General features: G+C 36.4%; 1 protein-coding gene across 1 annotated transcript; it reads left to right on the top strand.

Annotated features, from left to right (window-relative positions):
• The first annotated feature begins 4,208 nt into the window (after positions 1-4,208).
• lypla1 (lysophospholipase 1) lies at positions 4,209-52,078 on the top strand. Its single transcript, XM_026215555.1, has 10 exons — positions 4,209-4,374; positions 4,492-4,568; positions 4,678-4,709; positions 4,833-4,898; positions 29,078-29,125; positions 29,194-29,264; positions 29,944-30,017; positions 32,334-32,435; positions 47,497-47,670; positions 51,374-52,078. Exons 2-10 carry the CDS (start codon positions 4,515-4,517, stop codon positions 51,437-51,439), a joined length of 687 nt encoding a protein of 228 aa, XP_026071340.1. The 5' UTR covers positions 4,209-4,374; positions 4,492-4,514; the 3' UTR covers positions 51,440-52,078.
• Positions 52,079-55,142: the final 3,064 nt, after the last annotated feature.

The following is a 55,142-nucleotide window of genomic DNA, read 5'->3' on the forward strand; positions in this document are numbered from 1 at the left end:
GTGGAAAGAGGGATTTGGTTATCTTTATTGCAGGGGTAATTAATGCAACAGCTGAGGTTAAATCTAAATCTCTCAAGTCAGGAAGTAGGTAAAGGATGATCTTATGTTCATCCTACAATGGAATGCAAGGAGTCTGTTGTCAAATGGTCAAGATTTTAAAAAGTTTATAGATAGTAGAAGTTTAAAGCCAGATATGATGTGTATTCAGGAAACATGGTTAAAACCTAGATTAGATATTGTTTTAAATAATTATATTGTTATCAGACGAGATAGAGAGCAAAGAAGTGGTGGGGGCTGTGCTTCCTTTATAAGGGAGTGTGTACCTATGTCTCTGTCTCATATAGCCTTGTTATTTGTACACGCTGTGACAATTCAGATCACAACATGTAAATAGGAAAATGTTTGCATTATTTTGTCACTTATTGGGATTACTATGGTACCATTATCCATTTACATCCAGTCTTTGTGCTAAGCTAGGCTAGCGGTGGGTGTGTCAAATAACACTTACAGAACGCACATAAATGAAAAAGGTATGTATGGACTTATCTAACTCTGGGGGATACTGTGAATAAGCTAAAGCCCCAAAAAGTCGGAGTGTTCCTTTAAGTCAGATAATCCTGAGGCAAATTTAGTCTATGGATTCCAGTGTCATATAAGAGAAAGATATCAGGAACCTATAATATTTTACTGATGGATCAAAGGATCAAGAAATGGGTACTACAGGAGCAGCTTTTGTAGTTCAGAGGTGGAATGTCCAAGCTTCTAAGAGAACATCAAATTTCTTAAGTGTGTTCACAGTGGAATTATATGCAATCCAGATGGCGGTACAATGGACTGAGCAGATTTGGAACCATAAAGTGTTAATATGTAGTGACTCAGTGTCAACTATAAATAGTATAGGGAAAGGGTTTTCAGAGAGTCGGCAGGATCTTGTGTATGATATTCTTCTGGCAATTAGAGACGTGAAAAGTAGAGGGGTAGAGATATCATTTGTGTGGGTTCCAGCCCATGTAGGTATTGCATTAAATGAAAAGGTTGATAAATTGGCCAAAGAAACAGCTCAAAATGAGACTATAGATGTAAACATAAATCTATCTAAGGCAGAGGGTAAAAGTATAGTATGGCAGGAAACAATGTTAAAATGGCAACAGTTTTGTGAGGAGGAAATCAAAGGGAGACACTTATTTTCATTTTCGAGTAGAGTAACTGACTCGGTTAATATTTACAATAAAGGGGGGATTAGTCATAAGGAACAAGTTATTATTTCTAGAATGAGGATTGGGCACACATTTTTGAATAGCTCTTTATTTACTTTAGGAAAACATCCGAGTAGCTTGTGTTCATGTTTGGAATCTGAGACAGTGGAACATGTGGTGCTTTCGTGTAGAAAAGTATGACCAACAAAGCAGGGGCGTAGATTACGCGGGGGACATGTCCCCCCCACTTTTAATATCATGGAAATTCATCCCCCGCACTTTTTCGGTCAAGTTTGTTCTCATAGAGGTTTTTAAGAGCTGGTGTGAATAAATATAGATTTAAACTCAAAGAGACGGGATAGTCTGCATATGTTTTGATATTTTATTCGGACCCAGAATACAGCGAGATAGACATCACAGAGCGCAAACACTCCTGTAGTGTGCGTTTCATGAAACTTTCATTCATACTCGAAGCCGGAGGACGCTCTCGCGCAGAAAGTCATTTCAGGAAATTCCTATATGGGCAAAAGCGTCCAGCTATCGCTGTATGAAAACAGTTTTTACACAGAAAAAAAAAGGCAGAAACTTTTTCAAACACGAAGACATTAAACATAAGATTGCAACAATATATGTTTTTTCAAGTAATCTCCAGCAGGTGATAACTGACATAAAACTTATTAGTTATTACAGAATATAAACTATTCTGCCTTATGTGATAAAAAAAAAAAAATGTTTTTAGTATATAAACAAATCATTATTATTTGTTATTGTCCATCAGTTATAGATTTCTAAGCCATTTAAAAGCTAGAAATTAGAGAAAAATGTAGGTTGCCACCAGTCAACAGTTTTTGAACTGTAAGCTTGTTAATATTTTTTAAATAAGTCTCTTCTGTTCACCAAGCCTGCATTTATTTGATCCAAAGTAAAGCAAAACAGGAAAATATTCTTTGAAAATAAATATTTGAAATATTTTTACTAACCTATTTAAATTAAAGGGGGGGGGTGAAATGCTATTTCATGCATACTGAGTTTTTTACACTGTTAAAGAGTTGGATTCCCATGCTAAACATGGACAAAGTTTAAAAAATTAAGTTGTACTTTTGAAGGAGTATTTTTGTTCCCAAAATACTCCGTCCGGTTTGTCACAAGTTTCGGAAAGTTTTTTACGAGTATGGCTCTGTGTGACGTTAGATGGAGCGGAATTTCCTTATATGGGTCCTGAGGGCACTTCTGCCGGAAGAGCTTGCGCTCCCGTATAGCGAGACTGAGCAGCACAGACATTTCACTGATCAGAGCGATTCACTGATCAGAGCGAGAGCGTCGCGAAAAGTCACAAAAGAAGTGTGTTTTTGGTTGCCAGGGCAAGACAACCCTGCACAGATTACAAAAAAAAAAAAAACAGCATTAAGGGACCAGTGGATGGAGTTTATTTTTTACAGAGCATCAACGGAGTTGTTCAAGTGTTTTTGTTTGTTCCCTGCATTTCGAAGATGCTTGTTCACAAGGCCCAGTTTGACAACGGATTTGCGTATCGTTTATTTCTTAAGGATGATGCAATCCAAAGGGAAAAGGGTCACGATCGTGTGTTGGAACCGCAGGCGGTGAGTAAAACTGCTTCAAATATCTCTGCCTCCTTGTTAGTGCGTCCCCTCCCATGCCAGAGACCCGGGTTCGAGCCCCGCTCGGAGCGAGTCGTTGCTGCTGCTGCTTTCGTTCAGTTTCAGCCTTTGGATCTGATTCTGGATCATAAATAAACGGCTGAAGCTGAAGCTGAATCTGTAAGCCATGGTTTGTTTTGGATGATGGGTTTTCCCTCATGGTAATGTCACAGCTTCCACATCCTCTCAACGCAAAAGCCTATTCGCGCTCGTGATTCTTTAGCTCCGCCCACACTTCGCGCCTCCAGCCGGTCGTGTTTTTCCGGGAAAAATCGGTACAGACTATCTTTCTCTTATGAATATAATAAAACTAAAGACTTTTTGGATTTATGAAGGATGCAGTACTACTCTATATGTACTCAAGATTAACAGGATATTGAGTGAAAACGAGCATTTCATCCCCCCTTTAACTGTTTTTTACTTGGATATATTTCAAAATGTAATTTGTTGAGATTTCAAAGCTGAATTTTTAGTATCATTACTCCAGTCACACATTTAACCCGTCTTAATTGCACGCACACACTGTGAACACACACACCCGGAGCAGTGGTCATCATTTATGCTGCGGTGCCTGGTGAGCAGTGATGTTGCTGGCCTGAGACTCGAACCCACAAAAGAGTCCTTGCTAAATATAAGTGTTCAATTAATTTTCCAAAAAACAAAAATTATATTGACTCTTAGCTTTTGAATGATATAGTAAATTATGTTGCAAAAGCTTTTTATTTCACATAAATGCAGATCTTTGGATCCTTATATTCATCAAAGAATACTGAAAAAAAACTCACATTTTAAATATTGATAATCAGCAAATCAGCATATTAGAATGATTTCTGAAGGATGTGACACTGAAGACTGGAGTAATGATGCTGAAAATACAGCTTTGATTACACTAATAAATTACATTTTAAAATATATTCAAATAGGGAAAAAAGTTATTTAAAATTTAAAAATATTTCACAATATTACTGTTTTTGCTGTACTTTGGATCAAATAAATGCAAGCTTGGCCAGCAGAAGAAACTTCTTTAAAAACAAAATATCTTACTGTTCAAAAACTGTTGATTGGTATATATATATATATATATATATATATATATATATATATATATATATATATATTTTTTTTTTTTTTTTTTTTCACTTCTGAAAAGATGACTACTATACAGAGAATTGCGAGAAATTGGTTTGGAAGAAATATCTCTGAAAATTATTATAGAAGTAGGGGTGAGCAAGAAAGGAAAACTCAGTCTTTTTAAATTTTTAAATAGACTATGGACTGTATAAAAGGATATAGTGAAATGATATAATAGATCCATAGATGGCAGCAATGCAACTTATTGGATGCCGGCTGCCGTAATATCCCATAGAAGAAGAAGAAGAAGAAGAAGAAGAAGAAGAAGAACTATTCGGATTAGACGTACTGGTAATATGCTATACAGTCTATATGGTAACACGGCATAAGGGGAGACTGTATTCTCACCTGAAGCATAGACAACGTTTAACGTGCCATAGAGCGAAACGGTTAGTGTGTGTGTGTGTGTTTGTCTGTCTGTGTTGCTAAATTATAAACATTGTTGTGAGCCGTTGATATGGAGCTACTGAATCTTCGCTGTCTGTTACTGAATTGCAAACCTTTAGGTACTTTTATAAGCGGTAATATCATGTCAGCACTCCTGCCTGCAATTGTGCCCGCTGCTTGTAGAGCCACGGCAGCGGTAAGTATCATCAGCACAAGCACAGCGCTATAACGGCAACATTCCTCTAATTTTTGGTTTTATAATTTATTTATTTATATATTGCATGTTGTGCCCCTCCCTTCTTCAGGTGATATTCCTCCATGGCCTGGGAGACACAGGGTAAACTGTATATGTATAAACTGTATATTATACCATGATTGAATGAAGTTTGTGATAAGCTAGTTTAAGCTAAAGTTTTAGTTTAATCTAAATTTTGCCAACTTTTACATTACCTTTCTTCAGACATGGATGGGCTGAAGCTATGGCCGGGATCAGGACACCTTATGTCAAGTACATTTGCCCTCATGCGTAAGTACTGAATATTTTTTTTATCCATAGCTTCAATATAAAGCACATCGGTGTGTATTCTATACTGCTATACTATTCCTGTTATGCTATAGTTTGTGACCTGATATTTGAAAATATGCTTGAATCCTTAAATCAAAATTGGTCTCATATTTGATAATGTTGGAATATTATACTGTATATTTTAAAGCACGGGACACACTGCACGATTTTCGACTGTCCTAGATATAAGATCGCCATTGTGGAACAATCGTGGCGATTTGTATGATGGTGGCTCCTTATCAATCTTATGTCGTGTTAGTGCTGGGCGGTAAACCGGTTCATACTGAAAACCGGTGTATTTATTTACTCAGCTTTCGGAACGAACGTTATGCTGCGCTGCGGCCGCGAGACACTGTTTCAGACGGACCCTTTACAATGTTGCACTTCTAAGCAGCGACTGCGAGGCGTGGTGAGGGTATACACAGCAGTGCTCTGGGGTGAAATGGACAGACTTCCGGGAAGATGGCGACCGGTCCACACGTACGTTAACGAGTCAGCCGATTTTTATAGGAATTACTGCACAAATTTTCTTTTGAACCTCTTTCATTGCCATCCAATGTTAGAGAATACTTCTGGAAGGTTAAAAAAACTGTCATAAAATACCTTATCTCTGTTTAAATCAGCAACTGCAGTATTACAGAGCGACGGGAATAGCATTAGCTAACGTACAAGCTAATGATGAAAACTGATAAAACGGAACTGTGTCAGATGGAAACTACCATGGAAACTACGAAGTGTGCTTCAATCATAACATCCGCCTGCACGGTGTTTCTTGCGATCTGACGCCCAAGTCAGATCGCAAGTTCGAGATATCTGTCGAGCAGTGCTACCTGCCGAGGAGGCTGAGATGGTTGTTGCAGCGGTGGATGTAGCTCATAGAATCGGGAGACCCAAGGAAGGAGAACAAGATCAGCCCCCGCGCCCAGTGATCATCAAGTTCATATCAAGAACGGCCAGGGATGTGCTGTGGAAAGGCTCCAAGGCAAACAACTGCCTGAAGAACAACCGACTTCACTTCAAAGAGGATCTGACCGCGGCTGATCGAGCCACCTGCAGTCGTCTATGGCCAATGGTGGAAGCAGCTAGGAAGAAGGGTGACAAAGCCTACTTTGTTGGAGATAGGGCATATGTAAATGGTAAAGAAATTAAATGATGTGACAGGTAAAGTGTAGAGTGGAAAGATGGTGTACTGATATATTAACGAGTTTATATTCTAAATGTATCAGTTTTACGAAGTACACAATATTCTGTTATGGCATGATATATACAAGTGCAGTGATTCTTGTAGTTTCAGTTAATACTCAAGCTGAGGAACTAAAAGTTGTTCAGAGTTATTTTTTGGGGGTTATTTTTGTTCTTAATGTCAATTTCTATTCTTACTGTAAATGCCAGGGGTATCAAAAACTTGTTAAAGAGGAAATGTTTATTTTTGTACTGTCAAAACAAAGGTGCTGACTTTTATTTTATACAGGAAACCCATGCTTCAGAAGATGACGTTTAATTTTGGAGGAGTCAGTGGGGGAAGAATGTTTGGTTTTCATTTGGTAGTTACAGATCGGCAGGAGTAGCTATTTTACAGGGAAAATTTAAAGGTAACATTATCAAGTATCTCTCAGACAAAAATGGCAGGTGGATAATTCTTCTTGTGGATATTGATCACTTTCAGTTTGTCATTACTAATATATATGCATCCAACAATAAACAAACTAATAAAACTCTATTTTCTATGTTAGAAGACAAAATAAATCAGATGCTATTATCATTCCCTAATGCCAAGGTTATCTGGGGTGGGGATTTTAATACTATTTTGGATAATACTTTGGACAGATGGCCCCCAAAGAACAATTGTGCATGTGAATTAAACAATATTTGTAATAGAATGGACCTTATTGATATATGGAGACACAGAAACCCAAATCAAAAGGCATACCTGGTCAAACAAGGATAGATCTCAACAATCTCGTTTAGACTTCTGGTTGATTTCATCAGACAATGAAAATAGAGTGTATTCAGTTATAATAGAGCCTGCAGTTTTTACTGACCACCGTGCTGTTATTATCAAGGTCAACATGGCTGCATTTATAATTAACTCCAGTAGAGATTATTGGAAATTAAATAAAACACTACTACAAAATAAACAATTTAAGAAAGAAACACAGAACATTATTGATAAATACTGGAGACAAGCTTATACAATAAATAATTTTGGTAAATGTTGGGAATTAATGAAATTTGAAATTAGGAATTTAGCTATAATATCTGGAAAGAGAATTGCCAAAACCAAAAGAGAAAATGAAACACAAATAATTGCCAAAATTGTGATATTATCTGAATTAATAGATCTTTCTGAAAGGGAACTAGAATTGGCAGCATTGCAACTTGAATTAGACAAAATCTATGAAGATAAAGCCAGAGGGGCATTTATCAGATCAAGGAAGAAATGGCTAGAGTTAGGGGAAAAGAGTACAAAATATTTTTTTAATCTGGAAAAACGGAATTATGAATTATCCTCCCTCTCTAAACTTAAAATTAATGACCAGATGTGTGAAGACCAAAATCTTATATCGCAACATGTTGTTGACTTTTAGCAAAAGTTATATGCTACTTCTAACACTGAAAGTGTAGATAACACTAACTTATTTTTAAAAGGTATTGAAAAAGACAGAGGTATTGATGAGGGATTTAAATCAATTTGTGACCAGAGGATTAGTTTAACAGAGGTACAAAGGTGTATTGGCTCCCGTAAAGACAATAAGACTCCTGGTAGTGATGGCTTGATAAATGAATTTTTCAAAATATTTGGTGAAAGTGTAGCCCCATTTTTAGTTGCAGTGTTTGAAGAAGCCATAGACAAAGGAGAATTACCACCCACCCTTCGTCAAGGCCTTATTAAATTAATTCCTAAACCTAAGAAAGATAAATGAAGTATCGAAAATTGGAGACCAATTAGTTTATTAAATAATGATGCAAAGATATTTGCAATGATCTTTGCCAAAAGATTAAAATTAGGATTAGATGATCTTATTGGGGAGGAACAATCTGGTTTTATGCCTGGGAAAAATATTTGTAATATCATCCGTTTAATTTTGGACATGATTGACTACAATGATTATATTTCAGATGATAGTTTTGTTTTATTTGTCGATTTTTATAAAGCTTTTGACACGAATAGTCATCAGTTTATGTTTAAGGCCATACAGGTTTTTGGTTTTGGAGATTTCTGAGAGCAGTCAATACACTTTATAAAGATTGTAATAGCTCTGTTGGACTGGCCCATGGCACAACCCCAAGATTTGACATCCATCGGGGTATAAGACAAGGGTGCCCTCTGAGTCCCTTTTTATTTCTTCTTGTTACTGAAATAATGTCTCTACACAATAAAAAAAGTTCATTCAAAGGCATCACGGCAGTAGATAGAGAATTTAAATTATCACAACTCGCAGATGATACAGCAATTTTTCTAGTTAATGAGTATGAAGTTCCAAAAGTGGTTAAGTGAATAGAGACGTTTTCAAAAGTATCGGGACTTAAAATGAACTTAAGTAAGTTGGTGTTATTACCTTTAAGGGAATGCAATATGTCGTCGATAAATAATATCCCTGTGAAGAGTACCTTCACATATTTGGGCATTGTTATTGATAAAAATGAAAAATCCCATAACAACTTAAACTTTGACCCAATAGTTGAGCAAATAACAAAAACATTTAACGTGGTTAATGAGGGATCTTTCTTTAAATGGCAGAGTTTTACTGTCCAAAGCTGAAGGAATATCACGAGCTGTTTATGTGTATCTGGCTTTGGGAATGCCTACTACAGTTTTTAAAAAACTAGATACAGTTCTTTTCAATTTCATCTGGAGAAATAAGTGTCATTATCTTAAAAAAGAGGTATTATGTAACACAAGACAAAATGGAGGTCTGGAAGTTCTTTGTTTTGAAACAGTAAATAACACATTTAAAATTAAATGGCTTACTAATTTAATTCAAGAAGAAGATAATATTTGGAATGCTTTCCCTAAATTCATTTTTAATTCAATTGGAGGACTCAACTTCGTGTTGAAGTGTGACTATAACCCTGATAAATTGCCTGTAAAATTAGCTAATTTCCACAAGCAAGCTCTGCTGTCATGGAAACTGGTGTACAAACATAATTTCTCACCTACAAATTATTACATTTGGAATAACAGGAGTATTCAGTATAAAAACAGATCTTTGTACAACAAAAATTAGTACTAATCTCTTGGATTAGTAATGGTATTGTTTTGGTTTCACAATTTATGAATTCGGATGGTCAATTGTTATTGTTTGAATAATTTATTTCTAAATTTGATATTGCAGTAACACCAAAAGAATATGACATTGTTTTTGCTGCTATTCCAAGGAATGTTTTGCAGCTTATGATTGGATCCAGAACAGAGCTTTTTGTGACAGCTCCTGTTAACAATATTTTTCTGGGAAGTGTAGACGTTACAAGAAACAAATGTTCAAGTAATTACATTAGAAACCTTTTGGTAAATGTTACGGTTCCTCCTGCTAAAAAATTTTGGACATCTCTTTATAAGGATATTAATTGGAAAGAAATGTGGTTGATGAGTAATAAATTCTGTCTTAACAATAAAATAAAAGAAGTATCTTTCAGAATTATACACAGAATATATCCGGCAAAAAAGACGTTAGAAAAATTTAAGATTGATATTGAGTATTCATGTACTCTCTGTGGCTCAAATGAAGAAACTATTGAACATCTGTTTTATCATTGTGTGTTTACTAAAATGTTCTGGATGAATGTACAACATTTTTTTGAAAGGAAAACAGGACAGTCATTATATTTGCAGGAGAAGGACTTTCTTCTTTACTTTGAGGACATTAATTTGGAAAAGGACTTGATTTTCTTTGTACAACTTGTTTTATTTTTAGGAAAATTTCACATTCATAATTCATTCATTAGAAAATGGACTGACAGCAAGCCATTATTTAACCTATTTCTACAAGAGCTATCTCATTACAGCACCACCATCAATGATCTTAAACAGTCAAAGGCTTTAAAAACAAATTCTATTCTAGAAAAATTTCTATGCAACTAATGTGTTTTATGTATACTCTTTGTAACCTTATTTATTTTAATGTTTGTACCCCTGGCAAACAGTTTTGTTCTGTACATATTTGTTAATAATAATAATAATAAAAAAAAAAAAAAAAAAAAGCAGTGCTCTGGGGTGCTTCTCAATATCCCTCCTCGCTCCTCCGTCCTCCGACCTATGACCCAGAAACCGATCAAGCACAGCCATCTTGAAGGACATCTCAATTCTATAGGTGTTTCTCAATGTCAAGGAAGGATCCTCGGAAGCCAGTATTTCGAGGATGCTACGTCATCGACATCCGTCGAAGGACTGTTCCAATGTCGAGGATCCTCGGAATTTCAACCAAGGACCAAGTCCTTCGTTCGAAGAATATCCCATGCACAGGAAAGGATGCATATGTGTATCCTTCGCGCTCTTCGCGCTCTCAAATCACCCACAATCCTATGCGCGCAGCTTTGCTATCTAACGTTCAAATATTCAAAAATGTCGAACATTAACATAGGCGGAGTGTTAACGGTTTTTATTTACGTTACCAAACATTTGTTATAACTGTAGTAAATACAAGTAAAGTTTGACATTTAAATGCCAGTACAAATTACAACCATATTGATATTGTAAATTATACAAATACAAATGGTTAACTGAACCGGACCTGTCATTTAATGTCAACCTTTTCACTGACGTAATGACTCAATTACGTGCACTTGCTAGCCTGTTCCATTTACGTGTGCTCCGTATGCTAAAGATGAGTCTCACCTAGCCTCTGAAGGAAGTGACTTGGAAGGATCAGTCCTACCAAGGAAGTATCCTTGACATTGAGAAACACCTTATAATTGCACCACCAGTAGGTGAGAATCGAGGAGCGATGAGCTAGGTTACACAGGTGTATCCTATGCGGAAGTTTTTTTATGGACTTAACGTAACGCACGTATAATTTCTCCTCCCCCTTCACATATGTTGTAATAATTTTTATTTATATTTTACCTTTTAACTTCAAATAAACCATGCATGTCATATATTTCAAACAGGGCATCTTGCTTTATTAATATTTATTATGAATGTCTTAATTAACAAACTTTAACCACACAAGGGCAGACTTTGAAGTAATGCTGAACGGAGTGAGGATAAATCATTTCACTTGATTCAAGTCCTCCATCCCCACTTCTTTTCCTTGCGTCCTTCCCTCACATCCTGAAGAGGTGGAGCTAAGACACGAGGAAAGGAAGCGAGGATGCACCAATAAGAATTGAGAAGCACCCCTGGTGTTACGTTATAACGCCTGTTTCACACAGTCCGTCTGCAGTGCGTATTAACAGATTCCAGCTGCACGAGGTGTCTAGGAGCGGTGCTCTGCAGCAGTGCAGTGATTGTTAACGTACTGAGTCTATTTTTGCTGTGCTGCAGGCGCTGAATTAAAGTGAAAGCGCATTGTTCGTGGGAAAAATGAACATGGATTGACATGGAAACGCAGTCACATCTTTTAGGCTAGGTTTAAAACAAGAAAAAGAGCACTTTTAGATAAACAAGGAAAACAATATATATGTTCACTTTTATGAAAGCAGAAAAACAAAGTTCATTAAGACCCGTGGGATTGCTTGTGATAAAGATTTAAATTCAAAATGCACGAGACTGTTTCTGTCTGTGGTGTTTTAATTTTAAACATTTTAACAAGAAAAGTAGGCTAATTATTGTGTTTAAATGTTTTGCCGCTTGAGCAGCTTATTATACAAACCTAAAAGTAAAATGCATGAATAATATGTTGTTTATATTTATTGAGTTTAAACTAATGTCTATATGAAAGATTGTTACTGTTCTGTGATAAAAGACTTACGGTGCTGAAAAAAAAAAAATAAATTTTTTTACATGATATGAAATCAAAACAATGAACAAATGTTGTGTTTGTGGACTAAACAGACACGGATCAGTAGCAGACTGCAAACACGTCCTGTGTGAAAGCACAATGAGTCCGTAATATCCATTTTATGCAAGTACTGTCGGGCTAAAATTGTCGCCAAAGGCACCTTCAATATTTCTCACATTATTACAGTTTTGCTATATACATCAAAAAAAATTCTGGTGTCTGAATAATTTTTTGTTTGACTGTTAAAACTACAAAGTAATTCAGTCAAGAGCAGTGAGTGATTTTCATTTTCTTGGATTAACATTACAGCAGCTAGTAGCTAAATTATGCCGCGTTTCCACCGAAATTACCCGGAAGATTTGTACCAGGAACTTTTTTTCCCAGGAACTTTTTTCCCCCAGACCTGTTGCTTTCTGCGTTTCCATCGTGGTGTAAAGTACCGGGAAGATTAGGCAAATAGACTGGTGACTCAGTACCAAGTACCGCTGATTTAAAAAAAAAAGTACGCTGATTTTGGAAGTGCATCCTCGGAAGTTCAGACTTTGTGCATTCGACTCGGGAGTGTGATGTCCGCGACGACGTGAATCCTGTAATTTTCCTCTCTGTATATTTACAATAAAACGAAATCAAATACCACTGCCTCTTTTGGTTTTAATTTAAGCATAATAACAGCTGCAGAAATGTACTTAGTTCAGGGATATGTGTATATGCAGCCATTACAATGAAACGAAATATATAAATTTGCCTTTTTTATTTTCATTTTAACATATAGATAAATTGAATACAGACCAAAGAAAACCTGGGTAACACTTTAGAATTGGGTTCCATTAGTTAATGTTCGTTAACTACTTTAGTTAACATGAACTAAGCAACAACAAGCCTTATACAGCATTTATTCATCTTAATTAATGTTAATTTCAAAAATGTACTAATGCATTAATCAAATCAAAAGTCATGCTTGTTAACATTAGTTAATGCACTGTGAATTAGCCATGAACTAACAATGAATAACTGTATTTTCATGAACTAACATTAACAAAGATCAATAAATACAGTAATAAATGTTCATGATCATATTAATTAATACATTAACTAACATTAACTAATAGAGCCTTATTCTAAAGTGTTCCCAAAACCTGTTAGATTTACCCCGCAGCTGAATTATATTTTATGTTTAACCACTAAAGACACATCAGAGCCAGCGGCACATATCAGAAGGTCTAGCCGAGATGAGGCTGCTCTCTGCGGTCATGCCAACAAATATTGGCACCCTTGGCAAATATGATCAAATAAGGCTGTGAAAATTAATCTGCATTGTTAATCCTTTTGATGTTTTATTTAAAAAATTCACAAGAATGTATCCTTTCATTGGATAATAAGAATTTAAAACGGAGGGGAAATATCATTATGAAATTAATGTTTTTCTCAAATACTCGTTGGACACAATTATTGGCACCCCTAGAAATTCTTATGAGTAAAATATCTCTGAAGTATATTCACATTCATATTCACAATTTTGAGCTCTCCAGCATGATTATAAACATGAAATTATCCAGCCATTGCTTCCTGTTTCACAGAAATATAAAGTGGAGGGAAAACAAAGCCCAAATGCCCTTAATCATCCATCACAATCAGAAAAACCAAAGAATATATTTCTGATGTGCAGCAAAAGATGATTGAGCTTCACAAATTGGTTAAGTTTTAAGAAAAGAGCTAGAGGAGTGACAATTCCCATTTCCACCATCAGGACAATAATTAAGAATTTCCAATCAACAGAAAATGTTAGAAAACTGCTTGGAAGAGGTTGTGTGTCTATGTCCTCCTAATGCATGGTGAGGAGGTCAGTTTGAGTGGCTAAAGACTCTCCAAGGATCACAGCTGGAGAATTGCAGAAAATAGTTGAGTTTCTGGTTCAGAAAACCTTTAAAAAAATTGTCCAACAGAACCTACATCAACACATGTTGTTTGGGAGGGTTTCAAGAAAAATTCTCCTAGCTCATCCAGAAACAAACTAAAGCATATTCAGTTATCAGACACGACTGGAACTTCAAATGGGACTGGCTTCTATGATCAGATGAAACTAAAAATGAGCTTTTTAGCAGTAAACACTCAAGATGGGTTTGGTGAAAATAGGGATAAAAAGTACCCCATGTGTACAATGAAATATACAGCTGTATTTTTGATGTTGTGGGCCTATATTTCTGCTGGAGGTCCTGGACATCTTGTTTAGACACATGGCATCATGGATTCTATTAAATACCAACAGATAAAAAATCAAAAAGTGACTGACTCTGTTAGAAATCTTATAATGGGCCATGTTTGGATCTTTCAACCGTACAATAATCCAAACTCAAACCTCAAAACAACACCGAAATGGGTCACTGAGCTCAAAACCAAGCTTCTGCTATAGCCATTCCAGTCCTCTGACCTGAACCTTACAGAAAATGAGAGGAGTGAACTGAAGAGGAGAAGCTGGCAATTTGAAGGGTCTGGAGTGATTCTTGGTGAAGGAACGGTCTCTGATCTCTTGTCAGGTGTTCTCTAACCTCATCAGGCATTATAGGAGACAGTTTTGAGCTGTTAAACTGGCAAATGGAGGTTTAAAAAATAATTCAATAAATGGTGTCCTTAATTGTGGCCAATGTGTATTAGAGAAAAACATTTATTTCATAATGATATTTCCCCCCATTTTAAATTCTTATTATCCAATGAAAGGATACATTTTTGTGAAAGGAATTTTTCAGATAAAAGATCAAAAGGATTAACAATGCAGATTAATTTTCACAGCCTTATTTGATCATATTTGCCAAGGGTGGCAATATTTGTGGGCATGACTGTACATGAGGACTGAGCTCCCGCTGATCAAGTTGAGCTCACCATCTACGAGATCGGTGAAACACATTTTTAAATAGGCGCTGTCTTTATAAATAAACCATAGATTTGAGTTTTAAACAACTACATTCTTGCCTGAAATACTTTCAAATTACATTTCATGACACAATAACAGTAATATTTGAAAATGATCCGAATAAATGGTGTTTGAACTCAACCAATGCTGCGTGAACTCAGCTCGCTTTGGCTACTGCAATTTTCCTCTCAGTATATTTACAATAAAACGATATAAAATACCACTGCCTCCTTTCGTTTTCATTTAAACATAATAACAGCTGCAGAAATGTACTTAGTTCAGGGATATGTGTATATACAGCTATTACAATGAAATGAAATATTATATAGACTTGCCTTTTTTATTTTCATTTTAACATCTAGATAAATTGAATACAGACCAAAGAAAACCTGTTAGATTTACCCCGCAGCTGAATTATATTTTATGTTTAACCACTAAAGAGACATCAGAGCCAGCGGCACATATCAGAAGGTCTAGCTGAGGTGAGGCTGCTTCTCGTCGGATAGATGATCACTGAGCTCCCGCTGATCGTGTGGAGCTCACCGTCTCCGAGACCGGCGAAACACATTTTTAAACAGGCGCTGTCTTTATTAATAAACCACAGATTTGAGTTTTAAACAACTACACCTGAAATACTTTTAAAATTAAATTTCATGACACAATAACAGTAATATTTCGAAAATGTTGATCCAAATAAATGGTGGTTGAACTCAACCAATGCTTCGTGAACTCAACCAATCAGCATGTTTAGCGCCAAAGTCCCACCCCCGAAAGTTCCGGAACTTTGAAAAAGTACCACCTCGCCAGCAGGGACTTTCTGAGGGGCATTTTTTTACCCGGAACTTTATTTAGTTCCTGGTTCCTGCGGTGTAAACACACCAAGTACCAGGCCAAAGTCCCTAGTTCCTGGGTAAAGTTCCTGCTGTGGAAACGGGGCATTAGGCGCGGCCACTTTAAGAGATGATGAACGCATCCTATATAATACACATCCCATTTTTTTCCTCAACTGTTTACTTTCACTTAAGAAATAACTGACAGTTTTTTCGAGCATAATTTCCATTGGTGGATATTTTGACATCTTTTTGTATTTATTTGTTGGCACAAGAGCAACAATAAGCAAATAATAAGCGTTTTGAGCTGCCTTTCTCTGCGTGAGCCCTGAACACCAGAACACCGCGAGTACTGAATTGGTCTCTTTCACATCTTTTTGTTTGTTCAAACTGCGATTTGTATTTGTTCATTCAGGTGCAGGAGGGACTTCGAGGAGAACTTTGCAGAAGAGAGCTTGGTTCAGTGTCGCTGTCCGTGATACATGGCTCTCTCTCTGCGTGTGCACCGAACACAGCACGCGAGTAACCAGCTACTCTGTTCAGCTTTTCCGCGTCTTGTGTTTGGATGCTTTAGTCTTTAAATCGACAAGCGGTAAGGCTTAAAAACATGTGAAAAAGATAAGCTTTCATGATGATGCGCAGCAGTGGCTCGTCAACTGTCCTGAGTCCTTTTAGGCTGGCCCTGAGATAGCGTTGGTCGGTTATATAAAATATCAAGGTGAAAGTCATCATAGGTTGATTAGTATAGACTAAGCAAGCTATGATGACTCCAACCCAGCTTAGAGAATAGATTAACGGCGATTATTTTTTTTTTCGCCTGATAAGAGTCTCACGTTAACGCAGCACGTTAACGCCGATAACCGCCCACCACTTGATTAAGGAGCCTTTGGCTCTTATTAGAGAAAAACCTAGGTAAGCCATTGGCTCTTATTAGAGAAAAACCTAGGTGCCAAATATTTATTTTAGGTGCCACAGAATAAATGTGATTTATTTATTTATTTATTATTATTATTTTATTTTTAGTTTTATTTGTTCAACATTTTAATCCATTTGTTCATTATATGTACAAATATCATGGACCATAAGCATCCCTTGGCCACTGAGTGTAGTTTGGGCTCCTCCTCAATACATCCTGTAAATGTTGTTATACACTCTTAAAAACATCACGGTGACATAGAAAACCTTTTTTGGTCTTTTGAGTTAAAAAAAAAAAATCTGTCCACATGAAAAGTCAAAAGCACACTATAATGCACTGTCAAATGCATGCCAAATCAACAGGTAGTGATACAATCTCAACCGTAAAGCCATATTGGCCAATCAGAAGCCTGAAAAAATTGACGTGACATACAGTCAAGTATGGTGACCCATACTCAGAATTCATCCTCTGCATTTAACCCATCCAAAATGCACACACTTAGCATTGAACACACACACAGCTTGAACACACACACACGGAGCAGTGGGCAGCCATTTATGATGCGACGCCTGGGGAGCAGTTCAGGGCCTTGCTTAAGAACACCTCATTCGTGGTATTTCCAGCCCGAGATTTAAATCCTTAGGGTTACTCTTTCTGAGTCAATCATTTGTGCTGTGCAGGGGGGTAACATTATGCCACTAGGCCATGACTTCCCCAAGTAGGCGGAAATAACAGCTCAGGCTCTGGCATCAAAAGCTTTAGTCTCACCCTAATAGGAGTTTAAAATTTTTCGTTTCAGTAACCTGGTGCTTGTGTTTTCGTGTGGACGAATGGCCAAACCATTTAAAAAATAACCACATACATGTGGATGGGGCTTAAATGGTTTCATGAGGACCTGAAAAACCTTTACATTTCACAAAAGGTTGTTTGTGGCAAAAGAAGGTTCTTAAGATTATAAAAAGTTGAGAAAGAGATGGTTCTTTAAAGAACCTTTGACTGATTGGTTCTTTGTGGAACCAACAATGATTCTGTGAAGAACCTTTTAAGAGTGTATGTCTTTTACACTTTCAGCCTAATTTTCTTAATTAGTAAAATTTTATAGGAGTTGAATCATCTAGACAACAGTTTAAGTAAAAATATTAAAATGCAATAGCAAATAAATATAGCAAAATGCTCCTCTTTATAGTTATTTTTCTAGCCCACTGATGAGCTTATTGACACCAAATGGTTATTCTGAGGTTAATGTATATTACTTTGCAATGTTTACAAGCTTTACACATTTCCTGCAGTTTGAAACACTGAGTGAGCTTATTCTGTCCTCTGTACGTGTCGAGCATGCATATACAGATAGCCAAACATTGCAGTAATTGAGATTCAGTAAATTATCTCTTTACTTTTGCTTGAGTCATGTAGTTCAATCATGTTACATTCTTTTGTGGCACTGCAAAATAAATAGAATAATTGCTTAAATAGAAACAAACAAAAAACAGTACCTCGTTATACAACATTCACAATTACAATTCTTGCATTATTCCAACATATAACTCTTAATAAAATACATACACCAAGTATAATATAATATATACAGTATTGTTCAAAATAATAGCAGTACAATGTGACTAACCAGAATAATCAAGGTTTTTCGTATATTTTTTTATTGCTACGTGGCAAACAAGTTACCAGTAGGTTCAGTAGATTGTCAGAAAACAAATGAGACCCAGCATTCATGATATGCACGCTCTTAAGGCTGTGCAATTGGGCAATTAGTTGAATTAGTTGAAAGGGGTGTGTTCAAAAAAATAGCAGTGTGGCATTCAATCACTGAGGTCATCAATTTTGTGAAGAAACAGGTGTGAATCAGGTGGCCCCTATTTAAGGATGAAGCCAACACTTGTTGAACATGCATTTGAAAGCTGAGGAAAATGGGTCGTTCAAGACATTGTTCAGAAGAACAGCGTACTTTGATTAAAAAGTTGATTAGAGAGGGGAAAACCTATAAAGAGGTGCAAAAAATGATAGGCTGTTCAGCTAAAATGATCTCCAATGCCTTAAAATGGAGAGCAAAACCAGAGAGACGTGGAAGAAAACGGAAGACAACCATCAAAATGGATAGAAGTATAACCAGAATGGCAAAGGCTCAGCCAATGATCACCTCCAGGATGATCAAAGACAGTCTGGAGTTACCTGTAAGTACTGTGACAGTTAGAAGACGTCTGTGTGAAGCTAATCTATTTTCAAGAATCCCCCGCAAAGTCCCTCTGTTAAAAAAAAGGCATGTGCAGAAGAGGTTACAATTTGCCAAAGAACACATCAACTGGCCTAAAGAGAAATGGAGGAACATTTTGTGGACTGATGAGAGTAAAATTGTTCTTTTTGGGTCCAAGGGCCACAGGCAGTTTGTGAGACGACCCCCAAACTCTGAATTCAAGCCACAGTACACAGTGAAGACAGTGAAGCATGGAGGTGCAAGCATCATGATATGGGCATGTTTCTCCTACTATGGTGTTGGGCCTATTTATCGCATACCAGGGATCATGGATCAGTTTGCATATGTTAAAATACTTGAAGAGGTCATGTTGCCCTATGCTGAAGAGGACATGCCCTTGAAATGTTTGTTTCAACAAGACAATGACTTTTCAACAAAGTCTTGGTTCCAAACCAACAAAATTAATGTTATGGAGTGGCCAGCCCAATCTCCAGACCTTAATCCAATTGAGAACTTGTGGGGTGATATCAAAAATGCTGTTTCTGAAGCAAAACCAAGAAATGTGAATGAATTGTGGAATGTTGTTAAAGAATCATGGAGTGGAATAACAGCTGAGAGGTGCCACAAGTTGGTTGACTCCATGCCACACAGATGTCAAGCAGTTTTAAAAAACTGTGGTCATACAACTAAATATTAGTTTAGTGATTCACAGGATTGCTAAATCCCAGAAAAAAAAATGTTTGTACAAAATAGTTTTGAGTTTGTACAGTCAAAGGTAGACACTGCTATTTTTTTGAACACACCCCTTTCAACTAATTGCCCAATTGCACAGACTTAAGAGCGTGCATATCATGAATGCTGGGTCTTGTATGTTTTCTGACAATCTACTGAACCTACTGGTAACTTGTTTGCCACGTAGCAATAAAAAATATACTAAAAACCTTGATTATTCTGGTTAGTCACATTGTACTGCTATTATTTTGAACAATACTGTATATATATATATATATATATATATATATATATATATATATATATATATATATATATATATAAGATAGGCTTACAAACAAAGCTTCTTTAGGGTTTTACACAACAGGTTAAATTTTGTTCAATTTTGTATGTAATATAGCAAAGTGATTATTTCGTTTCTTTTTTAAAATGTAGTTTAGAAAAACGTTTGGAGCATTTTAAGTGATCATTGGGTGAAAGATCTGAACTGCAGGCTGGACATTTCAGTACCCCGATCCTTCTACTACGCAGCCATGATGTTGTAATTGAAAAGTAATATTTTTAAGTAATGACCAAGCGACCGACGGCAAACAGTGAGCCTATGTTTGATCAATTTAGCCTTCTTAAATTATCTTGACTTGCTTAAAATAAAATCTATAGACATAAAACAGTTAAAGCATATAACAATGTTTTAACATTTAAACCTAGATAAATGTCCAATAGTTTGTGCAGAGATGCTTTGCAGGACATGGAGGTGCCAGAGTGATAATTATTTTATTTTGTATCTGCAAAGGGTCTACATTTATTTGTGTACACTCACAATATCAACAAAACGTTGTGCTTTTGTAAAATAAAGAAAACAAACAGTGGATAAGACACATGCCTTTGGTGTGAGAGACTCGGGTTCAAATCCACTGTGAGACACCAATGTGTCCCTGAGCAAGACATTTAACCCCTAGTTGGTCCTCTGACATATATAGCAATTGTAAGTCGCTTTGGATAAAAGCATCAGCTAAATGAATAATGTAATGTAATATTCATAATCTGATAAGATGCACTTCTCTCTTAAGGCATGTCTGAGGAGATGGTGAGTCAGGATCGGCAACTTCATCGTTGTGAGACAGACTCAGGAAACACTAGTTTATTAGTAAACTATTCAAATATCGCCTTACTATTTCCCCAGACACATTTATGGTAATTACTTTTGCTGGTGCTTTGTGGCTAGTTTAAGCCTATTGCATACATATGAAGACAGAACTGTTCAGCTGCACATATTACTACTAAACGGGATACTCTCGTGTTGTTTCCATCAGCTCTATAATTTTTTTCTTTTTTCATCACTAATTGATGGATGCATGTCTTTAAGGATGTCTAAAATATAAAAATAAGGAGAAGCCTAAAACAGGCCGAGACCCAGCCCGCATCTGGATTATAACGTGAAAAATGGCTTGAAGCCCGGCCCCAGGGATGTATAAAAGTCGGGGCCATTGGGCCGGGACTGAAATGCAGGGTTCTAGTCAGTATTTTGTTGAACCACCTTTTGCTTTAGTTACAGCCTTTATTCTTTTGGGATATGTCTTTAACCACATCTAGACTAGATCTAGATCTAGAACCTTCTTTCCATTAACAACTTTCTGGCAGAGTGTGTCAGATTTTTCTCAAGAATCTGATGGTAATTTGCCAAATCCATTTATTCTTCTATTCTAAAAAGTGCTTCTGTCGCTGCTGCTGATAAAAACACACCCATAGCAAGATATAACCACCTCTCTGATCAGTTTCCTCCTTGCTCTTTCACTCACTTTGGAGCCATGTCCTGAACCAGGGAGGGACTGTGCTGTACCAAATACCTTTCACTTCTTTTGAAATTAACAATTTTATTGATTCTCATGCAAATGACAGGATAGAATACAGAATACAATTCAGAATCTGATTTTTTTTTTTTTTTTTTTTCTTTAACAAACCACCCGAACTATTCCCTAATGATGGCTTTAAGGTCATTCCTTGGCTAACGTTAGACGAACCACACAATCAACATTGTGTAAAGGAAAAGGAGTGGAAATAACAATTTAAAAAAAAATTAAATAAAATGTAGTCTTTACAGTGTCACAATCAAAACATGCTATTCACATGCTCCACTTCCAAATAGATTAAGTACTTGGACCATTTTTTAAAATACAATTTTAAGTTGTCCCTCTGCTTATATGACATTTTTTCATATGCAGCCACTCTTCAGAGTTCAGCTACCCATTCTTGAAAAGAGGGGGCGTCTTCTGATTTCCAGCTCCGGAGAATAATTTGTCTGCCAATCAATAGACTAGTTTGAATCCAGGATTTTGTGCCGGCGTTTATTATATCATTATTTATCCACCCACCTAATATAAAAAGCTTAGGACATAATAAGACCTGGAGGTCTAAGATTAAACATATGTGTTCCTGAACTCTTTTCCAAAAATCTTGAACTTTTATGCAGGACCACAGGGCATGAGCTAAATCACCAGTCTCAGCCTTACATCTCCAACACAAAGGTGTATCCTTTAACCCAAGTTTAAACAATCTGGAAGGGGTCCAGTAAAACCGATGTACAATCTTAAACTGTATAAGACGTATTTTGGCATCCCTCGAAGCCATTTTAGCATTCTTTAAAATTCCCTGCCACTCTTTATCATCTAATATAATGTTCAGATCCCTTTCCCATATTTTCTTAAGCGCTTGAGAATTTGCTTCACCAATGTTTTGAATCAACCACGAGTAGTACATAGATGCTTCATGACCCTTCCCGTATAATGAAAAAATCCTACAATGGGCATCTGCTAACTCAGGAAGCTGGGTAGTGGAAGCAAAAGTTTCACATAGTAGATGTCGTAGTTGTAAATATCGGAAAAACTGAGATCGAGGTACATTGTATTGCTGCTGGATACACTCAAATGACTTCAAACTACCATTTTCATAAAGATCTCCTAGATTGACAAGACCCTTCTTCGCCCAGTCTTTCCAAAGAAAGGGAGCTTTATTAATACACAGTTTTGGATTCAGCCAGATGCTTGAGCTAACATTTAAATAGGGGTTAAAACTGTGCAGACGTGAGATCTTTAACCATATCGCATTTAAGTGTGAAATAATTGGATGCTTTTTTACCTTTCCAACCAGTTTAATGGATATGCTTTGTAAAAGCGAAATGGATGGCAAAGCAGACTGTTCAATCTTGTACCAAGGGGGGGCTCGCTCAGGGGGAAGTGACCAGTGAGCCAAGTGTCTAAGACTAAAAGCGTAATAATAATACAATACATTGGGCAGCCCTAGACCACCTTTTTCTACGGGCCTCTGTAACTTATTGGAATGTAATCGGGGCCGCTTACCGTTCCAAATAAAATTCTTACAAATTCTATCAAACTGTTTAAAATATGAAAGAGGTATTTGTATTGGGAGTGACTGTAATAAGTAATTAAGTTTGGGTGTACAACTCATTTTAATTACATTGACTTTCCCAGCCAGTGACAAGAGGAGTGGAGCCCACCTCTCCATATCACATGAGATTTTTTTCATTAAGGGATCAAAGTTAACTCTAACTAATTCCTTAAAGTCAGGGGGAAATAGAATGCCTAAGTATCTTAAACCTAACTTGGGCCATTGGAATATGCCAGGGTGAAAGGCTGTTGATGGGCAAAAAGCAGTTAGTGCAAGAGCTTCAGTTTTCGACCAATTCACCCTATAGCCAGAAAACTTAGAGAACGAGTCGATTGTTCTAAGGAGGCAGGGTATAGATCTGCTGGGATCAGAAACAAACAATAAAATGTCATCGGCATAAAGCATAAGCTTGTGTACTTCTCCCCCTGCTATGACTCCGGGAAAATCACTATTTTTTCTTATAGAAGCGGCTAATGGTTCCAAAGCTAGACAGAACAACAATGGGGAAAGGGGACAGCCCTGTCGGGTTCCTCTGCCCAGAGAAAAATACTCTGACATCAGACCGTTGGTTTGCACTGTAGCTAAGGGTTGTTTATAAAGTAATTTAATCCATCTAATGAATGTATTGCCAAAACCATAAACTTCTAGAATTTCGAAAAGGTAATGCCACTCTACCATGTCGAAAGCCTTTTCCGCATCTAATGAAATGGCTGCAATTGGGATTTGTTCCTCCATTACTGACCACCAGATGTCAATAAACCTTCGAATATTATCAGAAGAACTTTGACCAATAATGAAGCCTACTTGATCCACATGTATGAGCGATGAAATAACTTTGTTTAAGCGATTAGCTAGAATCTTTGACAAAATTTTAGTATCCAATTGGATCAGTGATATTGGGCGGTAGCTTTTACAATCACTTGCATCTTTGTCCTTTTTAAGTAGGCTAATGACAGCTTGTGACATTGTTTGTGGCAATTCACCCCTCTGAAGTGCCTTCATAAAGACTTCTAACATTAACGGAGCCAGTTCTGAAACCAGATCCTTAAAGAACTCGGCGACAAAGCCATCTGGTCCAGGAGCTTTCCCTGTAGGTAATGCTTTGATAACCTCCATTATTTCCTCCAACGTTATATCTAAGTCAAGAAATTCCTTCTGCTCACTTGATAATTGAGGAAGGTCTAGTGGCTCCAGGAAATTACTAATTTCCTCGTTAGTTGACGAGGATGTAGATTTATAAAGGTCAATGTAAAAATCTTTAAACTGCTTGTTTATATCTGTAGCAGCAGTAAAAAACTCTCCTCCAGGAGCTCTGACAGCTGCAATAATTGTTGAGGACTCCTTGTGTTTAATATAATTGGCTAAAAGTTTGCCTGCCTTATCCCCTGACTCAAAGTAGGTCTGTCTTGCTCTAAATAACAGAAACTCCATCTTTTGAGACAAAATGTTATTATATCTATATTTTAGTTGCGTTAATTCCCTGAGGCCACTAGGTGTCGTATGACGTTTCATCTTTGTTTCAGCTTTTTTAATATTATTTTCCAATTCCGAAATTTCTTTTTCTTTAAGTTTTTTGTAAAAGCTCGCGTATTGAATTACACGACCTCTAATAACTGCCTTAAGTGCATCCCATGCCAGACCAACTGAGGACACAGATGCCCAATTAGTATCTACGTAATTATTAATTTCTGTTTTTAACATTTGTTTAAATGCTGGAATTTGTAAAAGGGACTTGTTCAAACGCCATCTGAATGTTTTTTTCCTCTCAATATAAGGTTTCATCTGCAAACCCACCCAGGCATGGTCTGAAACTAAGATGTTTCCTATGTTACATGTAATTACAGATGGGATAAGTGATCTTGACAGAAGAAAAAAATCAATTCTAGAAAAAATATTATGTGCATTTGAAAAAAAAGTATAATCTCTCCCTTGTGGATTCAGGAGTCTCCAAATATCAGTAAGGCCTAAATATTTACACATCCTTTGTAGCACCATTCTAGCTTTAGGTGTAGTACAAACTTTTGAGCCACTATGATCAAGAACAGGGTCCATTAATACATTAAAGTCTCCACCCAGAACAATCTCGTAGTGATTCCTAGTTGCTTGCATCTTTGATTCCAAATCTATAAAAAAATTGTGATCATCAAGATTGGGTGCGTAAACATTTGCCAACAGTATATTTTGGCCCTGGATTTCAGCCCAGACCATAATAACTCTTCCTATTGTATCATTCATTTGTTTAACCAATCTAAATTGTAGATGTTTTTTAACTAAAATCATTACCCCCCTACTACTACTTGACCCTTCACTGCAGAACACAAATCCTCCGACTGCCCTGCCCAGTTTCTCAGCTTCCTGGTTAGCAAGATGTGTTTCTTGTAAAAATATAATATCAAATCTGTTCCGCCTAAGTACAGACACCACCTTCCTCCTTTTAATATGATGCCCCAACCCATTCACGTTCCAAGTACAAAAAGATAATTTGTCTAAATCAGAAAGTGACATTCTTCATAAACAGTAACAAATATAGCCAAGCCCAGTTTCTCTGAAACATAACTAAGCAATAATATGACCTTAAAGCCCCAAACAACCCATAGAAAAGAAAAAGAAAAGGTGCGCTGAACCTGAACAGTGCGCTTAACCTTATCTAAAGTCCATCTCACAATGATCCAGAGGTCCGTGGCTCTTGATCAGGAGGTTCTCTGTGTAGAGTCTGCTTCTACAATAACTTATCCAATGAAAGACAATAAACTCCCATCAGCGGTGGTGAGGACGAGAAAAAAAAAAAAAAAGAAAAAAAAAATATAATAAAAATAAAAAAAAATTTTTTTTAAAAATAAATAAATAAATAAATAAAATCGCCGTAAACATGCAAGATACATGCCTTACATATCTCTGTTCAAAATGAGGGGGGGGGGAAATTAAAAAAAAAAAAAAAAAAATAAAAATAAAAATACATTACAAATAAAAAAAATTAATAAAAAAAATAAAATAAAAAGAGGGATAAGGAAAAGGCAGTGACAACGTTTACTCCATTTTTTCAATGAAAGCCATAGCCTGTCGCGGGCATGTGAAAGTCCTGCGGCCGTCCCTTGCTTCGATTCTCAGTTTAGCAGGATACAGAAGCGCGAAGCTCACCTTTTTCGTGTGGAGAATTTTTTTACACTCCTTAAAACGCTCTCTCTTCAGCTGAGTAGATCTGGCGAAGTCCGGGAAGACCATTATATTGTTGTTTTCCCAGCTTAGACTACCTTTATTCCTGGCTGCACGAAGCACAAAGCCCCTGTCGGCAGAACGTAGAAATCTTGCCAGTATAGGCCGGGGTTTGTCAGTCGAGTTGGGACGTTGACTGGGGGATCTGTGCGCGCGTTCTATCTCTTATTGCCGGTCCGACCGATCAATCAGAGGCGGAATAATGCCGTCCAGAAACTTCACCATATCCTGGCCTTCTTTGCCTTCCGGAATTCCGACGATACGAATATTGTTGCGTCTGCTGCGATTTTCCATATCTTCAATTTTGTTCCATAACTGATCCAGCTCGACTTTACTGGCAGGTGGATTAGCTTTTAGTTCTTTCTCGGATCCTTCCAAAAACTCCACTCGTTTTTCCACCTCGTCCAGCCTTGTGATGAGAGCGGATAATTTAGCCTCCATCGACGCGGTAGTTTTCCGTATCTCCGTAATACCATCCATGTCACCGGATATTTTTGTCAGGATCGTGTAAATGTTGGCGATGTCGTGTTTCTCAGCAAGAGACTCCGAGACCGTTTCAGGCTCGGCTGGGCCTCGGCCATCTTGATCCTGAGACGCATCAGGCGCGTGTGAACGTAAGTGTTTTTTAATATCCCCGCAGGCCGAGGATTTCGAGTTTTTTGACATTGTCTTGTTCAAGTATCACTTAGATGCCCAAATCACAAAAACTTTCATCGGAACAAAGTGAATGATAGGATAAATTAAGCAGATTGAAGCGGAGCTCGCTGTTACTCAGCCTCCTTTCGCATCGTGTCACGTGACTACCTTTCACTTCTTAATAATATACTTTACTTTGCTTCTAAGCATTGATGAAGCCTTTACAAGTTTTTTTTTTTTTTAATCCATCTCATATCTTTTGCCTGTCCACAACTTTATCCCAGAAATCTTTTGGCAATGCCTAAACCACCCATAGCTGATTGTTTACTTCAGTTGCACTACCAAGGACTGACTCAGTTCTTTTCATGCTGAGCTAATTAAAATGACCACTGCTGAGCACAGTTGAAAGCCACATGGCTTTGTGTGCCATTGAGAACGTGATCGGCTACACTTGATTCACATATTAACATTATTCCGTTAACAAGGATAACTTGTTATTTCTCTCTTGCTAATTGCTGCAATCCTGCAATCATTATCCACTCATTATTTGAGATTTAAAGAATAAATAGTTATATAATAATTAGTGGTGGGCCGTTATTGGCGTTAACGTGCTGCGTTAACGTGAGACTCTTATCGGGCGATAAAAAAAATATTGCCGTTAATCTATTCTCAAAGTTGGGTTGGGAGCTGGGTCTATACTAAGCAAGCTATGATGACTTTCACCTTGATATTTTATATAACCGACTGGCTGAGGCCAGCCTAAAAAGATGCTCAGGAGAGTTGACGGGCCACTGCTGCGCATCGTCACAAAAGCTTATCTTTTTCACACGTTTTTAAGCCTTACCGCTTGTCGATTTAAACATTAAAGCATCCAAAAACAAGATGTGGAAAAGCTGAACAGAGTAGCTGGTTACTCGCGCGCTGTATTCTGTGCGCACGAGAGAGATCGAGAGCCGCATATCACGGACAGCGACACTGAACTGAGCTCTCTTCAGCAAAGTTCTCCTCGAAGTCCCTTCTGCACCTGAATGAACAAATACAAATCGCAGTTTGAACAAACAAAAAGATGTGAAAGAGCCTGATTCAGTATTCGCGGTATTCTGGTGTTCAGGGCTCACGCAGAGAAAGGCGTCTCAAAACGCTTGAACATCGAATTTGCTTATTTTTGCTCTTGTAACGACAAATACATACAAAATATGTCAAAATATCCACCTTGGAAATTATGCTCGAAAAAACTGTCAGTTATTTCTTAAGTGAAAGTAAACAGTTGAGGAAAAAAATGGGATGTGTGTTATATTGGATGCGTTCATCGTCTCTTAAAGTGACCACACATAATTTAGCTACTGGCTGCTGTAATGTTAATCCAAGAAAATGAAAATGAAAATCGCTCACTGCTCTTGACTGAATTACTTTGTAGTTTTAACAGTCAAACAAAAAATTATTCAGACACCAGATATAATTTTTGAAATATATAGCAAAACTGCAATAATGTGAGAAATGTTGAAGGTGTCTGAATAAATGTAGGTTTGATTGTATATTTCATTTTTACATTGAAGACTATCCAGTGCTATTTTACATTTAATTATTTGGTTTCTGTACCTTGACACCTAAAAACTTGAAAACAAAAAACTTAAACATTGTTTAAATAGCACAAATAAATAAATAAAAAAATTCAAACATGGCCCACTGGTACAACCTTCACCGGGTCCCCGCTGACCCCAGCTACGGCCCTGCTCACACCTGTTTCTCACATACTCCATCTGCAGTCCGTATGCAGTCCGCGTTTGCAGTTCGCTACTCGGTACTGCTGCAGACGCAACTCTCCTGGAACGCAACTGAAATCCGTTAACATGGGTGCGTAAATAAATATGCAACGCATATGCACTGCAGACGGAGTATGTGTGAAACAGGCTTAAGGTTGTTTGCACCTTTTGCAATGTTGAATTAGTTTACAGCTTTTTCAAGCACTTTGTGATGCATTTTGGAAACAGGAGATGAGCCCATTTTCTAATGCACCACCTAGCTTGATAAATCCCTTCTCAAAGACTTACTGTTTGTCAATTTTATTTGGGTAACACACATATTCTGAATGCCTTCGGCAGAATTCGAATGAGCAATTTTAATCTAGATTTATTTCAAGATTACAGTGAGATTAATCTAGATTAAAAAAAATAATCAAAAATTACATGGATGTCTCACTACTTACTTCAAGATTTTGAAGTATACATACCAGTTGATGCCTTACTATCCCACTGTGCCACGTACTGCATAGTAGGAATGACCCATATATATTTTGACTTTTATTTACCTCTGTTCCACCTTTTTTTTATTTTTATGCAACTGACCATGAAAGACCTGTAACGCCCGTCACTCTCAACATGAACATGGCAATGCCTTCCTGGTGAGTTGTGAACACTTTTTTTCAAGCGCTTTTTATGTTTTCACTCATTAAAAGTTTGTTACTTTTAGGTTTGACATTGTTAGTCTTAATCCTGATGCCGAAGAAGATGAAAACGGAATTAAAAGAGCTGCTGAAAGCAGTTAAGTATAATATGAAACTGCAGTTTCACCCCTCTTTCACACCGCAAGTGTGAGCGCGCAACTACATCGTCACTGCAGCAGCAGACTCTCGCGAGTATTCACACTGGAAGCGTATAAGTAGCATCACAGCAGCGGCTGCAAAGCATGTTCGGCAGACAATATAACCATGTCAAACAATGGGTAAATTCTTTCAACATTTTTGTTTTTATAATAATACACCATACTTTCCCCCAAAAACAATTAATTAAAAAGTTTAAATTGGTAAATACATATTTGTTATACTTAATTTTCTTTTCTGGCATAATTGTTAAAACACTAGACATTGGCATTGTTGTTAAAACTCTTGAGATGCTTATTCTGTGCATTTTGAGCACGTTTTGTGTTAAATCATATTTATTTTGTCCATCAAAACTGTGCTTTCAATTTAATTGATCGTGAGCAGCACAGCAAAAATAGACCAGACACCAAAACCCCTGCTGCACGCTATGCTCCTGCTTGATGCTCATGCGTGGCTCCTGCTGCTGGTGTGAATGCACTCATTGATTAACATGGACACCGAAAGAAATATGCACTGCTCGCGCACCGCTCACATTTGCGGTGTGAAAGAGGGGTAAGAGTAACAACAGAATACTGTATCTGCCATTAAATTTGTAAACTGTTGTTTTAATTTGTCCACAGTCAAAGCACTGATTGATCAAGAAGTTAAGAATGGTATTCCATCTCATAGAATTGTGTTGGGAGGGTTCTCTCAGGTAAAGCAAATCTGTTTTTTTTACTTACTTTGAAAACTTAATTTAAAAACTGGTTTAAAAAAAGAGAAAAAGATTATATATGAAAAAAACTATATTTCTGTCAGGACCACTACCATCAACTATAATTGATAAACATTGTCATCATAATAAGTTTTGTTATATAAATGTATTAATACAAACCTGATTCCAAGCAAGTTGGGACACTGTACAAATTGTGAGTAAAAAAAGGAATGGAATAATTTACAAATCTCATAAACTTATATTTTATTCACAATACAATATAGATAACATATCAAATGTTGAAAGTGAGACATTTTGATATTGGCTCATTTTGGATTTCATAAGAGCTACACATTCCAAAAATGTTGGGACAGGTAGCAATAAGAGGCCGGAAAAGTTAAATGTACATATAAGGAATAGCTGGAGGGCCGATTTGCAACTTATTAGGTCAATTGGCAACATGATTGGGTATAAAAAGAGCCTCTCAGAGTGGCAGTGTCTCTCAGAAGTCAAGTTGGCCAGAGGATCCCCCAATGCTGCGGCGAAAAAAACTGGAGCAATATCAGAAAGGAGTTTCTCAGAGAAAAATTGCAATGAGTTTGAAGTCATCATCATCTACATTGCATAATATCATCCAAATATTCAGAGAATCTGGAACAAGAGAATCTCTGTACGTGAAGGTCAAGGCCGGAAAACCATCCTGGATGCCGTGATCTTCGGGCCCTTAGACGGCACTGCAACACATACAGGAATGCTACTATAATGGAAATCACAACATCGGCTCAGGAGTGCATGACCATGGCAATGCTGCAATCGCATCTCTTCATTCTTAAAGGGAAAGGAGCAGACTGCTCTGTCAATACCCATCCCGGTTTTTCTGCCACGAGCAGTAGACCACTAGCTAATGCTCTGGAAGATTTGAGGGTGACAGTGAGAGCTTCTCCTCCAGGCCATGCTCCATGGACCTCTCACTCCTCCCAAAGCGCTCGTCCTGTGTGGCTGCTGAATGATTCTGCTGGGCTTTCTTATGGCAGTCCCAGCCTTTAATTCGGTGTGCTGCTGGGTGATCAGATCTACATTTGCATTTATGCATTTGGCAGATGCTTCTATCTAAAGCGACCTACTATAGTGCATTCAGGCTATACATTTTTATCATCAGTATGTTTGTTCACTGGGAATTGAACCCACACACTTTGTGCTGCTAACACAATGTTTTACCACTGAGCCACAGGAACAGAATACACCACCCAGCCCTAAGCACTCGTGGTTGGACAATTGGTTTCTTAGTGCAGAGAGTGGCTCACAACTGCTTTCTACTCTGGTTCCTTTCTTCCCCGAGGTGCATGAGGAAGTGACATAGTCGTGGATGGCCCCTTTTTACTGCCAGAAGCCGCTCGTCTCTTTCCGTCCTCACTACCCTCAATAGCAGGGCGGTTAAGGGGTGTGTTGACATTCCCTAGGTGGAGAGAGCAGTTGCAGTGCACCTGTGCCACATGCCAGTTAGACATGCATGTCAGGCTAAAGAATGGGTCCGAGGTGAAGACTAAATACATCGAGTTCATGGGCCATTCATCAGCTCAAGACATTGTTAAAATGAATTACTTGCTCTCGGAATCAAGAATCTTGTCCAGATCTCAATGGACGGACTGAACGTCAACTGGAAGGTATTCAAAATACTCCAGAAGCAAGTGCAGAAAGACGCGGGAAAGTCCCTAATTTACATTGGTTTGTGCGGGTTGCACATACTGAGCAACCAATGCTGCCATTTCTCAGTCTGAGCAACCAATGCTGCCATTTCTCTCCAGTGATATGTTCAAACCGATAAAAAATAAGGATAAACATAAATTGTGTGTTTGCTAATAATGTTTAATTCTATACACTGCAGTACAAACATTAAGATACTCAAAAATGTTGACGTTTTCGTAGGTGACAACCAAAATGCCTATTTCCATCGGCCCACGGCGTTAACTGCAAGTCAAAGTTAAAAACTAAACTACCGCCAGGTGGCGCAAAGGGACGGGTTGCAAGCTGACTGGAATTATAACATTTTGGTTTATATATATATATATAGCAACATTGACAAATCCATCAACAGACATCTTCCCAAACAATCTTTCAAAAATAATTATTTTGAGGGTGAACAGTTTGTTCTAAAGCCAAAATCACCACTGGATTTTAGTTTTTCCTGATGTCCTAATTTAAGCCTTTGTAATCATAATTCTGTCTACCCGGACTTGGAGTTAGACATGATTGACACAAAAATGGAACTAATATAATATTTTAATGATTGCTTGATTTGTTTGTACATGATACAAGGGTGGAGCCCTGTCTCTCTACACTGCTTTGACAACTCATCAAAAGCTGGCTGGTGTTGTTGCTCTCAGCTGCTGGTTGCCCCTCAGGAACTCCCTATCACAGGTTGGTTATTGTAGGCATTCATAGTTCTATCAACCTCACAGCATTTCCAAAAATATTTAATGTTTACATTATTTTCTTGTCCTTAGAGCATGTTTTTTTAAAAAAAAATGTCTTCATAATCTTTTATAAAAATGTAATAACTTTAATAATCTCTGAAAATGTTCTTGTAATTTGTTACAACAATGCTATTTTGTTAATTAGCTAATGTAACCAGTATAACTCGTCCTGAGTCGGCCACAATTACATTTTGCATTTTGTTCCGTTGATACTTCACTCATACTGCGTCTTGCTTAAATGACGCTTAGGTAAAAAGCCTTTTCTTTCAATCATGCAGTGAAACTGCTCAGCCATTGCATGGAAAACTGTTCTAACATTTAATCTATAAGCCGCACTGTTCATGTCACTAGTCCATATTTATTATATACTAGTACTTAATAATTAACTACTAGTGCTTATTTTTTAGGTACACTAAGTAGACATCGAAAACGCCTCTTTTAACGCCATGGCCTAACGCCTTTGACCGCTGAGTGGCGCTTTAACCACAAGTTATCAAAGAAGCGCATCAAAGCACATTTTCGCAAATAGACATCAGTTTTGCCTCACAGATGTGTTACATTTGACTGCTTCAGTCTCGGAAAATGAAAGAAAAACACTATAGTTTAAATATTTAATATATTTAATATTTAATATTCACAGATGAAGGTTTGATATTTATGTGGTTATGTGCATTTCTTAGAACGAGAAAGAGAAAGAGTCTGTGCTTATATTTTCTAAGCTACATGGTATATACTTGGTAAACCATATTTTAGATTGGACACATTTAAAAGGTGTGCAGTATTATTTATATTATATTAATTATGCGTTGTATATACAACTAAAGTAATTTTAAAGGGAACCTTCTTTACTTGCTTTTAAAGTAGGATAATATCATATGGCCTAAAAAAAAAATCCCTTTTTTTTTTTTTAAACCGATTTAAACCGATTTTTAAATCAATATTCAAATGACGAAGAAATTTTACAAAACAAGTTTTAATATAGTTCTTTATCATTCATTTAGCAGTCAAATTTATAACTGCAACAAGATGATAAAAAAAACAGTACTGTTATTACCTTAATGCTAGAAAGATGCTATTTTTTATATATATATATATATATATATATATATATATATATATATATATATATATATATATATATATATATATATATATATATATATATATATATATATACCAGCCCATCATGCATTTAACCATCCACTCAGCTTTAAGAGCTGTTCAGATTAAAACTGGCAGCTCAGCAGTGAGTCAGTGTCATGGATGGAGCACCTGTTATTATTTTTTCTAGTTTATATTTCCATCTATGCCGCTGGTTTAGAATTGTATTTTTTTTTTCTAATAAAACTTATTTGTAAATAGAGCAGTAACTGTCTGTGTCTATACCGGACGCGAAAGTTGTCATCTGTGCCCCACAGCGAAAAGTGTGTCTAAACTTGATGACATCACACTATAGTGTCAAATCATCTGAACGCAGTGTCAGAACATTTCATCATAAACAGAACGAGCATCAGTTCACTGATGGGGATCGTGTCCAGTGTATCCATCACTGGGTTCTGCTGTCTTTTGTTGGATCGTCCCACTTGTGTCCGGTGTAGACCTGCCATGCGTTTTTTATTGTTTTATTTTACAGCCCTGCTTGTTTTAATGTTTTTATTAAATATCTGTATTGACTGCATGGTCATATTATCAAATTATTTACTGCCATGCGACCTACAAAAGTAAAGCTTGGCGAGTCGATGAACGAGCATTGCTGCAGGTTGATTTTTGGCGGATGTGCTGTGCTTGTGCAGCCGCGGTCGTATTTATTTAGTCGGAAGAAACATCTCTCTCACTCGCAGCCGAGTCTATGAGCAGCAACAACTTCCCCTCCACGCACACTGATACCAGAAACACGCTTCGCCTTCACTCCGTGAATAAAGTATTTCAGTATGTTTGAAATGTTATGTTCATAACATAGCATATAAAATAATAATAATAATTAAAAAAAATAACAGGAGAGTTTCAAAGTGGCTTAAGCTATGTGCAAACTTTTTACCTATATCACATGCCAAGCTAATAACATTGTAAGCATTACATCTTTAGTTTCTGCTTTCTGCTGTGAAAATTTTATTTGTGATGAAAATAACATCTTTGTCAGTTATTTTATCTAAACAGATCGATTAACTTCTTCAAGATTTCAAAATCAGATAGCATGATGATAATGTAGTAGCACTGTAAGATTACATTTGTTTGAACGCATTATTGCAAAAGCGATTGAGTGTGAATCTGTTTAAATCATGCTTTAACCCGAAAATAATCAGTAAAAGAAACAGTCAAACTCTTAACATCCCGCTCGACTCTTGCAGTCAACCTTCTGATCAAGCTAAATATGTTGGCTCTTGGCATGAATTTTACTCGTGATAAGAAGCTCATATTCAAGTGTTTGTGCAAAAATTATTAATGTGCATTAGTGACACGGAGGCGCCGTCTCATCACTTTAATTTTTCATGATAATGGATGTATAATTTTTTAATTAACATAATATCGTGGTGTCTCACATAGGTACATTAAAAATATATCTACAGAAAGCTTGAAATGTTTTTAAACGAAAAGGAATTGTGTAATATGAGAATGTTGCATTTCTCTCGTCGGAGAGAGCCAGCACTGTGAATATTACCAAAACAACAGTCCTATATAAACCGGTTCAGCAAGTGAAAGCCTCATAAGACACTGTCCATATGAAAAAGCAAATCACACCTTTTTCTCGACCCCCACAAGCCATGAATAACTATCCAAAACCCAACCCCCTCCAGCTGAGCAGAATTCGGTCTGTGTTTTGGCTCTGAGGAACAGTGTGTTACTGGGCTGAAACATGCCTGCACTCAACAGCACTACTCCTTGTATTCATAATTTTCTCGCAGCCCATATTATTATTTTCACAAGACCATAATGATAATATCAAATCATCAATTAATAATTAATCATTATTTTACGAAAATCATTGTTATTTGTGATCGTGGATGTTTGCGGGAGGCTTTAAGACCAAGCAGAGTCCTCTGTTCTCACAGCGCGCGGGTCTCCGAGGCTTCACAGTCTGCGGTTTGACTTTACTGAATCAGATTGAGGCGAACTTATTGATCATGAGCCCAACATTTAGCAAGGCAGGAAAATTCTAACGGAAGGAAGACGTATATCATTGAGCTAAGAAATCCAAATCCAAACACCAGAAACGTTATGCATTTTATGAATAATGAAATGTTATGAAAATTATGTATTTTATTTATTCACATGCTGTTTGGTTGAAATAATATTTTAGTTCACAACTTTAAGTTCTGTTGATTAAAAAAATGCTTTATTGGCTAATGTTTCATAAACCTTCAGTTGTTATGCTCTAAAATCCATGCCATTATTAATTTCACAGTATTTTTACCACCTAAATGACTAATCTTTTAAGTCACAATTCTATAATGGTCAAAATTACTCAGGCCAATGGTATTTTTTAATGACATTATTATTATTATTATTATTATTATTATTATTATTATTATTATTATTAGAATAATTGTAGCTTACATAAATAGGTAAAGCAAAACAAATATTCGGATTGTCCCTTATTTTTTCCCTTGTTTTCCTAAAGAATAAACACGTATTTTTTACAAGAATAAACATGATAACATATTATTAATTAATAAAAATAATTTAAGCAATTAAAACCCTTTTTTTAACTTGAATTTAAATATTATTATACTAACTTTAACGCAGAAAGTTCGACAGAGGTTTTAAGATGCAGGCTTGCATGACTTGATGCGCAACATTTCAGAAAATGTGCGTTCACAAATGTAGCCTATTTTGATCCAAATATGGAAAGCACTTTTGAATTTAATAATATGAGGTTCTCTCTTGAGATATTTTGCCACATTTCTTCAATTAATGATTGTTACATAGTGTATGGTGTTTCCATTTATCTGAACTTCTTCAAGTGAGTTGCGGGGCAAAAAAAAAAAAAAACCCGAAAATTCAGCCCTTCTCCTTCAATACTGATACTGCGACTATTCACAGTTTGTACAGTATTGTTCAAAATAATAGCAGTACAATGTGACTAACCAGAATAATCAAGGTTTTTCGTATATTTTTTTATTGCTACGTGGCAAACAAGTTACCAGTAGGTTCAGTAGATTCTCAGAAAACAAACGAGACCCAGCATTCATGATATGCACGCTCTTAAGGCTGTGCAATTGGGCAATTAGTTGAATTAGTTGAAAGGGGTGTGTTCAAAAAAATAGCAGTGTGGCATTCAATCACTGAGGTCATCAATTTTGTGAAGAAACAGGTGTGAATCAGGTGGCCCCTATTTAAGGATGAAGCCAACACTTGTTGAACATGCATTTGAAAGCTGAGGAAAATGGGTCGTTCAAGACATTGTTCAGAAGAACAGCGTACTTTGATTAAAAAGTTGATTAGAGAGGGGAAAACCTATAAAGAGGTGCAAAAAATGATAGGCTGTTCAGCTAAAATGATCTCCAATGCCTTAAAATGGAGAGCAAAACCAGAGAGACGTGGAAGAAAACGGAAGACAACCATCAAAATGGATAGAAGAATAACCAGAATGGCAAAGGCTCAGCCAATGATCACCTCCAGGATGATCAAAGACAGTCTGGAGTTACCTGTAAGTACTGTGACAGTTAGAAGACGTCTGTGTGAAGCTAATCTATTTTCGAGAATCCCCCGCAAAGTCCCTCTGTTAAAAAAAAGGCATGTGCAGAAGAGGTTACAATTTGCCAAAGAACACATCAACTGGCCTAAAGAGAAATGGAGGAACATTTTGTGGACTGATGAGAGTAAAATTGTTCTTTTTGGGTCCAAGGGCCACAGGCAGTTTGTGAGACGACCCCCAAACTCTGAATTCAAGCCACAGTACACAGTGAAGACAGTGAAGCATGGAGGTGCAAGCATCATGATATGGGCATGTTTCTCCTACTATGGTGTTGGGCCTATTTATCGCATACCAGGGATCATGGATCAGTTTGCATATGTTAAAATACTTGAAGAGGTCATGTTGCCCTATGCTGAAGAGGACATGCCCTTGAAATGGTTGTTTCAACAAGACAATGACCCAAAACACACTAGTAAACGGGCAAAGTCTTGGTTCCAAACCAACAAAATTAATGTTATGGAGTGGCCAGCCCAATCTCCAGACCTTAATCCAATTGAGAACTTGTGGGGTGATATCAAAAATGCTGTTTCTGAAGCAAAACCAAGAAATGTGAATGAATTGTGGAATGTTGTTAAAGAATCATGGAGTGGAATAACAGCTGAGAGGTGCCACAAGTTGGTTGACTCCATGCCACACAGATGTCAAGCAGTTTTTAAACTGTGGTCATACAACTAAATATTAGTTTAGTGATTCACAGGATTGCTAAATCCCAGAAAAAAAAAAATGTTTGTACAAAATAGTTTTGAGTTTGTACAGTCAAAGGTAGACACTGCTATTTTTTTGAACACACCCCTTTCAACTAATTGCCCAATTGCACAGCCTTAAGAGCGTGCATATCATGAATGCTGGGTCTCATTTGTTTTCTGAGAATCTACTGAACCTACTGGTAACTTGTTTGCCACGTAGCAATAAAAAATATATTAAAAACCTTGATTATTCTGGTTAGTCACATTGTACTGCTATTATTTTGAACAATACTGTACCTAATAGAGCTGCACGATTAATCGTTAAAAGATCGCGATCTCGATTCAGACACCCTCTCGATCTCATTTCTAAAAGACAACGATTCCCCAAGTCTGTTAAACCTTTGACAAAGGCATACCGGATCATTCAAATCCGTGCGCGCACTGCCGCTGACACAGAGAGAGCTCTTACCATGTTTGGTTAAGAAACATCTTCACAAACAGTCTTTTCAACTACACAGTATTATATCTGTCTTACAGTCATTTATATTATCACAGAAATACTGGGATAAAGTTTATAGTTTAAATATAAACATTGATGTCTATATGGCAGCGATCAAAATATAACTAATCCCCTTTTGAAAGTACTGCGCTTTAAATAACGTTTGTGTCGATTGCATTGTTTCACCAATAGGTGGCGACAAGTGTCTTAATTTATTTGTCAATGAATTAATTTTTCATTCAAGAGAATCGTTCAAAAACGCTGATTCATCCAGAAATGAAACAAGTGTAGTAGGTTTATGAGTGAGTCGTTGAATCAGTGATCTAAACAACTTTTTCATCATTCTAATATTAAAAAAACTGGGGTTTTAAATATATTATATATACACTACCAGTCAAAAGTTTTTGAACCATAAGATGTGTAATGTTTTAGTCTCTTCTGCTCACCAAACTATATTTATCTGATCCAAAGTACAGCAAAAACAGTAAAGTTTTGAAATATTTACCATTTAAAATAACTGCTTTCACTTGAATGTATTTTAAAATGTAATTTATTTCTGTGGTGTGCAGCTGTTTTTTCAGCATCATTACTCCAGTCTTCAGTGTCACATGATCTTCAGAAATCATTCTAATATGCTGTTTTGCCGTTCAAAAAAAAACATTATTATTATTATTATTATTATTATTATTATTATTATTATTATTATTATGTTGAAAACAGATGAGTAGATTTTTTTCAGGTTTCTTTGATAGAAAGTTCAGAAGAACAATAATTGTGTGTAATATAAATATTTTGTTATAAATGTCTTTGTCACACTTGATCAATTTAAAGAATCCTTGCAAAATAAAATAATTAATTTATATACTTGTGATAATGATAATGTTAATAGTAATAATAATAATAAAGAATCGTAGGAGAATCGTGATCTCTATATGAGATCAAAAAATCGTGATTCTCAATTTATCCAGAATCGTGCAGCCCTAGTACCTAATAATAAGTACTAGTATTTAATCAATAAGTACTAGTATCTAATTAATAAATCCTAGTAACTAATAAATAAGTACTAGTGTATCTAATGAATAATTACTAGTACCTAACAAATAAGCACTAGTATCTAATGAATAAGCACTAGTACCTAATGAATAAGTACTATTAACTTTACAAAAGACACTAGTAGCTAAAGAATAAGCACTAGTACAGTAGGTGGCCAGCCTATCTGGGGCTTACCACCGCGCGTATTGCTGCGGTGGTAACTGTAATTCAGTCGCGTGTTAAAATCATTCGCGAAACTACCGCCAGGTGGCGCAAAGGGACGAAATGAATGTGGACCAGACATTCGGTGTGAGCACTTTGACATATTGTTAATTATGATTTATTTTTCATTGATACTGAAATGCACACAGCCTATTTACCTCATGAATAATAGTTAAGCTTCAAATGGGCAACATCACAAATATGGAAACGTTTGATTTCTCCCGACTGAGAAAGCCCAAGCTTACCTTATGCTTAGCTTTAAATTATTATTATTGTTATATATTACTAAGCCTATATTATTATATACTGCAATTATATTTATCCACTAGAATTATATATTTTTAATTATTGTTTTGTTCTGATAAATTTGTTAAATTTAAAGGATTAGTTGTAAAATATTTTCTAATAGCCTATTTTTTTTCCTCTCACAAACTCTGATTTATTTTTTAGAGTGTTTTAAAAAAAAAAAAAATGCAGCAAATGAAAATAGGTGATTGATCCGTTACAATGAAACCTATACACGACTCATATATTTTTTTCCTCTAACAAACTTAATTAATTTTTTAGGGTGTTTAAAAAATAAAAAATAAAGAAAACATTCAGCAAATGAAAATAGGCGATTAATCTGTTAAAATGTGTTACTCTTGGTTAACAGTAATTATAATTATTTTACTTCAGAACAGAGCCTGGGACTAATCTAGGTAATCCATGTTTTTTCATTTTTTTTTTTTTCATTGCATCTGAAAATGACTTTGTTCATTACATTCACTTCACGTGATCTGGCGCAGATCAGCCTCCCGCAAAGCTCAGCTGTGGACGATTTAAAAATGTTTGATATAAAGCAGTGGTTCTCAACCCGCGGCCCGTCACGAATTCTAATGCGGCCTGCACCACATGCTGAAAAAAAAAAACTTTATCAGTTTGTAAAATGTTATTGTTTACATCAATAAAAAAAAAATATATGCTACTACTAATGAAATATAAGCTATATCCTAATGTTTTTATGTGATTTTTTTTTTTTTTCACATATTATTTTCAGACATGAGCAGACATACTGGCATAAGCATTTAACGAACACATACAAGCGTGCACTTTGGCAGAATTCAATTCAAATAGTCATCAACAGCCATTAGGTAAATGGCCTTTAAGGTAAAATTGTGCATCAGAATGGACAAATTTGTTTTTTAAGGAAGAAAAAAAATAAATTCAAAAAATTACAGCGAATGAACATGTACAGTATTGTTCAAAATAATAGCAGTACAATGTGACTAACCAGAATAATCAAGGTTTTTAGTATATTTTTTATTGCTACGTGGCAAACAAGTTACCAGTAGGTTCAGTAGATTGTCAGAAAACAAACAAGACCCTGCATTCATGATATGCACGCTCTTAAGGCTGTGCAATTGGGCAATTAGTTGAAAGGGGTGTGTTCAAAAAAATAGCAGTGTCTACCTTTGACTGTACAAACTCAAAACTATTTTGTACAAACATTTTTTTTTTCTGGGATTTAGCAATCCTGTGAATCACTAAACTAATTTTTTTTTTTAAAAACCACAGTTTTTTAAAACTGCTTGACATCTGTGTGGCATGGAGTCAACCAACTTGTGGCACCTCTCAGCTGTTATTCCACTCCATGATTCTTTAACAACATTCCACAATTCATTCACATTTCTTGGTTTTGCTTCAGAAACAGCATTTTTGATATCACCCCACAAGTTCTCAATTGGATTAAGGTCTGGAGATTGGGCTGGCCACTCCATAACATTAATTTTGTTGGTTTGGAACCAAGACTTTGCCCGTTTACTAGTGTGTTTTGGGTCATTGTCTTGTTGAAACAACCATTTCAAGGGCATGTCCTCTTCAGCATAGGGCAACATGACCTCTTCAAGTATTTTAACATATGCAAACTGATCCATGATCCCTGGTATGCGATAAATAGGCCCAACACCATAGTAGGAGAAACATGCCCATATCATGATGCTTGCACCTCCATGCTTCACTGTCTTCACTGTGTACTGTGGCTTGAATTCAGAGTTTGGGGGTCGTCTCACAAACTGCCTGTGGCCCTTGGACCCAAAAAGAACAATTTTACTCTCATCAGTCCACAAAATGTTCCTCCATTTCTCTTTAGGCCAGTTGATGTGTTCTTTGGCAAATTGTAACCTCTTCTGCACATGCCTTTTTTTTAACAGAGGGACTTTGCGGGGGATTCTCGAAAATAGATTAGCTTCACACAGACGTCTTCTAACTGTCACAGTACTTACAGGTAACTCCAGACTGTCTTTGATCATCCTGGAGGTGATCATTGGCTGAGCCTTTGCCATTCTGGTTATTCTTCTATCCATTTTGATGGTTGTCTTCCGTTTTCTTCCACGTCTCTCTGGTTTTGCTCTCCATTTTAAGGCATTGGAGATCATTTTAGCTGAACAGCCTATCATTTTTTGCACCTCTTTATAGGTTTTCCCCTCTCTAATCAACTTTTTAATCAAAGTACGCTGTTCTTCTGAACAATGTCTTGAACGACCCATTTTCCTCAGCTTTCAAATGCATGTTCAACAAGTGTTGGCTTCATCCTTAAATAGGGGCCACCTGATTCACACCTGTTTCTTCACAAAATTGATGACCTCAGTGATTGAATGCCACACTGCTATTTTTTTGAACACACCCCTTTCAACTAATTCAACTAATTGCCCAATTGCACAGCCTTAAGAGCGTGCATATCATGAATGCTGGGTCTCGTTTGTTTTCTGAGAATCTACTGAACCTACTGGTAACTTGTTTGCCACGTAGCAATAAAAAAATATACGAAAAACCTTGATTATTCTGGTTAGTCACATTGTACTGCTATTATTTTGAACAATACTGTACTAGTACTTATTTATCAGATACAAGTACTTAATTCAATAGTGACTAGTAAATTTTATACTGCAGTGAAATGATATGCGGTTCTCGAACAAATCATTCAATTTAACCGGTTCTTCTTGAACCAGTTCACCGGATCGAACTGTTTTTTTTTTTTTTTTTTTATGGTTATTTACTCCAATAAGCATTAATCCACAAATTCATTTAGCTGTTAACTTTTTTTAATATGGCTGATACTCCCTCTGAGTTCAAATAAAGCAATATCCCGCAGTAATTCATTTACTCAAACAGTACACTGACTGAACTGCTGTGAAGAGAGAACTGAAGATGAACACAGAGCCGAGCCAGATAACGAACGAACAACAAACGTCAGGTCTGGCCTTACCGTTCATAAAAACGTGTATGCTGAACATATTCAAAATTATAAAAATGCACTGACTACAGCTAAATCCGATTACTACTGCAATGTAATTGGAGTTAGCAATGGGAACTCTAGGTCACTTTTCTTGGTGGTAAACAATATTCTGAAACCACCTGATTCTTTGCCATCTGATATGTATTCCACTGACTTATGTGATCGCTTTTTGACTTTTTTTACATCTAAGGTTGAAAATGTACATCTGAAATTACTTACTGGTACTCTTCACAATGACTCCTGTAAGTCTATCGCTCACACACCTCCCCACTCTGTCTTCTCTAACTTTACACTACGAACTACTTCAGAGATAGTGGGTCTGATAGGTTTATCTAAATCTTCGACTTGTCAATTAGACCCTCTACCAACTCCTTTAGTAAAAGCTTGTTTACCAGCCCTTTTGTCGTTGATAACTAAAATTGTTCATGCTTCACTTGGTTCTGGTTTTGTATCTCCATATCTTAAATCTGCTATTATTACACCCATACTTAAGAAACCAGGGGGTGATCCATTTGATTTTGAAAATTTCCGTCCAATTTCAAATTTACCATTCATCTCTAAGGTAGTTGAAAAGTGTATTGCATTTCAAATTCATGAACATCTGTCCAATAATAACTTGTATGAACACTTCCAATCTGGTTTTCGTCCCCACCACAGCACTGAGACTGCTCTTGTCAGAATAACCAATGATCTACTGTTGGCAGCTGACTCTGGGCTTTTAACTATACTTGTCCTCCTTGACTTGAGTGCTGCCTTTGATACTGTCTCACATAACGTACTTATTGACAGATTAGTCTCCATTGGTATTACTGGCACTGCTCTGTCTCAGTTTAGTTCATATCTATCTGGACACAGTCAGCGTATTAAATTAAAAGGTTTTAGTTCAAGAATATCTACAGTCACCACTGGTGTTCCCCAAGGTTCTGTTTTGGGCCCGCTTCTCTTCATTATATATATGCTCCCTCTTGGTAATATTTTAAGGAAATATGGTATTAATTTTCACTGTTATGCGGATGACACCCAACTTTACCTGTCTGCCAAACCTACCGGTTCTTTTCCTCTGCCATCTTTGTCAAGCTGTTTAGCTGAAATTAAAGACTGGCTTTCAGCAAACTTCTTGAAATTAAATGACAATAAAACTGAGGCTCTGCTTGTTGGCACTAGATCTGTTGTGTCTAAATCTAATTGTTTCTCTTTACACATTTATAATACTGCAATCTGTCCTTCCTCTCAGGTTAAAAGTTTGGGTGTCATCATGGATAGCACACTATCTTTTAAAGCTCAGATTAATAATATCACATGGATTGCATACTTCCATTTGCGCAATATTAATCGTCTACGTCCATTTCTTTCAAATAATAATACTGCAGTTCTCATTCACGCACTAGTCACCTAACGTATAGACTACTGCAATGCTTTTCTCACAGGTATTCCCTCCAAATTGCTACATAAGCTTCAATTGGTTCAGAATTCTGCAGCTCGTGTTCTCTCTAGAACACCTTATACTGATCACATTTCTCCGGTTCTCCAGCAATTGCACTGGCTTCCAGTAAAATATAGAGTTGAATTCAAAATCTTGCTACTCACTTATAAGGCACTTCATAATCTTGCACCACAATACCTCACTTAACTTCTCCAGGTTTATACTCCTTCACGTGCACTTAGATCTTCATCTTCAATTTCTATTGTGGTACCTCGGATTCGACTTACTACTATGGGTGCCAGATCTTTTAGTTATGTTGCCCCCGCATATGGAACTCCCTTCCCCTCGATGTTCGCAATAGCGATTGCTTGTTGACTTTTACAAAGAGTCTTAAGACATATCTTTTTATACAGGCTTTTTTTATAACATTTTTTATTGAGACTTAAATCCACTTTATATGTATATGCTGTTTGTTTGTTGTTTGTTTTGTCTTATGCAGTGACCTGTATATTGCTTGTAAGGTGACCTTGGGTGTTCTGAAAGGCGCCATGAAATAAAATGCATTATTATTATTATTATTATTATTATTATTTACTCTTTCTCGAGTCAAGAACCGTTTCTGTTGGACCTGTCCGATTCGAGAACCGAGGAGCTGATGATACTGCGCATGCAAGATTCAGTGTGAAGCAGACCGACACGCAGTGGATCTGAACTGAACTGGTTCTTTTGGTGATTGATTCCAAACTGATTCTGTGCTAATGTTATGAGCGCGGGTAAACCAAAATCTTGAATGAAGGGCAATCATCACCAATGATGTCATTGCGTTGAGCGCAAAATAACCGGTGAACCGTTTTCTTCAACCGGTTTATTGAATCGAACTGTCCGAAAGAACCAAACTTCCCATCACTACTGGTGATCCGAAAAACGATGCAACCGGTTCTTGACTCGAGAACGAGTCAATCTTTTGTTCGTTATCTGGCTCTTCTCGGTGTTCATCTTCAGTTCTCTCTTCACAGCAGTTCACATCCCGGGATATTGGTTTATTTTAACTCAGAGGGAGTGTCAGCCATCTTAAAAAAGTACACAGTTTAAGTCATTTGTGGATTAATGCTTATTGGAGATGTGAACGGTTCCAAACAATTCAGTTCGATCTGGAAGAAGATCCAGTTACATCGAGTGATTTGTTCGCGAACCAAATAACACTACACTTGAATGCGCTCACAACAGACCTGAAAGAGAAGACAATGCCAAATAAAGTCGTAGTTTTTGTTAGTTTTGGACCAAATTGTATTTTCTATGCTTAAAAAAAATTCTAACTGACCGTCTGATGTCACATGGACTACTTTGAAGATTTTTTTATTACCTTTCTGGACATGGACAGTATACCGTACATAGGTTTTCAATAGAGAGACAGAAAGCTCTCAGACTAAATCTAAAATATCTTAAACTGTGTTCCGAAGATGAACGGAGTTCTTACGGGTTTGGAACAACATGAGGGTGAGTCATTAATGACATAATCTTAATTTTTCGGTGAACTATCCCTTTAAATACTGTTTTGTATATTATAGTGAAATATTATTATTACAAAATTAATATTCCTTATTTTGTTTAATAAATAAATAATAACCATAATTATTATTATTTTATATATTATATTATATATAGTTATATATATGGCATTATTTATTTATAATTATTAATACTTTTTGGCCTTCTTTTCAAATAAAGAAAATGTTTGTCTGAAAACCACAATTGTTTGGATTTTGCGTGCCCTGTACATAACATTAATGTAAAAACATTGTGTCTGCAGAACCAGTGTGTCCTGTACAGGACATTAATGTAAAACATTCAGTGTCTGTAGCACCAGTGCTATATGCAAAAAAAGCCCTGGTATGATATTTATTGTTTTTACTGAAGGAAAAATAGGAAATGACAGCTAATAAAATTGGTGTCTTATCAAACACATTGAGCTAATATATTTAGGAAGTTTATAGTTTACAAAACGGATAAAAATACGTTTTCTATATGCTTGTGTGCAAATAATTGTTTCTTTTCTATTTGGTTTTCTCAAAGTACATCCATCTCCTTGTTTCAGTTTCCTGTTTAATCTCTCTCCTAAAATGTTACTGGTAATTGAAAAATAAGTACTAGTTATATATATTTTTTTTCTTAACAAGAAGAATATAATTAGATACTAGCCACTATTGGAATAAGTACTAGTATCTAATGAAATAATACGAGTAACTTTACAAAATAAATTAGTACCCAAAGAATAAACCCTAGTACCTAAAAAATAAGCACTAATACCTAATGAATAAGTACTAGTACTTAATGTTAAAGATACTAGTATCTAAAAAAATAAGTACTAGTAACATGAAAAAAGATTAAGTGTTACCCCGGCTTGCCATAGCCACTGGTTTGTGCAGAGTATTCATGGGTATTAAAAAAAAAAAGAATTTAGGTGTGGCATATATATGGTTAAATAATGGCTTTTGGTCTATCAGCCACATGTGGGTCACATTTAAGGGTCATCACCCCTTTAGAGAACTCCAGAATACCGTATAAGGTTCATATATCAGCCACATCTTTTTTTTATGGTTTGGCTCACATCAAATTGGGTTATAGCACTGGTTTGGTTCAGTTCTGGCTAAAAAAGATGTGGACCAGTTCTGGGCTGGCAAACATGTACTAATCTGGGCCACACTTTAGCTTTTGACATAGGACCTACACGGAGAAAGCATATATATATATTAACAAAACAATATCCATCCAAAACAACAAACAAAATTAAAGTATTTGCTAGCACAAAATAATGATGATAATTTATACAAAAGGAGTTTTTTTTGTGTGTGTGTGTGGAATGAATTAATTCATAGCATAAGTATTTTCTCATAATTATTAATCTCTGCTACTCAAAAAGCTCCTCAAAAGGGGATGGAAGTTGTCCACCAAATCCAAGATCTCATTTAAATCTGGCTCTATTCTGTTATGTAAAGTCCACTTCCAATCAGTTTTAGGTTGATAAAATTTTTTTTTTTTTTTTCAAATATCTTTTATTTAGAAAATATACTTCAGTACAGAAATAACTTGGGTTACAAATGTTGTTTTATGCTGACATTCATATGTGATTTTTTTGTGATCTGTTCTCTGTTGCTGTCTCTATCCTTTAGTCAGTGATAAGCAGTAATAAGGACATATCGGTGCTGCAGTGTCATGGTGAAGCAGATCCTCTTGTTCCTTTTACTATTGGCTGTCTCACTGTACAGAAACTCAAAGTCATGCTGAATCCCTCCAATATCACTTTTAAAACATATCCTATAATGCCTCACAGTGCATGTCTCGAGGTTTGTATAAACCAAGGTTGTTTATATATATATATATATATATATATATATATATATATATATATATATATATATATATATATATATATATATATATATATAATGCCTTGCTTTTTTATTATTCAGAATACCATAGCTCTGTTCCAAAATCTAATGAGTTACATTACTTTCTACTGCTTAGTGACTACATAGTAAGCTATCTTCTAAGGCTTTGTCCATACCATTTGTCCATACCATTAATGAACCTCATAAGTGACAATAGCCGCGTTTCCACTATCAGGCCAAAAGCAGGTGTGCTAGTGCGTGCCAGGGCCAGTCACATTTCCACTTTCACTTCCGGGGCTTGATTGTGCCCTGTCGGTGCTTCCCCGACGAAACCCTTGGGCCAAAGCGGGCCAGCTGGGGCTAGAGGAGTGGTTATGAACAAAGGTGGAGTTTCTCCAGGTCTGGAGAGCATCAGAACCACGGATCATTTGAGAAAGCTATAACATCAGCATTAAAAACAGTCAGCAGCGAGTGTTTGAAATAACTTGATCCGATGTGGATTATATTCAGCAAACAAGGCAGAAATCGTTATAAGCGATGCAAAAGACTATGCACACTATGCATAAACATTACCATAGTAAACATGGTAAATATGACTGCTGGAGAAATCAGACGTCAGCTTCTTATTCTCTATCACAATCGTGCATTTATTTAGTAAACTTTTTATCTGTCATAAGTCTCATCTCAGGAGTTTAGCTCCACATAGCATATTTCATCAAAATGTAATAATGATTTTTGTTTGGGAACTTTTATAAAATATATAAATGATAATTTTTTTCTAAATGTGATGTATATAGGCTAAAGTGACTACAAATAAACAGAAACAGACTCGAATGAATAATATACTATGTTCATAACATTTTATTTCTGTGTGACTAATTTTCATTCTGATAAATTAATTTATTATGATCAATGTATCACTTGTTATAGTAAGATATTGATGCTTTTGGATTTAAATATTTAACAAAGCATGCAAACAAACAGAATCTTTTATCATGTTCGTTTTGTGATCGCTTTAGTTCCAGTGATTTACTTCTCACTAGTTTTCTGAAAACTTCTCTTTGTTGGTACAATGATGGGTTGCATGACGTTTTTTCTTGAGAGGCGTGTAAAGGGTGGGATTTAGTGAAGCACAGGAATCTTCTGACCCGATGGTGGAAATGCAGCGCTATTTTGGCCTTGGTGCTACAGGTCTGAGGCTGTTAGCCCCGTCCGGCCCGTTTTAAGCCCTGGCTCGCACTGGCCCAACAGTGGAAAAGTGGCTGATGTGGTACAGTCGTGGCCAAAGATATTGGCCCCTTGGTAAATATGATCAAAGAAGGCTGTGAAAATGTATCTGCATTGTTAATCCTTTTGATCTTTTATTAAAAAATGTTTTGAAATAAATGTTTTTCTCTAAGACACATTGGCATTGGTTTTGAAACATTTTAATTCATAAAAATAAATAATGAGAACATGAACTAGATGACGTCATGCGCTAATTAGCATATTTATGAGGTAAGTGCGTCTTATTGTATTGCCTCCCTATGCTCACATACTGCAATTTTACTGCAATGAATATTATGACTGAAACGCGGTCCATTAAAACTACAAACCTGCTCTCAAACATTAATGTGCACTAAAATCCTATTCACGACATTGTCTAATGAATTCAAATACACATAACATAAAGTCAGTGGTTGTCCTGTGACTGATGTCGGCTATATTTGCTTGTAAAATAGAGTTAGAAGCAACAGAATATCTTTTTTTTTTTTTTTTTTTTACTGAAAATGCTGCTCCTCTCTGCGCTCGTTGAACACAGCAGATGCAGAGAGAGAGGCTTGCACTGGGAAAGAGAGACTTCGCGCTCGTACGGCAGCACCAGAGAGTCTCAGAGACTAAATAATGATTGCCCAAGAAGTTGCTAGATTTGTCGCTAGTCGCTTTTTTGGAAAAAAGTCACTAAATTGGCAGCTCCACTGCCCAGCGGACCGGCTTCAGCCATCTCGCAAGTGTTGATAGGCTATTACTAGTGAGTTGTAACCAATCAGATAGCGCCGTGGGCGGGACATTGAGCAAGTCTGCGGAGCAGTGGCTTTAATCAAACCACGGATCCGTGATAAGTTTTGTGATCTGTCTCGCCACTAGTGTAGTAGCACTGATCACTTTGAGGGAGGGATAAATTTATCCCCACCGGGATAAAAATAATTAAGCAGAGGTGGGGATACGTTGACCAGAAAGGGGGAAATCCCACGCATCCCCTACGGCAAATCGCACCCGTTCACTCCTCTCATTTTCTAAAGGGTTCAGGTCAGAGGACTGGAATTGCCATAGCAGAAGCTTGATTTTAAACTCAGTGACAAATATTGGTGTTGTTTTTGAGGTTTGTGTTTGGGTTATTGTACAGATGGAAGATCAAAATATCAAAAAAGAATCCATGATGCCATGTGTATAAACAAGATGTCCAGGACCTCCAGCAGAAAAATAGGCTCACAACATCAAGAATACAGCTGTATATTTCATTGTACACATGGGGTACTTTTTATCTCTGTTCACTCTGCTAAAAAGTTCATTTTTAGTTTCATCTGACCATAGAAGGCAGTCCCATTTGAAGTTCCAGTCATGTCCAAACAACATGGTCATGTAGGTTCTGTTTGACATTTTTTTAAAAAGATTTTCTGAACCCGAGATTCAACTATTTTCTGCAATTCTCCAGCTGTGATCCTTGGAGAGTCTTTAGCCACTCAAACTCTCCTTCAAACCATGCATAAGGACGATATAGACACACGTTCTCTTCCAGGCAGATTCGTTACATTTTATGTTGATTGGAAATTCTTAATTATTGCCCTGATGGTGGAAAAAAACAATTTGTGAAGCTCAATTATCTTTTGCTGCACATCAGAAATATATTCTTTGGTTTTTCTCATTGTAATGGATAATTAAGGGAATTTGGGCTTTATATTTCTGAAAACAAAATGGTGAATATGAATGGGAATATACTTCAGAGATATTTTAACTCATAAGAATTTCTAGCGGGGCTAATAATTGTTTCCAACGAGTATATGAGGAAAAACCTTTATTTCATAATGGTATCTCCCCCACCCATTTTAAATTATTATTATCCAATGAAAGGATACATTTTTGTGATTTTTTTTTTTTAATCAAAAATCAAAAAGGATTAAAAATGCAGATGAATTATCACAGCCTTCTTTGATCATATTTACCAAGGGGGGCCAATATTTTTGGCCACGACTGTAACTCAGTGGGTAGGTCTCCAGTTTGAGTCCTGGCTGCCTTTCTAAGTGGGCATTTCTTTCCTTCCTTTTATTGGTATGGTATCCACCAGGACTCTGGTTTCCTCCACAGTCAAAAACAGCAGCTCAGTTGAATTGGAGATTCTAAATTCTAAATTCTAAATCTAAAGTGTAAGTGATAGTGTGAATGTTTGTTAGCCCTGCCTTAGAGATACACTGTATAGGTTCTAGAACGGTGTGTCCCTTCAAAGGATTCCATCTTGCTTCATACAACTAATTAGATTTTTTTAAATGGATGACAGCCTAAAAATGCTTCCTACATAGGTTACTTGTTTTTGAATATGGCATTTGAATGGATTAATTTGATTTAATTATAACATCCCAAAACACTTTGAACCGATTCCCTTCTTCCTTTCTCTCAACAGGAAATGATGGACATCAAGCAATTCATTGAGAAGCAGCTCCCCGAAATCAATAAATCAATCATTTAAACTGTATTTAGCCATTTGACAAAAGTACACAAATAAAGTTGTTACCTTCTTACAGTACTTAAGTTAATATATAAAAAATATATTGAATCAAACTGAATTTAGTGTTTTTAGACCCTTAATTGCATGTCATTTAATTAAATTAAAATATATATTTTTTCCTATTACTCTGCACCAAGGGCCTGTTTCAATAAGGAACTCTGAGTTGACTTAACCTGAGATGGTAAACTCTGAGTCCTTAATCACTGTTATAATATAAAAAAGTGGCAAAACCTTAAATTAGTTAAGTAATATTAATTGGAATCCTACAGGCAAAAAAAATAAATAAAAAATTCTAAACATTACTTATAAAACATAATTCAAACAAGGTACAGCTTTACGCATAAAAGGTTCATGAGTCTAGGCTACATAACTTCACCCGCTTTATATTAAATAAATATCCTTCAGTGTCTATTTCAGTGTGCTTCAGCTCTTTTCACATAATTAAATGTTCTCTAATCCAAACTGTTGCATTTCTTAGAGTAATGAAATTTATATTTGACTTCTACTCAGACAACAGCAAGAAGGTTCGTAAAATTATGAAGAACAGATGAAGATGAGATTGCCACAATACCAAGTGTTGGAAGAATATTAAAATCCTACTGAAAAAATAATGTTGCTTTTTTATTTGTAGAAATACCCATTTTCGATGGGTTTGTGTTTAGAAAACTATTCAGTTAGTATAAGGAAGTGTGTGAGAGTGAGAAAAACTTTCCTCATTGCTCTGCATACAGCGGCCTTTAATGTGCTTTGCATCCCTAATGTTATATAGAAAACTACCATTTAAAAATAGTACAGCTCAAATAAATTTGCATTCGGATATGGCTAAAAAAATAAATAAAAATCCTTCCCAATGTAAATGTAAACAAATTAATATATCCTTACAAATTAATATATCCTCCACATCTACAGGATTCAGTATAAGAGGACATGTCGTTTTTGTCACTTTCAAAGTGTCTGCATTATTAACTTATAGCAACACCAATTGGGTTTTAAAAGTATACTTTTTTTTTGTTTTTCACTAAGAAAATGTAAATAAACTAATTGGTGTTAATTTCCCCTTAGTGTTAAATTGTGGTAACACTATTCAGAGTTAATTTACTTTAGTGTTTAATTGTAACAACACTATTCAGTGTTGAGCAGTGTTAATTTTTAACTCCAAACAATGTTAATTTTACTCTGAAAATTGAACACTGTGATGAGAATCATTTTATCACCAATTCTGTGTGGGACCAAATACACTCGGGTCCAGTGTTAAATTTATCTCTTGAGTTATTTAACACTACAAAAGTTACTGTGTATAAGCGAACTAGGCAGCCGCCTGAGGCAGCTCAGCCAGGGCAGCAAGAGAATGAGAAGGCGAGAGAGAGAGAATTGAGTGGCTATTAGGTTACAATTATCGCTATATCAACAGAATAAAAAAAAAAAAAAAAAAAAAATTATATTTCGAATAAAAATTCCCGCCCGCCAGCGTTCTATTAGTAGGTCTATATGCATGCAAAATACTTTAAAGCTGCCGTAGGTAACTTTTGACACTCTAGCGGTTAATAAACAGAACTGCTTGCATCTTGCGGAAGAACAAAGTAGACGGAACTACTTCTCTCTGTTTATGTCTATGAAGAATCACAAAGGTACTGGGTTACTCCACCCCAAAGCAATCTAAAATAGTCTGAATATAAACACTTATTATAGGTGCACCCTAGTGATTCAGGACAAGCTAATAACACGGTTTGGAAAATGGATTCATGGTGTACTCGCTTATTATATAAATTTTTCTACATTTTGAACACAAACAAAGTTACGGACTGCAGCTCTGATTGGTTGTTTCTTACCGGGAGCGGATGACTTTCTACAAATGGCAATAGTACCACTGGGAGGAGCCAGAGGAGCTTGATTTTTTCACAGATTATCTGTCTCATATTCTACTGTCAGGACATAATGACAGGTTTAACAAATATGTGAAAAATATATTTTTACAAAAGTTACCTACTGCAGCTTTAATGTATATTAAAAAATGTCAAAACGAATCAAGTTATCTGGTCATACAGCGCTTTTCGCTGCTTAGAGACAATGGGCGCATATTTAGATTTTTATATGACATCGCATCTCTCAAAGAAAAGGAGAATAGAATAGTTCTTCAGGATTGCTAGAAAAGGCCCAGACTCATGGAGACTCGTGGGATGTTGATGGGCATGAATTGTTTGAAGAGCTGACTGCTTTGGGCAGACACCTGCTGCTGTATCTAAACCACTGGATGCGCTTAAATTCATCTGTGAAAAAGGGATGGAATCAATTTTTCCAAATGTTTTTGTAGCATTGAGAGTGCTTGTCACTCTCCCCGTCACTGTGAGCTTTGGAGAACGCAGTTTCTCAAAGCTTAAACTGATTAAAAATGATCTCCATAGTACAAGTTTTTACTAGAGGACGCAATGAAAGCGTTTGCCGCTACGAAAGCCCGATGAGCACGCTTCTGAAATTATGTGTGTGAATGTGTGTATCAGTCAAGAAAAAGTCAAAACCTCCAGTTTTGTGAGCTAAAAAGTTGTGTGCATATCAGTAGTGTAGCCAGAAAAGAGACTCTGGGTGAGCATATGAAAATCTGGATGTGCCACATTTATTGTCAGATTACTGTGCAAAATTATGGGATAGTATTTTTGTTGCACTGCTTCCGTCCAACCATACTCCTAGTGGTAATTTGCAGGTCGTGTAAAAATGTAGTTAATTGTTAAATGTAATAACTTTCTTCCAAATACGATAGTTTTGAACTTCTGGTACGATACTTGGACATTTCCAATCTGGCAACACTGTCTGTTGATGTTGGGCCCGGGGAGGGAGAAACATCCTCATCAGGTGTAACGTTAGGCCTTGTGTCCGGCTGTCCATCAAGCCGAGGTTTTTTGCTAAAAAAAATTTAAGAAAGGAGCTCTGCGACATATTGCTAGTTAGCAATGTGCAATCAAAATGTATCTGTTTATATCATAGACTGCTGGGGTCACAGTCAGCTGATGTTTGCTGATTGGTTGGCAGTCAGAATATCGGCAGATATATTTTAACAAAAATAATTTAAAATGTAAATTACATTTTAACATTTTTAGCATTATTGCACCATATATTGGATTCTTATTTCTGTGCCCCTGAGAGTGATTTAGAATGTTCAGTGGCGTCACAGAACTGCCAGATTCAAACAGCTTTCGCGCGTTGGCTGGCACTGAGCCAGAGACGGACGCGCTCAGCGCTTGTCATATATCACAATTAATATGCAGTGTTTTCAACCACATAATGTTTATTTTAGGTTACATACATTTAAATATACATAATCACTAGTAAAACAATACATTGGTAGTTTGTAAAATACATACTGATCTCTATGGAAGCAGCAAAAACTATCTAATCAAATGTAATTTGCCGACGTGTTTTATTCATATATCAGACAGACATAGCAGAACAATAAAGTTTACTCTATTCTTCGTCCAGTTCAACAGCCACTTACTTTCATGTATTTCGGGAGAAGCTGGGGAATTCAAGTGCTGTATGTTAAATCCGGCTGACAGGACTCTGATCTGCAGCGCTCATCTCGTTATAGATCAAGATAATTTATAAAGGTTTTTAAACGAAGAATTGGAATATCAGATAGTTGACATGGTAAGCAAGTTTGTGTATATACATA

Source organism: Carassius auratus, chromosome 32 (assembly GCF_003368295.1).
Source record: "Carassius auratus strain Wakin chromosome 32, ASM336829v1, whole genome shotgun sequence".
Classification (NCBI taxonomy): domain Eukaryota; kingdom Metazoa; phylum Chordata; class Actinopteri; order Cypriniformes; family Cyprinidae; genus Carassius; species Carassius auratus.

What these genes read in the sequence shown, in the direction of transcription:
- lypla1 (XM_026215555.1), top strand. Translation starts at nt 4,515, where the DNA reads ATGTCAGCACTCCTGCCTGCAATTGTGCCCGCTGCTTGTAGAGCCACG. An exon ending in AACATGGCAATGCCTTCCTG is followed by an intron (nt 29,126 to 29,193) that starts GTGAGTTGTGAA and finishes TGTTACTTTTAG; the next exon opens with GTTTGACATTGTTAGTCTTA. An exon ending in TGTTGGGAGGGTTCTCTCAG is followed by an intron (nt 30,018 to 32,333) that starts GTAAAGCAAATC and finishes ACATGATACAAG; the next exon opens with GGTGGAGCCCTGTCTCTCTA.